The sequence below is a fragment of the Pinus tabuliformis genome, chromosome J (assembly GCF_031772625.1).
Source record: "Pinus tabuliformis cultivar Carrire ecotype Pingquan chromosome J, CPIR1, whole genome shotgun sequence".
Lineage (NCBI taxonomy): Eukaryota > Viridiplantae > Streptophyta > Pinopsida > Pinales > Pinaceae > Pinus > Pinus tabuliformis.
The window spans coordinates 764,906,766-764,978,854 of NC_142295.1; the positions used below are offsets into that span (position 1 = coordinate 764,906,766).

The 72,089-nt window shown below is 37.6% G+C and overlaps 1 pseudogene; it reads right to left on the reverse strand.

Annotated features, from left to right (window-relative positions):
• Nucleotides 1–3,681: 3,681 nt before the first annotated feature.
• On the reverse strand, nt 3,682–45,238 carry LOC149228964 (uncharacterized; annotated as a pseudogene).
• Between the last annotated feature and the right edge of the window lie 26,851 nt (nt 45,239–72,089).

A 72,089-nucleotide genomic window follows, 5' to 3' on the forward strand; every position in this document is an offset into this window, starting at 1 on the left:
TCGTCATATATCTCCAGAGCAATTTGCCTTCCTTCATCACAGACAGATTCACGAAGCTATTGCTACAGCACAAGAACTCATGCATACAATGCAGCTCAAAAAGCAGAAAGGAATGATTCTAAAGGTGGATCTATCCAAGGCGTTCGATAGAACAAACTGGCTCTACATCAGACTACTGTTGACTCATCTTGGCTTTCCCTATGATTATATCAAATGGATAATGAGTTGTATAACTGATGTATCTTACAGTGTGCTTCTCAATGGCGAAGCTACATCCTTTTTCATTTCGGAGAGGGGCCTCAGACAGGGATGCCCTCTCTCGCCCCTGCTATTCTTACTTATTATGGAAGGATTAAGTAGGATTATTACATCTGCTCGAGATAGAAATCAGTTGACAGGCATTAAAATCGCTGAATTTTTTTATCTCACTCATCTATTATTTGTTGATGATATTTTGATATTCTTAAATGGCAGTATTGGGGACACCACAACTCTTCAGAACTTAATCATACTTTTTCAACAAGCTACTGGAATGATGATAAATGACAGCAAATCCACGATTACTACTGTCGGATGCACTCAACATGAGTTCACCTTCGCAACACAACGCTTCCCATTCACCTCTTTGAACTTGACAGAAGGCATAAAATACCTGGGATTTAGACTAAAACCTCTCGGTTACAGGATTGCGGACTGGACTTGGCTCATTGCGAAAGTGGAAAAAAGACTACAGGTATGGTATCATAAATATCTCTCTCGGGCAGGCAGATTGATTCTCATTAAAGCAGTAATTGAAGCCACTCCAGTCTACTGGATGACCTTGGCCTGGATACCTAAAGGTATTTTGAGTAGATTACAAAGTATATGCTGTAGATTTCTATGGAAAGGACACCAACCGGGGAAGCTATTTGCCTGGGTTAAATGGGACACCATTGCAAAACCCAAAAGTTGGGGAGGGTGGGGCATAAAGAGGCTTGATTTATTTTCCAGAGCATTAGCGGCCAAGCTCGGTTGGCAACTCCTCACCACAAACAGTCTCTGGTCCCGAGTTGCACAAGTGAAATACATCAAGCCATTGCATCTAATGGACTGGTTCCGTCAGCAGCATGAATCAAGACATAACGTATCTAAACGTATCTAATATCTGGAAAGCGGTTATCGTCTCGCTACCACTTCTAAGTTCTGTGTGAAGGAATTACATGGCGCATCAAGGAAGGCAATGCTGTTCGAATTGGATTGGACCCATGGGTTGGCTGTGGCAATGCCCATAGATTATCTGCAGGCCTTTTAAGACACCTACACAACAGAGGAGTAACACACATCAAGCACATCGACGACAACGACAATTCTTCCTTTCTTCAACAGGCATGGGTATCAGCACGAGTTTTGGAGATACCTGTTCAGTGGCATCACGAATGGCAGGATTACACAGATGCCCTCACCCAGGCACATATCAGACTCATAGATGGACCGGATGAGATAATCTGGGCCTTTGCAAAACACGGAGTATACACCCCGAGACAAGGTTATTTAAGGCTCATGGAATCTTACAAGCCACAGGACATCCTCCCAACCTGGAAAACGCTCTGGAAGCTCAAGGCAGCTCCTCATACACGCTTATTGATGTGGAACATTCTCTTCAAAAAGATCCCTACCGGGACCAATCTAATGAAGAGATCATTTTATGGTCCCTTCTGGTGCCACTTGTGTTGCAAGGAAGAAGAAAGTACAGAGCATCTTTTTTTAAACTGCAATACAGCGAAGGAATTTTGGCAATCCATCACCACTCACTATCCTAACTTAAAAAACTGGCAAGGGCACAATCTCATGGATGCTTGGAACATTTGGTTTCAAAATCACTCAGGAAAATTCATTAATATGCCACTGCTTGTATGTTGGGCTTTATGGATTGCGTGTAATCAGGCCATCTTCAATTTAAAGACCCCCCATTGGCCTGTCATATTACACCACACGATCGCTGATTTTGACTTGCTACCCGAAGTGGAAACCAGTGCCCCCCCCCGCACCATCAGACCTGAAATCATAGACAAATCTAAGCCCTGGGCATATTTTGATGGCTCTGCTCAGGAAGCAGGCTGTGGGGGTGGTGCCATCCTTTACCTCAATGAAACGCACTGCTACAAGATCCAAATTAACCTAGGCAGAGGCACCAATAACTTTGCTGAACTGTGCACAGCAAAACATATTATTCACTTTGCATTACAAAAACAGTGCAGACACCTGCAACTTTATGGAGATTCTAAAATTGTTTGCAACTGGCTGAATGATGCATCACATTGCTATGCATTTTCATTGAGGCATATATTAGATGAAGCTAAAAGACTGATTACATCTTTTGAATCATTTGTCTGTCGACACATTTACAGGGAACAAAACTCAGATGCAGATCAACTATCCAAAGAGGCAGCGCACAGACAAGGAAATGACTGGTTGATACAGGAGGAGATAGACGGAACTTTCTACCAGCATTATCATAGACCTTTTGATGATCCTATAGAAAATGGGCTATAAGGCCCACATATAAACAAGCTCTGTTTTTTGTATTATCATGTATATATATCCACTGCTTGGACATGAGTAACAACTCTCTTTTTGGTAACGTACAGTTTTTTGTTGCTCTCTGCGTAGAGCAGGACTTAATTTTTGATCTACTTTTTCAGTTACAACTAGTACAGACTTTGTGGACTCCCTGCGTGGAGACATTACAGACAATCCTTACGATCTATAGATTGTGAACTCGTCAGGCTCCTTAGCCTCCATATGAATATGCATTTGGCATCTACAAAATGTAATTTCTTTATATTAAGATTTTGAGTGCCCCAAAAGTTTTTTATGGTTCTAAATCTATTTCTATTTCGACCACAAAAAATGATTTACAAATCAAACCTTAGCTTCAATCAAATATAACCATCTTTTCAACGGAATATTGCAAGTTGTAGTTGTTGTAATGATGTTTAGAACTTCAACTTCTTTGGTTTGAGGAAGAATCGTAGTCTTAGGGATTCTAAGGTGTTGAAATCATAATTTCTAGCCAAATTCCTAAAATAAAAATAAAAACTCGTCCCAGATACCATCCAAATATATGTACACAACAATCATATAAATAATAATTATATGTACACAATAATCATATAAATAATAATGTTTTTCTGATCACATCATTAGGATTTGGTCTACTTTTGGAACCAACTAATGTGGTTCATCTTCATAACAAAGGTGACAAAGTAAAGGTGACAAAAATTCATCTTTATCCCGAGTATGAACCACAGTAGTTGGTTAAACCAAATCCTAATAATGTAATTAATACAAAAGATATTATTATTTACCATATAGATCACAAAAATCTAAAATCTAACAACAACAAACATGTTTCACTTACACTATACCAAACAACAACCACCATATTGATTACTATAATAGTTTTGAGCAAGCAAGACATTCATCTCAATATTAAATTATTTGAATTTTCATGTATCTTCATCTGAATTTTACTCAGCCTACGTGTAATGAATTATTTTTTTAATCTGTTCAAATTTTTATCACCCATGTTTCCGGAGAATAGAACCCGGTAGAAAAAATCAAACCCACTAGCCCCCCATTCTAACACTCTTCAAGATGAGAAGGCTACAATAATTTTGAATAGCGTCTCTTACAGAATGGTCAGCATGCAACCCAGCAATATCCCAAAGAAAGAGTCTCTTTCAAAGCTTTCGCTAAGCCCAGTGCCTTCGGTTGACTCTTCTCCATCGCCGGGTTTGCAGCCACCGGAGGCTTCCATTCAATTATTACATTTCTACTCACCGCACTGTTATTATCACCGGAACCCGATTTCCACTCCACCATCTTCCAATCGGAAGCAGAAACACTGGGTAATTGACATCATCGTTTTTCTTTTGAATCGAAATCCAATTTCGTTTTTCTGCTATTATCACCGGAACCCGATTTCCAGTCCACCATCTTCCAATCGGAAACAGAATCACTGGGTAATTGACATCGTCGTTTTTCTCTGTTCAACGTTTCTTCATGGCCGTTCAGAAAAGGAGGGATTGTTCATGGCCACATGGAGTGCATGTACTTGTATTTTTCTCCATGGAGGAAGGTGCGTCCCCTTCCTCTTCAATGAATTCTTTATACCTTCGCACATCAATGCACTGCAATCTATTACCCCTCCTAGTTATGTGTTCGGAACCAAACCAAGGAGGGCGCTGTACTCCTCACTTGGTGTCGCTATCTCAAACCGTGCTCTCGAATCCAAGTCCACACACAAACGCTCTTCAATATGGTGTGTTTTCACCTTTTAGTCTCAAAAAGTGGTATAATTTTTATATTTTTTTAAAATATTTTATTATAACACTTAACTAAATATTTGAATCTGCATGACCCAAGGAATATTTAGATTTACATGACAAGAGTGAAAGCTTACTTTTTAGCCTGCATTTGTGAATAACATTTAGATAGTTGTTCTCATTGTTTACATGATAACTGAATTATGATAAGTTTTCCCACTATAAAAAAACAGAAAAGAAAAAAATGTTAATTAATTTATTTCAATATCAATTTCATATATATATATAAAGAATACCCATAGGCATCTAGCACAAGTGAAATCGGCAAGAGTGAAATCCCACCTCCTTACAGATCACCACAAAATAATTCCAGGTAGCATTGAATAACACCTGAAAAAAGTCCAAATGGTTGTCCCCATTGCTTGCTTGACAATTGAGTTATGATAAGTTTTCCCACTGTATTAAAAAGAAAAATTGTTAATTATATATATATTAAAAATGATATTTCAATGTTGACCATAATAAAATATTTCAATTTTGAAAGTTAAGTAATTGAAAGAAAAAAAAATAATGATAAGAAGGAGATGTGTAATGGAGTATTTTGTAAATCAAGGGGAAACTAAATTAGTGATCCTGTGTTATCAAGTATTATGTAAATTCATGAGATTCAAGATTCAAATCCCCATGGGTCAAGCCTTAAAAGAAATTGATATCAATTTTTTAGTTGAAACTTGAGAGCATGATGAGTCTAAGGTCCATCAGATAGATGCATTGACTTTTTCATCAACTTGGAACAAGAAATGGATTGAAATATATGGCATTAATGCTAGAAGGATTTAAGTCGCAATTTGTTATTTTGTACATATCAACTCTACCTTTTAAAAGAAAAACAATTTAGATAAGAATTGACCTTACAATACCTTAGAGAAGGATATTCATAGTCTAGGGAATGAAAGTAATATCCACTTGTTAGGAGATTTTAATGCTAGAACTGCATCTAACCAAGTGATCCTTCTAAGTAATGATTCAGACTCTAATCTTCTCTAGCTAAATGAGGACCTTGATTTAGTTAGTAGATTCGAGAGAAATTCTAAAGACCTAACTGAGAATTTTTTTGGTATTGAGTTAGTCAAGCCTTATAGTTCTCAAGACCTTATAATTTGCAATGGTGTAATCGAGTGGCCAAACTCCAGCCAAATGGCTTGTATTCATGGGTTTAGAAGTAGTGTTCTCGATTATGCAATATATGATATCCTTGTTTCCAACTAAATTCTAGACTTTAACCTCTTAAATGGCCATGAACTTGACTTGATCATAGACCTTTATTCTTAACTATAAATTTTTCCATGCAAAACAAACACATGTATGAGATTTGTGAGAGTCAAAACCACCTACATTTTGACAAGAGTAAAATGGTTCTCTTCTTAAAGGATTTAGATATGGATTTACTCCACTTAAATTATAAGGATAACATTGAAAACCTTTATCATAATTTTACTACAACTCTCTCTACTACCATTAGAAAACTCTTAACCAAACATTCAACCTTGATAAGATAAATACGTACAAAGATCTTATAAAAAGGGAAAAAAAAAGATATTATATATGTAGAAACAAAGAACAACCACTGCCCCTCTCTAAGTCTGATTCTAAAATGTTTTGGAGGAAATTTTTTATTCGTGAGATTAAAGAAAATAATTCGATTCCCTTGAAAAATTGGAATATTTACCTTAAAATCTATATGAATCCCCTAACACCGTAGACTTCATTTTGAATGCCCCTATATAGGATGATATATTTTATTTGGAAGATATTGAATTTTGGGTTAAGTATCTCGCTAATGGGAAAGCTAAAGACATTGAAGGGTACCAAGTTGAAATTTTTAAAATGGGAGAATCTATCATTGTCTCACATAACACAAGCTCTTTAATTTAGTTGTGAAGCAAGGCTTCCCTAAGCCTTAAGCACATAGTCTTATTGTGCCTATATTTAAAAGTGGGGATAAAATAATTCTTTCTAATTAGAGGACCATTATGATTAGCCACATTTTAGCCAAGTTGTAGGGGATTATTTTTGAAAAGAATATTAACCTTTGGGTTGCAAGCCATGGTAAAAGAGCTAAATGTCAGGCTAGGTTTAGGAGATATCATTCAATTGTAGATCATCTTGTTACTCTTAGGAGAATTGCAGAGGAATTCCACAATAATAAAAATGATATCTCATGTTGTTATTTTGACTTTAGAAAATCTTTTAACATCATTCCTAGAATAAAGTTATGGAAGAGGCTAGAAGAGATAATGGTTCCTATTGAGTGTAGGGTTGTTGTGTCAAGGCTATACAAGAATGTTATTTCCAAGTTTAAGACCACTAAGGGTTGTTCGGAGTAAAATAAATACAATATTGGAGCCAAGCACGGGCATCCCTTATCACCTACTTTTTTTGGCATATACATCGATAAGCTAGAAGAGTGGTTGGAGGATGTAGGTTGTGTTGGCCACACCCTCATTGGTATGGTCATAACTCTTCTCTATACTAACAATATTGTTCTCTTGGCAAGGGACCATTGCGCTCTTGGAAAGAGACTCAAAATCGTCTTAGATTTATGCTCCAAGATGTATATGGTTGTAAATACCATCAAAACTAAAGCCATGATAACTAAATCCAAAAAGATCAGCTATGATATTTTCATTTATTACAACATGTCCTTGGAGGAAGTTCCTTCCTACAAATTTGTGGGAATTGATATCCCTTATAAACTCAATTGAAATTATAGCATTGATAAAAGGATAAAGGAGGGTGGAAAGCTTAATATGGGCTTGAAAACAATTGTAAGTTGATAGATCCTTGGATTTGGGATTAAAAAAAACTCCTTTTTAATACTTTTTTCACTCATGTTATTTTATATGAATGTGAAGCTTGGGGTTGTAGTATATCTAGAGAGCCATGGAGGAAGATTGAATAAATCCAAAAATAATTTATAACCTAAAACCTCAAGATTAAAGGAAATGCTTCCTACCATATCCTCCTGATTGAAACAAGTGTTTTCCCCATTGAAAGAATGGTTATGACTAGGTATCTTATGTATAGGAATAAGTTGTACAACATGAATGCCAAGAGGTTTCCTAAAATTACTTCTAACTCCAGCCAAAACCCCCATCGTCAACTCAAGCGAGGGTCGCATAAGGATGCCCAGCCTTGGCTAAACCATTAGGGAATGAAGGAGGAGATTATCTTGAAGTACTAAGATAATATTAAAAATATTAATACTTCTAAATTTAAGGAGAAATTATAGGGAAATAGAGAGTTGGAGGGGAAAAATGAAACTATTATATTATAAAGAGGTGATCGACCCCAGTCTCCAAAACCAAAATTATCTCTCTATCTTAACTAGTGTCAAGAAGAAAATGAACATTGCCAAGACTGGAACTAATTCTCATGAGCTTCATAGTGAAATTGGGTGTTGTTCAATTTTCAAAACACAACGGGATAAAAGAGTTGAAGACGAACAACAATCTCTTAGAATGTCCATCTTATACTCACATGCGATCTAATTTTCAAAACATTTGTCTCACTACCAACCTTCTTAACCTTTTAATTCAACAAAACTACTTTGATTAGGGAGCACTCTCTCACTTATTTTTTAGCATAGAAATAAAATGTTAAATAATTCTAATTAATATCTTACACTTTTAAGGTCCCCTATAGGCCTTATTAGATGTTAATTATAAATAAAATATTTCATTACCCATGATATATATATATATATATATATATATATATATAATATATTTATATTGTCAATACAATATTGTCAACATTAGTCATGTCTCATGAGGAAATTAAAGTTGGGTGAGGAGGATTCCATTCCTTCCTTCCAATCACCTAGAAAATATGAATTGACTAAAACAAGGAAAATTATATATCTATTATATAAATCAATTAAAAAATATTATCGTAGGTAAGTCATTTTAAGTTGTCTCACTATTTTATATTTTAGCCAATATAATTTTCACTTTATTTTGTTTAATGTTTAATAAAAAAATATTTTAATTGCTAATTTGAACTGTATATTTTACTCAAAAGAATTTTTAATGTAATAATATATTCAAAAATATAATTATATATATGAGTGATAAAATCAATTTATATTATTATTTAAATAAAAAAATTAATTAAAAAATATATATAAAGAAATTGACTTTTGGATTAAAAAATTTAATGACAATATATTTCATAGGAATAATGCAACATGGCTTATGTGATCATTTGAATGCGACATTATAACCAATTCAAAATCATTTATTACTAGAAATTACACCTAAAGGTGCAAAGATACACCGAAGTTATTGAACATTCCTATGATGTTAGTGCAAAAATGTTGTAGCAAAAGAAAGATAACAACCTAAAAGGTGGAAGATGGAGGGGAGGAAATGTGTTCAGGCTTGCAATGGTCTCAAACTAGTCTCATGCTTGTGTCAATGCCTGTCTGACCAATGTTGCTCGAACCACCTGGCAACATCATTTTTTACCAATCATAATACTATGCCAAAATCTTATATACATATTATATCCAAGCTATAACATGCAAGGTAATGAGGAGAAACATTACCATAGGTCCTAGTGGGCACTAGCACACAAAAAATGTAATTGCATAGAGAAAATGAATAAAGTCAGTGTGTGTTGATAATGAGATTAAACGAGCATAGATCCATCTTAAATACAGATCTAACATGAGCCGAGAGGGATCCAATTTCTTCACTTGCAAATTTTTTTATGAGCATACATTATTTAAATGTTTTGTATAAATTTTTATTTTTTAAATATTTTTTAGATTTTTGGGTCGAGAGGCTCATTATACATCCCAGTATGATGTGTAATGTTGTCCTTCTGTCATCAAAGTTTAAATTTTTCTCATGTCAGCCAAAATAAAAAAAATCTAAAAATCTAAAAAAAAAAACTATACAAAACATTTAAATAATGTTGGTTCATAAAACAATTTGCACGTGAAGAAATTGGATCCCTCTTGGCTCATGTTAGATCCGTATTTAAGATGGATTTATGCTGGTTTAAAAATTTTAATTTCGTCGACATGAGCAAAATTTCAACTTTGTGTTAGTTAATCCTTCGAGATTGTTATTGTATAATATGTAATTAGTTTTACATTCCATTTTTATGAATAATAAGTTACCAAGACACAACTGTCTCATACCTAGATTTCACATGTATAAATAAGTAATTTTGTCATTAACACGATGCTCTTTTATTGTGGAGTTTATTTGGGCTTGTACAGTGGTATCAGAGCCCCGGTTGAGTTGTTTCTAAAATCCATGTATTTGAATTCTATGATGTAAAGGAGGCGCGGAGCATGAAGGTTGTGAGATAGCTGAATGCAGCAGAAGGTTAGCCCATTGGGACACCCAAACTATTGATTCTTTGTTACTTTCATAACTTTCCGTCACAATGAAAGATGATTGGAGAAATTCAATGGTATAAAGATTTTTTTTAATATATCCTTGGAAGTTAGAATACATGTTGGAGTTTTGAGTGCATGTTGTTCTCAATAAAAATTGCCAATATTGAGTCGAATACCAATAATTGCTAGATTGTTTGCTAAAAGTCTAAGTTCCATGCATCCAAGGGCCACTTGTTGTTTTAATTTTGGGAGGATTTATTTGTATTTACTACATCAAAGGGGAGTTTACTTACAGTGAAATTTATGAAAGATAGTATTTTCATTTATTGCAGTAAACAAGAGTTTAATAACAGTAAAATTTCTGAATCACTAGAATTTAATCATAGTAAAATTTCTGAGTTTAATCACAATAAAATCTCTGAAGGATAATATATACATTTACTGCAAACTAGATTTTTTACTGAAAGATTTCTGAAGGATACAAAGTTTTTACTGAAGGATTTCTGAAGGATACTTAAAATGAAGGATATATATTTTTTGGTGGTTTGAATTAAATTTTTAATTGAAGAGTGGCCATTTTCTGGTGCTTTGAAATACATATTTTTTTTAAGAAGGATCATATATACATTTACTGCAAACCGAAGTTTTTATTGAAATATTTCTGAAGGATACAAAGTTTTTACTGAAGGATTTCCGAAAGATACTTAAAATGAAGAATATATATATTTTTGGTGGTTTGAATTAAATTTTTAATTGAAGAGTGGTCAATTTTTTGTGATTTGAAATACATATTTTTTTAAGAGGCCATTGGTAAAATAAAATATTTGGAGGCTAATAAGATTTGAACCTAGCTCTTTGCTAGGCTATTTTTGAAACTTACCATTAAACCACAAAGCCAACTTTGTTTGAAACAAGAGGAGAAATGAATTTATATCTTTTCAGAAGTATTGCATATATTTTGAATTTGAAAGGATTTGAAGAATATTTAGCAGCATAACAATTATGACTCCAATAAGTTCCATAGTTGGAGTGGTTCTTAATGGAAAGGAAAATTATCAAGAGTGGTTTAGAAAGTTTAAAAGTGCCCTTGCTTTTAACGATTTGTGGGAATTTTATCAAGGCAAGAAGGAAAGTGATGGAAATGAAATTGCATGGGAGTTTCCTGATAATGAGAAGTAGCTTGAAATTTGGGAGACAAAAGACAACAAGGCATATGCATTAATAGCTGCATTGGTGACATAAGAGGTAAGATGATATATCACCAAGGCATATGCATTAATAGTTACATCAGTGACAGAAGAGGTAAGCCAATATATCGTTTCCTGTGATACTACATTCGAAGCTTTAAAGAAGTTGAAAGAACTATATGATTCGCACTTAGAACTCGAAATTACTCAGTTATTGTTAAAGTTGTTTAATTTGGAGAAGAAGGATAATGATCCTTTGAAGAGTGCCTTTGAAATAAAAGCCATTTTTCATGATATAGAAGCAACTGGAATTAAAGTAGATTTACAACTTACAACTTTTATAAAAGTCCTTCACCCTATCTATTCACACTATTTGGAATCTCTCCAAGCTAGTGGGCAGTTAAAAGACATTACATTTGATAAACTAGTAAGAAAAATAGCTGAGAGAGAAAAAACCTTTGGGAAGAAAGAGGCTCCACCTAACTCTAAAGTAGAAACTTTGTGCCTTGCACAAAAGGATCAGAAGTCTCATGTTGAAACTTCTAGAGGTGATAAAAGTAGTAGAGGTCGTGGTAGGAGAAATTATAGAGGTAGGGGGGCAAAAATAATCAGGGAGACAGACAAAAAAATGATAGACAACAAAGGAATTTTAATGATAGACCAACTATCAAATGTTTTAGATGTGGTAAAATTGGTCATATTGCTACTAACTATAAAATCCCTTGGGAGAAAGTCAGTGAAAGGAGAGAACAATTGAATGAAAAGAAAGATCAGCCACCACCAGATAAGGGAAAATCATCAGAGTCTACACATTACATTGTTGCTCACTATAATTTTAATATTAATGATGTTTTCAACACTACTTTTTCTTCAAGGCGAGATAGTTGGCTTTCAGATTTAAGAGCCACTTGTCATATGACATTTAGGCGAGATTTTTTTGAAACATTCAGTGATGATATTGATGGCGTTATTTACTTTGTTGACAAGTCTCAAATTAAACCATTCTACATTGGGTCTATTTGTTTGAAGATACCGAATCTTGCAGATTATGTTATACATGATGTACTTTATATTCCACAGTTTCAACAAAATTTGATGTCTCTTATCCGTATCTGGAAGTAGAGGCATTCTATTCATATATTTGATGGCATCATCCAGATAAGAAGAGCATATGATCATGCAGTTATTATGACCAATGTGGAAGAAGGTACACTTTTAAAGTTAAATGGTACTTCATCTACTAATTCTTGTGAAAGTTCTACTTTTTTGGTGCAGCAAAGTGACATCCTGTCTCCTATCTTGTTGTGGCATGCTCGATTTGGTCACATCAATTATGGAAACATCAAAATTATGAAAAATCAAGGTATTAAAGGTCTTCCAACAATTCCAAGAAAGATTACACCTTGTGATGCTTGTATTTTGGGAAAACATTGTAAACAACCTTTTCATAGTTCTTCTTTTAGAGCTTCACAAAAATTAGGTCTTATACATTTAGATTTATGTGGACCTATGCTTGTTGCAACTTCCAATGGAAATAAATATGTGCTGACATTTATTGATGATTACTCGAGAATGTGTTGGGTGTATTTTTTGAAGAATAAGTCACAAATGTTTGAAGTTTTTAAAACTTTTCATTTGATGATTAAAAATGAAACTCAACAAAATATAGGCATTCTTAGAACTAATAATGGTGGCGAGTATACTTCTCATGTTTTTGAACAATATTTGAAGGATAGTGGAATCAAACATCAGACTACCATACCTTATAATCCACAACAGAATGACATTGCAAAACATATGAATAGAACTTTGCTTAATATGGTTAGACCTATGATGTTCTTTAAGAATGTTAAGTTGATGTTTTGGGGAGAAGCAGTTATTTGTGAAAATTATATCCGCAATCGTTGTCCTTCTTCTGTCATCAATAATCAATCTCATTATGAAATGTGGTATAATCTTCTTCCAACTGTTCAACGTTTTAGAGTCTTTGGTTTTCTATGCTATGCATTAATTCCAAAACATCAGCACAACAAGTTGGGTGCTAGGAGTCACAAATGTATTTTCTTGGGATATTATGCTACTTCCAAAGTTTACAGGTTGTATGATGAGGATAACAAGAAGTTCATTCTGTTAGGATATTCCGACACATAGGAAATAGTTAAGTTCAACTTGGTCTAGTATAGAGTTAGGTATAGAGTTAGGTAAAGTGTGTTTCTTTACCGTTGTACATTTTGTAACTTACAATCCGACGGTCACGATATGTAGTGATCCGACGGTTCACTCTCTCCTCGGTATTACCGACACTTGATCCGTGGCTTGACACCCGATTGGTCCATGAGTTCTATTTAAAGCGCATGGAGGGTCATTGTTCGGGTAATCTGTACATGAGAGAAGCTTATGTAAATTTTCATTCTTTGATTAATAAATTGCCTGTAGTAGCCACGTTGGCGCAGGCAGTGGATTGTTTCCCTCTTTGAGGGTTTTAACCACGTCAAAAATACTGGTGTATTGATCTGTGATCTGGTTGTGAGCGGTGTCCTTTTGGTGTTCTTTCTGAGGAACTTACCCTGTAAATTCCTACATGGTATCAGAGCTATTTGAGGGCCGCGTCCGTTGGTGATCCAAATCTGAAGCCGGTAGAACTGCATCCGACTGCCGTTTCCTAGATCTGCTGTTTCTGACTGCTTTCGGGCCGAGAGGACTGCTCTGTTGTGTTCGGAGCATCTGTTCCAGTGAGGAACCCCTTTCGTTTCACGCGAAAAGGTTTCCGGTAGCCCTAGCTGCGTCATTTTTTAGATCTGGAGGTATACAGTCTTTATTTGCAGTTTACTGTTATTTTCTCTCTGCTTATTTCGGTTTCTGTTTATTTAGCCTTTTTTATTACCGGATCTATACCTTTCATTTCTGCGTATGCTCTTTGCCCTGCGACTCTGTGCGATCTGGGCAAATCAGAAACAGAAAGGAAGTTTTTTTTCTCATGGGTATGCTCTTTTCCCTGCACCTTAGTGTGATCTTGGAAAATCAGAAACATTGAGAAAAATATTTAGTTTCCGGCTAAAGCTAACTTTGAGCCGCAAGGTCCATTTTTTAAAATATCTAGTTTTTGGCTAAAGCTAACTTCGAGCCATAAGGTTCGTTTTCTTTGCATGTCCGTGTTGGGTTTTGTGTTTTGTGTTTTGTAGGGAAAAAGAGCTTTCTCAAGGCAAGCACGCAAACCAAGCCCCCCCCCCCTCCCCTCTCTCTCTCTCTCTCTCTCTCTCTCTCTCAAATTTTTTGTATAGATCAATTGGTTCAAAGCTATTTTAAGAGAGTAGAGGTCTTGGGTTCAAGTCTCCATTTTGTGGGGGCGGATTTTTTCATTTCCGCAGATTCGCGCACTTTTCTCTCTCTCTCTCTCTCTCTCTCTCTCTCTCAAATTTTTTGTATAGATCAATTGGTTCAAAGCTATTTTAAGAGAGTAGAGGTCTTGGGTTCAAGTCTCCATTTTGTGGGGGTGGATTTTTTCATTTCTGCACATTCGCGCACTTTTCTCTCTCTCTCTCTCTCTCTCTCTCTCTCTCTATAATTTTTTGTATAGATCAATTGGTTCAACTCTCTCTCTCTCTCTCTCTCTCTCTCTCTCTCTATAATTTTTTGTATAGATCAATTGGTTCAAAGCTATTTTAAGAGAGTAGAGGTCTTGGGTTCAAGTCTCCATTTTGTGGGGGTGGATTTTTTCATTTCCGCACATTCGCGCACTTTGCCGGCAACTTCAACAAATTTTTTTCAAAAAGCCATAACTTCTTCATCCGGAAGCCTTTTTCAGAGCCTTTTTTTTTAAAACCGCCTAATTTTTCGAGATCTATCCATTGAAACACTTACTTTCAGCATCTTCAGCTTCAGTTTTTTTTAAAATGGAAAGTCCATGCCAAGTCATTCTTGACAGCACTAACTACTTCCAATGGATATCCTACATGGAAGATTTACTTAGAAGTAAAGGTCTCTACAGAATAGCCACAGGCCAAGAGAAGAAACCAAAAGATGAAGACAAGGCTGCAAAATGGGAAAATAGACAAGATCAAGCACGTGGTTTGATAGGGATGTCTATTTCTCCAGATCTTAGATTCCATATTGCAGAACTTGAAACTCCTCATGAAGCATTGGAACAAATCACTAAAGTTTTTGGGATTAAAAATGAAATTAGAGCCCATCAACTTGAAAATGAGTTGCTTACATTGGATCCTAATAATTTTTCTTGCATTGAAGATTTCTTGTCCAAATTCAAGACCCTCAGATATCTCTTGGAAGGTGTTAAGGTTAAGAAAGAAGATAGTAACCTTATTTATTCCATCCTTACTAAGTTGGGACCAGCCTACTCTGTATTTGTTTCCACCTTCCATTCTACAAGGGAAGCTTTCATTTGTCAAGGAAAAGACTACAAGGCCCCTTCCTTTGACTCTTTTTGTGATTCTTTAATAAGAGAACAAGAAAAACTCTTACACCTTGGTCTTCTTCATCTTGGAAACTCTTCCAAGAAAGCGTTAGCCACCCAGCAGCAACCAAATTCAAAGAATCCTAAGAAGTCATATCCTAAAAAGAATGGTCCTAAACCAAACAAGGGTCCTAAGCAAACTCAGCCTCAAAATGAAAGATCATTTCAGCAAAATGATAAGACCAATAAAAACAAATGGAAGAAGACTGATAGACATTGTAACTTTTGTAATCGAGATGGCCACTTAGAATCTAAATGCTTTAAGAAGATGGAAGCCTTGGAAGCCGCAATGAAGAAACATAACATCCATGTGGAGCATTCTTCAACTTCAACTTCAACTTCATCTTCAGGAATGGCACTTTCTGCATGTCGTTGTCAATCATCTCAGTCTGGTTATGCATTAAATGTATCTTCTTCTTCTCATTCTCATGAGTGGCTCATTGATTCTGGAGCCTCTTATCACATGGCCAAAAACGAAGCCATGTTTTCTTCTTTAAATGATTGTAACACCAAAAATATATATGTTGGTGATGATAGATCTCTTAATGTTGTAGGGACTGGAACTATTCATCTAGACAATGGTCAGTTTAATGATGTATTATGTGTTCCAACCTTATCCTGCAACCTTCTATCTGTATATCAGATAACTCATTCAGGTGAAGGTAAAATTGTTGAATTTTCACCTCATGATGTTGTAATCAAGGATCTAAGAGATCCTAAACAGATTCTAGCTACTGGTATTGCTGATGATTCCACAAGGTTGTATAAGTTTCACAACTTTGGGTCATCAAATCTTCCCTCAGTATTTGTTGCTCATAATGATGAAGTGAGCAAACTTTGGCATGAGCGATTTGGTCACTTAAACTATCGCTCCCTTCAGCATCTATGTAAAGAAAATATGGTGACAGGTCTTCCTATGGTATCTTGCAGAGATGGTGTTTGTTCCGGATGTGTACTCGGAAAACATCATCGGGACAGTTTTGAAAAACGTGCCTCTTGGCACGCCTCAGCCCCTTTACAGCTTGTGCACAGTGATTTATGTGGTCCACTTCTTGTTGCTTCATTCTCTGGCTGCAAGTATTTCTTAACTTTCATTGATGATTTCTCCAGACGCACTTGGGTATACTTCTTAAAACTCAAGAGCGAAGTATTTAACACTTTTTTGGCCTTCAAAGCCTTTGTTGAAAAACAATCTGGACATCAAATTCTTAAGCTAAGAACTGATAATGGTGGAGAATATGTTAAAAACACATTCATCAACTTTTGCACCGAAAATGGAATTCAAGTGCAACATACTGTTCCATACACTCCACAACAAAATGGTGTAGCTGAAAGGAAAAATCGCACCTTAAAGGAAATGGCTAATTGTATGCTGCAATCTAAAGGACTCAGTCTTAGTTTTTGGGCCGAAGCAATTAATTGTGCAAATTATATAATCAATCGCACTCCTACTAAGGTTCTAAAGAATATCACTCCAGAAGAAGCTTGGAGTTCCATTAAACCAGATGTAAGTCACTTTCGTGTTTTTGGAAGTGAAGCATGGGCCCATATTCCAGATGAAAAGCATAAAGCTTTAGAACCTAAGAGTGAGAAATGTACTTTTGTTAGATATTCTGAAGATGTAAAAGGTTATAGACTTATTCCATTTAAGTCCAAAAATGTTATCATTAGAAGAGATGTAAAATTTGATGAAAATAAATCGGCCTGCGAGCCTAGTCCGGCGGATGTGCCACCTCTTCCTATCTCTTATACTTTTGAAAACATTTCTTCTTCAGATGATGAAAGTGAGGATGACAATCCTCCCCCACCTTCTCAGGATCCTCAACTTCCAAGATGGGTCCGTGCTACTCGGGATGCAGCAGGTGATCTTGGCCGGTGATCCTACAGATCAGTGACGAACACGTTCTCAGTTTGAAAGAGCCTCTTCTTTACTGGCTCAAGCTCCAGTAAATCATGATCCTGACACTTTTGCAGAAGCTTCAGGTCATCCACATTGGGAAGCAGCTATGAATGAAGAATATCATTCATTGTTGACAAATGATACATGGGATCTTGTTCCTCTACCAAAGGGATGCAAACTTGTTAGATGTAAATGGGTTTACAGAACCAAGTATGGACCAGATGGGAAAGTTGATAAACATAAAGCTCGTCTTGTTGCTAAGGATTTTTCACAGGTTGAAGGCATTGACTACACTGAAACCTTCTCCCCTGTTGCCAAAATGAACTCTATCCACCTTGTTCTTTCCCTTACTGCCTCTTTAAAATGGGAAGTCCATCAGATGGATGTTAAATCTGCCTTCTTGCATGGGGACTTGCATGAAGAAATCTATATGGAACAACCCATTGGCTTCATCCAAACAGACTCTAGCCTTGTATGTCGACTTAAGAAATCTCTCTATGGTCTCAAGCAAGCTCCTCGGGCTTGGTATGCCAAAATGGATAGCTTTCTTTTAGAATCTGGCTTTTCTAGGTGTTATTCTGACAATACTGTCTACACCAAGAAAGTGGGCAACTCTCTTATCATCCTTGTTCTTTATGTTGATGATCTTATTCTTACTGGTAGTGATCCCAACCTTATCAACCATGTGAAGTCCAGCCTTAAAAAGAAATTTGAAATGACAGACTTAGGACACTTACACTATTTTCTCGGTCTTCAAGTCTTGCAATCCAAAGGAGGGTATTTCCCTTTCCCAGTCCAAGTATGCTTGTGATATTCTTCGTCATTTTCACATGGAAGACTGTAAGCTAGCCCCTTCTCCCTTTCAGTCTGGAGTCAAACTTTCAGTCTCTTGTACTTCTCCTGAAGTTGATGCTACCTTATACCGTCAACTTGTAGGAAAACTCTTGTATTTAACCCATACTCGTCCTGATCTTTCCTTTGCTGTTGGCCTTGTTGCTCGTTTTATGCAAAACCCCCGTGAAAGTTATTGGAAAGCAGCCAAAAGAATACTTCATTATGTTCGAGGTACAGTACAGTTTGGGATTCATTACAGTGCCAAAGCAGCTCCTCTATTAGTTGGTTTCACTGATTCTGATTGGGCTGGTGACCCTGATGATCGGAAGTCTACTGCCGGTTATGTCTTCACTCTTGGTTCAGGACCTATTACATGGGCTTGTAAGAAACAGGTTGCCATTTCTCTTTCGTCAGCAGAAGCAGAGTATTGTGGTGTCGTGGAAGCTAGTAAGGAAGCCTTGTGGCTTCGTCAGATCCTATCAGGGTTTGGCTTTGAGTAGCAGCATCCAACTACACTTTGGTGTGATAATCAAAGTGCCATTCAGCTATGCAAAGATCCAGTCCAGCATCAGCGCAGCAAACACATTGAACTACACATGCACTTCATCAGAAAGCTCATTCATGACCATGTTCTTGAAGTGCAATATTGTTCAACAGATGATCAGGTTGCAGACATCTTCACAAAGGCTCTCACAGAGGCGAAGTTGACTAAACTTCGATATATGCTTGGAGTTCAGGAAGTTGTCACTAAGGGGGGATAGGCTCTAGTACCTCCTTCCTTCTCCTATTGTGTCATATTTGTAAATCCTTCAATCCTATCCCAAGTTGTTCTTAAGGGGGGATGTTAGGATATTCCGACACATAGGAAATAGTTAAGTTCAACTTGGTCTAGTATAGAGTTAGGTATAGAGTTAGGTAAAGTGTGTTTCTTTACCGTTGTACATTTTGTAACTTACAATCCAATGGTCACGATATGTAGTGATCCGACGGTTCACTCTCTCCTCGGTATTACCGACACTTGATCCGTGGCTTGACACCCGATTGGCCCATGAGTTCTATTTAAAGCGCATGGAGGGTCATTGTTCGGGTAATCCGTGCATGAGAGAAGCTTATGTAAATTTTCATTCTTTGATTAATAAATTGCCTGTAGTAGCCACGTTGGCGCAGGCCGTGGACTGTTTCCCTCTTTGAGGGTTTTAACCACGTCAAAAATACTGGTGTATTGATCTGTGATCTGGTTGTGAGCGGTGTCCTTTTGGTGTTCTTTCTGAGGAACTTACCCTGTAAATTCCTACACATTCTTTCCAAAGATGTTATTTTCCTTGAATCAGATAAAAATAATTCCACTGTCGATAGGCAACTGGCTCATTTGGAGAAATTTACATCTAATAAGTTATATTTTGAATCTAATAATGATGTTCCACATACTGAAGGGGGGTTTCCCATTCTGTATCAGTCTGTGGTTTTTCCATCTTTGACTCATGAGGATGTTTTTGCTGAAGAAAACTTGGAGGATAATGTTTTCTGCAGGGTCAAAAAGTCTTCCTGAAGAACCTGTACTTCAGGATGAACAACCATCACAACCACTTCAACAACCTTTACGAAGATCTACACATGCTCGAAAATTTCCAATCAAATATGATGATTTTGAAACATGAATGTCTTCTAAAAGTGATTCTGGTAATGTTTCTCATGACTGTGAATTCAATCATTGTACAATTATCAAACCTAATTATTTTGAAGAAGCTGCTAATTGTGATGAATGGAAGGATGCAATGCAAAAGGAATATGATGTACACATTAAGAATAGAACTTGGAGGTTAGTGGATCCTCCTGCAGTTGTCAAACCCATTGGTTGCAAATGGGTGTATAAGATCAAATACAAAGTAGATGGTTCTCTTGATAAATACAAGGAAAGGATTGTAGCAAAAGGCTACGCTCAGAAGGAAGGTGTTGACTACACAGAGACATTTTCTCCTACAGCAAAATGGGGCACAATTAGAACTATGTTTTCTCTTGTAGCTTAGAATAGCTGGAAGATACACCATATGGATGTTAAAACAATTTTTTTCAATGGTGATTTGGAGGATGTATATATGTTTCAGCCAGAAGGTTTTGTTGTCAAAGGAAAAGAGAAAAAGGTATGTAAGTTAGTGAAGGCTTTGTATGGATTGAAACAAGCATCTCGTGCATGGTATGAAAAATTAACTGAAAACCTTCTCAAGTTGAATTATAAGTTATTTGATATAGATGATGCAACTCTTTTTGTTAAGAAAATTGGAAATGCAATTGTATATTTGGTTGTGTATGTAGATGATTTGATGATCACATGAAACAATGATGACTCTATAATGTCTGTTAAAAGAGAATTATTGAAAGTTTTTAACATGACAGATTTGGGTTTATTACATTATTATTTAGGGATTGAGGTTGATCAGAAACCCAAATACATTTTCATTTCTCAGAAAAAATATATTGGACAGTTATTGGACAGATTTGGGATGCAAGATTGTAATTTTGTCACTATTCCTATGGAACAAAATTTGAAGCTGACTTCCACTGAGGAAGTATGTTTGAAGATCCAACAAAGTACAGGCAACTTGTTGGAAGTTTGAACTTTATAACTACTGCTCAACCTGGCATAGCTTTTGTTGTAGGGATACTTTCCAGGTTCATGCATCAGCCATGTGAAGGTCATTGGAATGCAACAAAGCAAGTGCTCAAGTATTTGGAAGGCACTCAAACATATGGCATCAAATATTCTAAAGTTGTAGATTTCCATCTCACCGGCTATTCAGATTCTGATTTTGCTGGTATTCAGATTCTGATTTTGCTAGAGATAAGGAAAATGGAGTCTCTACTTCTAGTTATTTGATGATTCTTGGATCATCAGGCATCAGTTGGAGATCTTGCAAGCAATTTTTTCGTGTTGATTCTACCACCGAAGCTGAATATGTTGCTATAGCTCAAGCTACAAAAGAAATCATTTGGCTTCACAAAATACTTGAAGACTTGCAGAAGAAAAAAAGGCTTCAACTCCACTACTCGTCGACAACTCTTCTGTAATTCAGTTGGCCAAGAATACCAAGTTTCATGACCGAAGCAAGCATATTAACACCAAATATCATTTGATTCGACATTATGTAGAGGCCAAAGTTATTCATCTGACACATTGCCCTACTTCAGAGAAAATCATAGACATATTTACAAAGCTACTCGGACATGAAAAGTTTGAAAAGTTCAGGATGTTACTCGACATGTCAGATATCCCTTCAAATTAAGGGGGAAATGCTAACTAATCCTTCTGGATTGTTATTGTATAATATGCAATTAGTTTTACATTCTTCTTTTACGGTTAATAAGTTACCGAGACACAACTATCTTGTACCTAGATTGCACATGTATAAATAAGTAATTTTATCATTAATACAATGCTCTTTCATTGTTCTCTTTCAGTGTGGAGTTTATTTGGGCTTGTACACTTTGATGACATACATACAGGGTTACACATCATACTAGCCTGTAGAATGAGCCTCTCGGCTCAATAAAGAGCATATTTCGCTAAAGTGACATTCAAATTCCAGGATATTCTGCAATCAACATAAAGAAGAGGGTTTGTTTTAGAATTTTAGTTATCTCCTTTTAAATTTTTTAAATTAATTTGGAGCCATTTTCCTAGAGCCATTAATTCCAATTTTAAATTAAATTTAAATTTTGTCTGGCAAATATTTGTTGGAATTGCAAATTTATGTGGTGTAGTTTACACAATCCAAGTGTCCAAGTAAAATTTCAAGGCATTGTATCCATTTATGAATTTAAAAAAATAGTTTTAAAAATGAAAATTTTCACATGCTATATGCATATATAGAACCAATATAGATCCATTTTGAAGAGGATTAAATCACTTGAGGTGACTAATTGTTTTCAAGTTTTGCACTTTAAAAGAGGTCTCATGGATGTTATTTTTTTCTTTCTTTCTATTTTTCTCATCTTTCCAGAAGTAATTACGGATGCCTTTACACAGCTCGTGCAAGTCCCACAATAACGAGTGACCATGTAAGTTAACCATAGTTAAGAAGTCTTTATGTCAAGGATGGTCATTCCTAAACAAAAAAATACCCAATAACATCTTCAGGTTGAACACTATTTAAGGTGGGACTTTATCATAATTAGTTAAATAAATTTTGTGTGGGAGTTATCTTAAAAATCCCCAAAGCCGGAATTTCGATACAAACTTCACCAAAAATTTAGATATTTTTTGTTATATAAAAAAAATTAATTAGGTTATGATTTAGTTGTAAATTGGTTGAAAAAAATTAAAATTAAGCCCATTTAATTTTTCAATTATACCTTTTATATCATTCTACCTTAAAAAATCTCTTAAACACCTAAATGAAATCTTTAAATACATAATTTAATATAAATCATATCATATTTATTGATAAGCTAGCATCACGAATAATGTAAAACGCCGAAAATGGCTTGTTTAAGTCAAATTTAATTTAAGGTGTCTGTTCCTACATGAAGCTCCACAACCACACCCTAAAAATGAATATATTTGATTTTTATTTATGATATATAAATACTATGTAAAACCTTGTACCTTTCCTAGTTCCAAGATGAAGATAATTCATTATATTTTAATAAAATAAGAACTCTTTTGTTTGGTAATTGATCTATTGTGTAAGCTTGCTTATTTATAATTTATTTTCAATGTCATATTATAGTGATGCATATTTATTTCTTATTTCTTAGTAATTTAAATATGTGATATAATTGTAAAAAGTAAGATTATAGGTTTTTATTAATAAAAAGATTTAAATGTGAATTTTTTTAAAATAATGTTAATTAAAAGTGAATTTGATTAGCTAGAATTTTTTTATAAATAACTTAAAAAGTAATTATATTTAAAAAATAAAATAATTATAATATACTTTTTTAAATGGAAACATTTAGTGTAAATGAAAGTGAATTATTTAATTGATGTGATAATTTTTCCATCACTTGAATGTCAACATTGTTAATAATTTTGTTATTATGCTTTACTTTTCTTTAATAATAATTGAGCAAACATTTTCCCCATATTTAATTTGAAACAATAAGTAAACACTCCTGACTCTTGATTTGAAGGAGTACCTACTAAGTATATGATATACATATATAGTTTGGAAAAAATTTACATCATTGAATTGTTTATTTTACATATGTTTGTTTTGTATGTGGAATGGAGAAATTATAAATCTCAATTTCATATTAACAAAGTATAAATATAAAGGAGAGAACTTATATATGTGTGTGTGTGTGTGTGTTTCTTTGGTAAAATGTTACAGGGTATAATTCAAAGAGGATTAAAATGTATATGCATTTATAAACTTTATATGAAAAAATCTCAGATATCAATTTAATACCTAATTTAGTCATAATCTTAAAATTAAATTATAATAAGAATAATTATTATTTTTTTCAAAAACATAAAAAATAAATAAATAACAAACTTAATTTTAATTTAGATATTAAAAATTAATTAAATATATTTATCCCTACTTTATGGTGGATATTCTTAATTTGTAAATAGATTTTGTTATAATATCATGTGTCATTACTATGGCTTACCAATACTACATGCCCAAAAAACCATAACTCATTTCATATGACACTTATTCATATAATATTTTTTTAATTAACTAATTTAATTAAAAGAATAAAGAAGACAAAACACATGTCCAAACAACAGACAAACAAATGTCAACTAGAAACGAAAAAAATAAAAAATATTTAAATAACCAATTTCAAAAATAGATACATTCGATATAAGAAATATAAAAATATGTATAAAATAAAATTTCCACTAAAAAATAATAAAAATAAACTACCTATTAAAATTATGAAAAAAATAAACAATATTTAAATAACCAATTTCAAAAATAGATACATTCGATATAAAAAATATAAAAATATGTAGAAAATAAAATTTCCACTAAAAAATAATAAAAATAAACTACATATTAAAATTAGCTATCATCATTAAACTACATATTAAAATTAGCTATCATCATTTTAAGATTGTATGGGTTATATATGTTATTACTTTGAAATAAAACATAATTTTTATTTATTTTTAATCATTATTTAAAAATATATATCAAAATTAATTTTTTTATTTCTAATATATATTATGAATTAACTTTTTTATTTTAAAAAATAATTAATAAATAAATTATATTTTTTTAATAATTAAAAACAAAATTAATAAAAATTATAGTTAATTTATTTAATTAATTTAAACATTATTTCTCCATACCAATTTTAATAATAATAAAAAATTATGAAAAAGGGAACTTTATGTTGAAACATTGTTAAAATCAAAAAATTAAAAGAAAAGGAGTTTGTGGTTAGATTTGGGCTTTTTTTTTCTTATTCATATTTCTCTTCTTTTCTTTTCTTTTTCTTTTTTTTTTTTTTTTGTGTTTTTTATAAATTAAATGGATGGTCTATATAAACGGACAACAATTTATGATAAGAATGCATATACATATTATATTGTAAAAAATATTAAAGAGAAAAAACATAAAATTAACTAAGTTGGAGTAGCTGGGTGTTGTTGTTGTTAAACATATATATATTTAAAAAAATATGTAACATGATTTGAAAATTTACTCACTTAACCTCGGAGATTCTTAATATTTATTACTATATCACATGTCAATATCATGGTTTATCAATACAACATGTCTAAAATTATAACATTTTATATGACATGTCTATATGACATTTTTTTAATTAATCAATTTAATTAAAAGAACATAAAACATAACTACTTTTAAGATAAATTTCAACCTCTAATCTATGACTACTATTAAGAATATTCTATGGAAGTTAAATGCTTATCATTCACCTAATTATATCCATAAATAACTCTATTTTTTAATAGAGCTTTTACAAATTTAATTATTAAGTGGATAGTAGGGATTTAAGCTCTATGAAATATTCTAGAATATGTGCAGTATTATACATAGTTGAGATTTAACCCCAATGTAGTTATGTCTTTTTACCATTTAATTAAATTGACTATTTAGAAAAATGTCATTTGAAGTGTCATATAAAATGAATAATGATTTTTGAGAATGTGGTATTGATAAGCTATGGAGTTTTGCTTATGGTATTGTAACAAAACTTATTAACAGATTATGAATCTCTATGATAAATTGTGTGTAAATGTCTATATTTTTAAAATGTATATATGTTTAACGTATAAATTAATTATTAATAATTTAAAATAAAATCCTAATTTAATTAATTTTTTTTATTTTTTTTTAACTTTAACCATGTGAATATATATATTTATTTATTTTTAACTAGACTAGCCGACACTACTCCCTTTGAGACGAGGACATCACGAGGCTCGGATCCATTAGTAACGTCAGAAGCAGTGCCTTGATCATCAGTCTGGGCGCCATTACAGTAGTTGGACGTGCTCAAACACTGGATCTTCTTCCATAAATCCGAAAGGCATTTCCAGATCAAGGCAGTAAGAGTATGGTTCATCCCCTCTGCCGCATTTATCGCCTGCCATTTTCAGAAAGTCTAATCCCGAACATTTAGCTGGAGCTCTGACAGGGAATGCCCATACTGATTTGACTCATATATAATATTCTAAGGCATTAAAGCTTTGAACTCTGCGCTAATCCGAGGACAAACCCAGAGTTGAGGAGACGGTGAAAACGGATGTGGCCATGGATGCAGAGGGCAGAGATAGGAATCAAAAGTTGTTGAGGGAAGTGAAGTTTAGAGGACAGCTGGTCTCTTTGCTGCGAAAACAATAGACAAAGAGAATCGGCGCGCGTATTAAAGGCGATGATCCAGAGTGGAACAAATGGATATGCCGTGATAGAGATGGCGTAACGCAGTGGAATCGTTTGGGTCACTGTATAATATCAGCATGGCTTCACCTACCAGTTTTAAAGGTGTGGTCTAATGGCTTTAAAGGTGTGGTCTAATGGCTAGTGTGGAGGTTTGGTTCTAATCCTGTACAGAACTACATGGGCCCGCCAATTTCTGTCCAAAACACAAAAGTTAGTTTTACATTCTACATAGGTTAATTGGTTTAACAAAGACCCCAGGCCCATAACTCCTCACGGAATCGAATACTTACCTAATTGAAACCTTGGTCTGAGCCACCATCTACTCGATCGCCTAAAGCGGGGCAGGCGACCTCTGAATGTGCTCCATGACCAAACACTTTCATTCCGTTTTTGGATAAAGGAAAAATGGCGAGCTTTGGATAAGATTTGAGTATGGACACTTATGGGTCATTATTTTGTGACCTTTTATCAGCATTACTGTTCTGAGATTTTGCATCATGATTGGTGATCCGTGGCCTATAATGAAGTGGATTCCTTATTATTTGTGAAGTTTTTCTATTTGAAATATCAAAAAATACATAGTATTGGAAATACATTAAACTTTTAAGTGAAAAGGTTTTAAAGCCAAAATTTAATCTAAGATAAATAGGGAGTTTAATATTCAAATTACAAGTCACTAATGGGATATGAAAAACTAAAATTTTTGCGACTGAAACAAGATATAAGTAGTAATAAGTAGTAATTGGTGTCAAAAGGTTCCACTTCCATGGGTTCCTTGTCCTACTTATTGGTGTTCTCTAAATTGGGAGGAAGAACTAAATGTGCCTCAATCCACTTCATTCTTTTATCCATGTCTCTCACTTTCAACTCGAGCCCATCCCACATGAGCAAGAATTCGTCTTTTCCTAAGTAGTAAGTGAATGGTGCACAAGTATTGATTTTCATGTCCTCGAGTGTGACCAGCGCCTGGGATCCATTCTAATATTGCTTTAGCAATCTTGGAGTCTAAGAGACAACCTCTTTGCCCCACAATCTCTTGTTCAACATCATTAAGTTCCTATTGAGTGTCTGTTAGAATCTATTCCTAGAATTAGCGGGTTGGTGATTCTTCTCTAGAACACGCTCACAAAACTCCTTGCAACTCACTAAACATTGCCCCATTTCTACAATGAGCAAGTTGACAAGGCATGAAGGAGGCTAGGGGTTGGAGCCAAGAATAATGAAAGGAGCCATTGTCGAAGAAGAATTAAAAAGTGCTACAAAAATGAACAAAGTCTAAACAAGAAGGAGCCCACACCCCAACAAATCTAAGAAATGAAACCCTAACTCCCTAAAGCTAGAGAGTGGAGAGAATGGAAAGGAGAGCCCTAAATAAGTCCAACAGAACAACAACAGAGGAAGGTGAAAAAGGAAACATACAAAAAATTCAATGCATGGGCTGATGACGAAAGGGAATCCTACAAGGGAATTCAACCCTTCAAAAAGCAATGCACATGGAGAGCCATTTCCCATCAGCATTATAACCAAAATCTAGCTATATGATATCATGATAGTGTGCAGGAATAAAGTGTCATTACTTTCCTTCACATGATAGTAAAGGACCTTGTAATAAACTAGGGTGGTAGTGTTAAGAGCCATCATCATGATAACTCACATCGAAGATATGAGACAATTCATTCTAGAGAGGGGCGGGATGGCATATTCCTCCCCATATTTGCTTGGTGGGATGACATCCATGCTCCCATCCAACCTAGTGCTTCCCTCATCACCCCATATGGGGACTTGATATTAGTCTGTGCCAAATCCCCATAATCATTTTTTCATGCTAAAGGGAAAATGCCATCTCACTAGGAGTTGATAGATGCCGAAGAATGAGGGAAAACATCGAAAAATGAAAAGAACTTTTTACCTGAAAAACCATCCAAAACTTGATCAATAAAAGGTAAGGGAAAATAATCTTCCCCGATAGCCTTATTGAGTTCCGTGTAGTCAACTTAAACTCTCCATTTTCCATTCTTTTTGGGCACAATAACAAGAGGTAATACCCATTCACTATCTGAAATAGGATAAATGAATCCCACATCTAATAATTTATGTAATTATTCTTTTACTATGTCTTTAAGTGCAGGGTTCATCCTTCTCTGGGGTTGGCACACAAGTTTGTGGCCCTCTTTGATGTATATGTGATGTGTACAGACTAAAGGATGTACCCCTTTCATCTCTTTATAATCCCAAGCAAAGGCATCAAGGTGTTGCCTTAAGACAATGAGCAATTATTCCTCTTGTTCTGTTGAAAGGGAAGGATTGATTTTCAAGGTTCTAGATGGGATGATTTCCACAATTTTGACATGGTATTGATTAGAACCAATAGTGAGTAATTTTTCCCATGGAATATTTCCAGGCTTCCCTAAAGGATCCTCTTCTACTTCATCAATTTGCATGGCAGCGAGATGTTTGTTTTGCAGAAAATTGTCAATAAGATCATCTTCATCTAGTTGTATGCTTCCAATAATGGCTTCTAGTGTACAGATTGGGTAGGGGGGTGATTGATAGAATTCTTCCTCTTCTTCCTCCTCTACCCACATAGGAAAATCTTTCTCAACAAGGGGTTGAGTAGGGGGGTATAATACAAGTTGTTTTGTGAGCTTCCCATTCTTGATTGTCATGTTCCCTGCGATACAACTGATATAAGAATCAACAATAGCTAACCAAGGTCTCCTTAAGATGAGAGGATACCCATCAAACTTGTTCTTGGACTCCCAAGAATTGATGGAAACCATCACATCCTCAATGACACCTGTAGGTGCTACTGTGGATATTTCTTCAAGTTGCAGCATTGTTGTGGTTTTCCTTAGGGCTCCCTATAGGTTGAGCTGAAGCATGGTTTCCCTAGTCATGACATCAATTGTAGCCCCTAGATCGCTAAGTGTGTTGTGGACAACAATATTGTTGATATGTACATCCACTACTGGGCTACTAGGATCTAAATACTTTGGGGAGATGATCTTCCAAAGCATTAGATCATCCAATTGCCCATCAACATTAGTAGTGGGGGCATCTCTCTTCTTCCTCCCTGGCCTCTTGAAACACTCTTCCCTGATGAATTTATTATATATGGGAACAAGTTTGATGGCCTGGAGGAGAGGTATTTTAATACACATGCTTTTTAGTTCTCCTAGAATTTCAGCTTCTTCTAAGGTGTGTGATTTGGAATGAACCAACCTTTGAAGATAGAGATGAGGATTAGCTTGAGCACTTTCGTGCTTCTCTTCTTTAGGATCTTCTACTAGAGAAGGTGGGTGAGCATTACGAAGTACCTTTCTAGACTTAAGGTTGAAATCCTGGATCTCTACAACATAGGTTGGATACGAAGTTTCTCCACTATAAACTTGTTGGGTTTGATTGTTTGGGTTCAGATTAGGTTGAGCAGGCATTCAAGGTTGCTTATATGGATTGTTTTTGGGTAGTTGAGGTTGAGGAAGAGGCATTAAGATAGGTGGTTGGGCTACTTAGGGCCTCCATCCTTATGAGGGATTACCCCATTGAGAAGATTGGGGCTCATATGATTGGAAAGGTGGAATGACCAAGGTGAAGGCATGGACCATGGTGAGTTGTTTGGAGGATACCAACACTGAAAAGGTACATTATGATTTGAATTGAAAGAAGGAGGATAGTGTATACCTTGCATACCTTTTTGATATGGCCTAGGGCCCTATAGCCTCCTTTGGTTGACAATTTTTTTTTTCTCAATGCCTCTCTTTGCTCCTTGATACACTACTTTCAGACTTGGAAGAGGTGGACATTTTTCAGTTGCATGATTTTCCTCACATATAGAGAATATTTTTATTACATTCAATGGACACTCATTTCTAGGGTGTCTTTTGGTGCATCTAGGGAAAATATGGTTAATTCCCTTTCTACCTCTTGTTTCTTCTTGATTTGCATGGTGTCCATTTTCAAGGCAAAACTATGTAATATTTGTCTTTTAAAATCCTCTAACATGCTTCCTATTTCATTCTTGATGGCTGAGGTAGAAGGTGAAGAACTTACAAAACCTTGGTTGGACCTACCTCTTTTCCTTACAACCCTAGAATGGTTTTTGAATATTGTCTTGATGTCCTCATAATTTAGCTGATAAATATCTCCACCATACAACATGTTGAAGGTTTCCATCAACTCATCTCTAACCCTTCGGAGTAATACCCACTTCATTGACTCTGGATCAAGGGTGCAATTAGCCCTTCTATAGCTCACCTGGAATCTTTCTTCAGATTCCTCTAGGGACTCATCTAGCCCATGAGTCATCCTAAAGTTTTCTTCTTTCGTTTCCCTTTCTCTACAATAATCTTTGTATATTTGGTTGAATGCTTGCTGCATTTAAGCCCAAGTAGTGATATTGCCTCCTTCCAAACTCATGAATTAGCACAGTGCTACATCCTTGAGGGTGGAAAGAAACAATTTTAGTTTCTACTCATTAGAACTGTAGTAATATGTCCTTAATATAACAAAAAATTCAGACATGACAGTATCAAGATCTTAAGAATACAAGACATAAAAATGTGGAAAGGCAGTAGGGCTAATATTCTTCATTCTTGCTTCCCCATTTGTTTCCCTGATAGGAAATAATTCAGGCTACTTGTTTCTAGCCATTCCTTATATGGGTTATGGAGGTTCATCTTCCCCTATGGGCTCCTAAATGATCTTTGGTTGCTCACCCATAAGGTTCTCCAAATCTTCTGTGGTAAGGAGAGTAGGTCCACAGTCACCAAAGAGTGAAGGTTGACTACTTTTAGAGGTGGGGGTTTTAAGAAAAAAATTCCTAAGTTGCCCCTGGCTCTATGAGGCATGGGATGAATGTTTTTCTTCTTTTGTGATTTTTTTATTAAAAAAAATACTGATGAATTTTTTTTTGTTGTTTTTCAAAAAATGAAATGGAAAAGAAAGCAACTTTATCGTAGAAAGTAGTACCTACTTTGACACCTCCCTGACAATGGTGAAAAAAAGTGATGAGTCCCGATATTATGACAAGAATGTTGCAACTCTCAAGGCTAACAACATTAATTTATGAATCTGGAGTTCATACAAACTTAAGAGGTGACAATGCTATATGCACAGTAAGCGAGATTTCTATCAAGGATGCTCTGAAGCAATGGATTAAACTGAAGTGTGCAAATACCATTTTGCAAGATTCCAAGGAAGGCAACTATTGAGCTCAAATTTGTAAGAAAGGTGGCAATTAAAACTTTACTTATCCTACTACATCAAGGGAACTCTAATTTATTTGCACGAAAAGAAAACCCTAATTTTGTTTTGCAGATATTAAATGACAGGAATGTAAACCTAAACTAATTTCATGGAAGTAAGTGAAAGAAAGAAAAACTATACTATTGCAATCAAAGTAAACTCTAACATATTTGCGAAAACATCAAATACTCAAAAGAAATAAATGCAAACTAATTTTATGCTATCTAACTCATGATTAAAACAGTAAACCCTAATTTCATATTTAAAATACATTGATGAAAGAATGATGTGAAAAGGGTATTTGGCATTTTCAAGTTGGATTCCAAGGCTTAGGGGACGTTGTAAGGTGATGGAGAATGAAAAATAGGCTTAAGAGGAAATTTTGGTCGAGTTTTGATCAATTCCCTGAAGTGTTACATGATGTTATAATATTGCTACAGGATGCTACAAGATTGCATCTAAGAGTGTTCTATGGGCTCTAAAAGTGGTTTGAAGATAGGAGAAGGTATTAGCAGGTTGTGGAAGAGTGTGAAGGACCTTGCCAATATTATATCTACTCACTATCCCATGTTGCACAAGGGGGAAAAGAAAACTAATGGTCTCCTTGCAACTCTATAATATATTTTTTTTTGTGCGCGGACAGTTTGGAGGAGTGAATGAGAATGGGAAGAAGAATGTTGAGGGAGATGGTGTGGTTTATGGAAAATGATGCAATTTTATCTTCTAAACCAATAAATCTCTCCTACACACAAAGTTATTATTCAACTATCAAAGACATCATGATTGAAGGGTTGTTAAAATACTAATTGTAGAAAATCAAAATGCAAAGGAAAGGATGAGTTGAATTTAAACTAGAAACTAACTATTGCATAAAAGAAAAATAAACTATCTTTGGTGTATGTTCACATAGCCTTTATGATTAAGCCTCCCAAGGAAACTCACTCACTAACCTGCAGAAACAATACTTTTTCTTGTAAACCAAACTTGCAGAGAAAGAATACAACTAGATCAAATGCATGCAAAAGAACAGATGACATAAATGTATAGTGAGTGCTTGCATTGGGCCCTAATACAAGGAAACTCAACTCCTTAAAATAAACTCGGGCTTGAATAAAAAAGATGCTTCTCATTAATCTCATAAGCTATTCAAATACATAACATGACGATGGAAATAAAAATTAGCAAGCTCTAACTCTAACAATCACTATGTTTCTCCAAAAAATTGAATCCTACTGAGCTCCTAGGCTCCTCTATTTATATAGAAATGAGTGAGGGGTGGCCCCCTTGAAGGGAGGGCTTCTTCCCTCGAAAACCACTGCAAAAGTGGATATGGTTTCCTAAGATTCTCGCAATCACTAAGATGGAGTAATTTCCCTATGCCAACCGAGTTGTTGATGTGCTAACTCCAGAGACATGCCTCCTAAACCTTCTCTTGTCGATCCCCAATGTGATCTTGTGTAATAAAATTTGGTCTCCAACATGATTTTTACAATAAATGCTCCTTGTCCTACACCTTCAATGCATCAAGCTACATGATATGACAAATATTCCTTAACCTTCCTAGTGAACACATTATAGCTCAAAAAGATGTCATAAAATGCAAAGAGAGAGGTTAAATTGTGTTGAAGGATGGTTAGGTGGGCCTTGATTAGTGCCTATTTATGGGGCCCATCAAAAGAGTTATGTAGAAGTGATGAAAATGGCATTATAGAGTCTGGGAAGATATGTGAGTGATAACAAGAAGAGTGGGTCCACAAAAGAATGGCTTAAAAAATAGGGTAACATTGTGACTATCATGACACAAGGAATATTTTGAGATAGGTACCGAATAAGGGTGTCAGTGGGTTCACTTTATATTATCATTTTTTTTAACATCTACAAAGTTATACTTTGAACTGGATAACACTACACTGACAACATGCCCAAATTTTGAATATTAACAATGTTTTGGAATTTTGTAGCTTAAGCTAGTACAATTTTTTTCTAAGAAGTGAAGCAACAAATGTTATGACTTGAAGGGTCCTATGGATAAGGGATTTTCCTAAGGACAAGGGATTTTCCTTTGCCATATCTTTCTAATATACTTGTGAGGTCAAAAAGTAGTACTCAACCCAATATCTTAGGGCTCTAACTCAATCGGATAAAACATACATGTAATAGTATGAGCTAATTAACTAGGTACATGAGATTATTCTTCCTTTGATCTTGGAGACATTATTACAATTAGGGGATTGAACAGTTGTTCCAGGGATAGTTTCAAGATGCCTACAGGACTTTTGGTACACCTAAAAGTATGTCAAAGTGATATTCCATGTACAAGTGTTATCTAACATGGTACTATTCAAGGGGTACCAAAAGGGGTTACAACTAGGGTTTCTAACTAGGTGAAATGACATGTAGTTCTTGCATGCATTCATTCCTGACCATTTTTTATCTGCCTAATGACATATCACTATGGTTCTTTACAAACATCAAGACACATCTATAACATGCAAATGTTTCTTAACAAAAAGAAAATGAAAGATAAGTCAAAAGAAAGTTCTTTGACACCACTTGTAGTGTAACAAATAGAAATATTCAAATCATAAAATAAAATAATATCTATATAAATAAAAATAAGTAATCAAAATGAAGAGTGAAATGACAATAGTAGCCAAAATAAAATACCCTAATTATCAGGAGAACAATGTTCACTTACCTCTTAGAGGGTAAACCTCCAATACAACATATATCAGTGGCAATAATTATTCAAAACATATTTTACAGTGATTCTACCTATAGTTATACTCCTCTCCATATACTAGTTTCAATCCTTCTAGATAATTCTAGAGGACAAACTTTTGTAATATGTGAAACCTTCCAGTAAGCCCTCTTACAATAGTTGTGTTCACACTACTACTAGATTTATTTACTAATGATGGGCATCATTACATAACAATTTATTAATCTATTTATTAGGGGTTAGGGAGGCTAGGATGCTAACACCTCATAGAAATGTTTTCTACCATTTTTTTCAAATAACCATAAGGTTGTTTATTTTATTATCTAACTAGATCAAAATTCTTCATTGTAACCATCAAGTTTGGTAGATGAAAACCCAATGAGTTGAATAAATGGGCCATTATCTAAGACTTAATATCTCTCCTCCATACTTGTCAATATGGTTGTAAAAAACCCTAGAATCACATCTTCAATTTGACCTAACAATTGGGCTTCCATCTGGTGTTAATTTAAGAGACTAGTGCCTTCTTTGAAGGACAAATCCTCAAAATTTCCGTCATTGCAAGGTTATTTGTATGTTGAGTATAGTTTCCTATTCCAGGGGATGTGACCTCAAATCAAGGGTTTTCTACAATTCTTTCTAAGTGACCATGAGGTTGTTTTTTCCTTGTCTACCTAGATCCCAATTCTTCATTGGAACCACTGAGATTCATAGATTCAAAACCACCAGTTTAAGAAATGGGCCATCTTATAAGATTCACTCTTTCTCCTCCATACTCGTAGAAATGGTTGTAAAAGAACCCATGGATCCTAGCTTCCAATTGACCTAACCCTTGGGATTCCATTTAGTGTTATTTCACTAGAGTAATGCCTTATTTTAAGGTCAAAGCCCCATATATTTCCCTATGATTGCATGTTCCTTCATATACTAAATATAGTTTACCATTCTATGAATGTGACCTCATAGCAAGGGTTTTCTACCATCTTTGTTAAGTAACCACAAGGTTGTTTTTTGTCTCATCTAACTAGATCTGAATTTCCCCTTGGAACCTATTTTTCTGAGGAAAATCCTCTTGTGCATAGGTAGGTCCCTCCATAGATCAACCTAAGATTTTTGATAGAACAATGATAGACCACCTAATAGCTCCCTAAATATATTTCTTCAAACTCTGTAAATTAAGAAAGATAATATTTTTTGATTGGTACATACCTCTTATGAATACTTGTATGACTTTGACTGGTTGTGGTTGTAGGATAATTTTCTTCATTCATTGAAGATCTTACTCTACTTCCATCACCTATATCCTACACACGATCCATAAATACAAAAAATATTCCTTACAAATGTTGTAATGGCAAGAGAAACTTAAGATCTAATCTGGATCACTCAAGATAATCAATATATAAACATATATGAGATAAATAAAATGCATTTATGAGAGGAACAATAAAATCTATATTAAGAAATGAAGCACCAATATTCTTATACCTTGAATGTAAGAAGACTCTTGGTGGATCCTTGCCTCCAAATCCTCCCACTAGTACAAATGGGGTGAAAATATGATGTATATTCATCGGTTATTTGACTCATTGTCGTTGGCTATCCGACACATTAGAGTCATAATTTTCATTGATGGGATTGGGTTGAATAGTCGACACTTTTCTAGGCATTATATATTGGATGGTACTGACATCAAATATCTGATGCCCAAGATGACCAAGAATGGGTTTAATCATCCAACTCTTTGCGGTTAGATATTCGATGCAAACATGCCTCAGATATGAAATGGTACAAATGTTGGATATCCACTGCCCAAGATGCCAAGAATGTGTTTCATCATCTGATGCTTTGAGGTTGAATATTCAATTCCAATAACGTTGTTCCATCATAAATTTGGCATCGGATAATCAACGTCATAATAATTTTGTGCAACAAGAATGTTAGGGATCTAAGGGTTGTTTTTGTCAATATGGAGTCGAATATCCAACAGTTTGTTCCATTGGTATGTATTCATATATTCAATGGTTACAATTTAAAAGTTAGATATCCAACAGGTACATGAGCATTAAAATAATATAATTCAATCTAGGGCACTCACAAATGTTTAAATAATAATAAGGTGAGGGTAGATTTTGATAAACTTTAACAAGATGAGCTTTCTCAGCAACTAGAGATAGAAGTGTAGTTGAACATAGATTTTAATATTCACTTAAGATCAATATTATAAGTTTCAAAAAAATAACACCCAATGAACTTTCACAACATTTTTGTGACGTGTTGGCAAGAATCTAAATGCTCCATTTCACAAAAAAAGTGAAATTTTAACTTTGACCTAACTTGGCATAGACAATGGAAGTTATTCACTTTGGAAGTAAAATGTGGGAATTCAAAATCACCAAAATCATTTTCAAAAGTTAACTATGCATGCATTTCACTTTTTGTTGTTTCTAAACTTTCATATATATATATATATATATATATATATATATATATATGAAGGTTCATAAAAAACAAGAAAGTTCATTAGGGAATGTTTATACCAAGTATAAAGGCACAAGAATATGAAGAGCAGAAGTAGTTCCACTTGCATATAAAATGAAAATAATTAGTTGCTATGCACAAAAAGAGATGTGCCATGACTATAACATCCAAGGTCTTGATACAACCATAATGTTTAACCAAATAATGATGATTCATTAGAGAAATTTTAAGGTGTAAAATGGGCCTCAAAACAAAAATGTACAACGAAAATCAACTTTATAAGAACCAATATGATTCAAGATAATGTTGTCAACCATGGGGAATGATTCACCATTTTTGAAGTAAAAAAGTAAAAATATAAAAATATAAAAAAACTACTTTTTCAACTCATATTTTCAACTTATCTCCTTATGGTTTTACTCAAATTTTGAGCAATCGCGTTTTTCATGTATTTCTCATTTTTCGTGTAGCAGGGTCCATCAAAAGTATGCAACATGGGTGTTCCTTGTATGAGGAATTAAATTCTACATCCAACGAGTGCTCCTACTTGAAATTTGAGTAAAACCATAGGGAGATAAGTTGAAAAAGTAGTTTTTTCTTTTTTCCCTCTAAAATTTGATGATGTAATATAATATTATTTTATTATTTCAACTATTATTTTATAATATTCCTTAGGAGGCCCCTTTTATACCTCAAAATTTCTCTAATGTTTCTTTAAAACTGAGAGGTGGTTGGAAGTGGAGATTATTTGTTCTTGATAGCCATGGAGTTTTGTACTATTACCACATGGCACAAACAATGGGGAAAACCAATGGGAACCACAAGCCAACACCTTACTCAAAAGGGACATCATGCAACTAATCATGTATCTAGATTATTTGGTCATTTTATTTCATCTCACCACCATGGGACATTGCAAGGTGAGATGCCTATTCCATATCATGATATTAATCTACTTGCTGTTGAAAATGCAGTAATAAATTCCTAATTTAATTTTGCCTTGATTAAATTAGGAGAAATTCGAATTTCAATTTTAGCAGAATGATTAGAGGTAGTTAATTGAGGTGATATGGCTCTTTTCACTTAGTTAACTCAATAATTTTGAGTTGGAGACACTTCAGTCCAATTCTACATGATTGATTGCTAATTTGTAGCAATCTGTTTCAGTTAATTTGAGTTATTGTTAGTGTAACTAATTATCACTATTGGTAGAACTAGTGGAGGTCAAGTTAAGGGTGTGTAACATTTTTTTACACTGAGTGATCATCCAATTAACTGATCAATCAACCCAAAATAATTGTTGCATACAGAGAACTCAAGTTACCCAGTTGAGATTGGAGTATAAGGGCAATGCACTATCAGTTCTAGAATTTTCTAAGTTGTACAGGAGATGCATGTAGTCAAAGGAGGCCTAAAGGAATTGTGCAATTCTTAATGAGAAATTTCCCTAATTAATAGGGGATAAATCCTCATCAAATAACACAAGGAAATAAGAGCTTGGTGGGAGGAGAGATTGACTAAGCATTGGCCATAGTCAGTCTGTGAGGCAGTGAGATATATTATACAGGTGTAGGGTATGCTTAGGTTTGAGAAAGCATTGTAGTTATTCTCTATTCTTTGATTAATGCAATACATATAGTAAGGGATTTTGAGCATTTCTTTCCCCTAGATAAATCTTTATGTATATGTGTTGAATCTTGATGCATGTTAATGATTTATATTCTTGATCGTGAATTTTCTTCCATAGATGAGTAGAGTAGTTTCTAGTCTTGTGATTTAGAAAATGTCATGAGAAGTTTAGAATATACACATTAATTTCTACATGGTATTAGAGCTAGATTCATAGTAGAGAAAATAATTCAAATTTGTCATTGCAAGAGGTTCGAATTTGAAGATCAATGTTACATGTTTTCTCCAGGACTGAGAAGATGGCCTTTAATGGACTCAGGCTCGAGTATGCTTTGGAAGGAACCACAAATTTTTTGGCATGGAAAATATATGTGGAGGCAGTGTTGGATGATAATGGGTTGTTAGAATACATCAAGACAAATGTAGCAAAACCCCCAACATTTGATCCCCAAGATCTTGCTCAGTGGAAGAAGGATGTGGCTAAAGTGAGGAGGATCATATTGGAGGGAGTTTGGGATCATATTGTCTCAGATCTCCATGGGAAAGAGACTCTGTTCGCTGTGTGGAAAACACGAATAGAGTTTTTTGAGAAAAACATTGATCACAAGAAGTTCACACTCAAGGATAAGATTCAAAGTATGAAGATGCAAAAGAATGAAACAATTCCACAGTACCTAAGTAGTTTTACAAAGTGTTGTGATGAACTTGGTGGGGTTGGTGTTACTATCCGTGAAGAACATCTGGTAGCTCTAGCCTTCTTAGGCCTTCCCAAGAGCTGGTGTAGTTATCAATATTCGGTAAATGGTGGAGAGAAACTACCAAGTTAGGAGTAGTTATGGTCTGATCTAATGTAGGAAGAAATAAGGTGGAGTAACAGAGATGGGACCTCATCCAAAGAAGAGGAAGAGGACCTTGCATTAGTAAGTAAGGGAAAGAAGGTTAGAGGGAAGAATTCTCAGGGTGAAGCTCATTCAAACCATGAGGTTAAGTAGAAATACTTGTCGAAAATCAAGTGCTTTCACTGTCATGAATTCAGGCACTATGCTATGAAGTGTCCATAGAAGAAGGAAACCAAGAAGGATACCACATTAGCAGCAACAGGTGAAGCTTTGGCTTCTCAATTCGAGCTTGATTTCACTCTCATCGCATGCATGGTCAACAACATGATGGGGAGTTTGTTGTATCTAGATAGTGGTGCCCCATTCCACATGACGAGGAATAGGGAACTCTTCAGTGACTTGGAGGAGAAATATCTCCAGAGGAACATTGAGTCTAGAGGTGATGGAAGGTACTGTTGTAGCTCCCAGAGACAACCTTGGATTTCTTACAAGACCAGTGCCTGAGCACATCTAAATTTGGAGTGTCTCAAATGATTCTCAGTAAAGGGAGACCTCACTTATATATATATATATATATATATATATATATATATATATATATATATATATATATATATATATATATATATATATATATATATATATATATATATATATATATACATATATACATACATATATATATATATATATATATATATATATATATATATATATATAGATATATCATACATATATATATATATATATATATATATATATATATATATATATATATATATATATATATATATATATATATATATATATATATATATATAGTATATGTATGATATATCTATATATATATATATATATATATATATATATATATATATATATATATATATATATATATATATATATATATATATATATATATATATATAGATATAGCTTACAACATCAAGAATTCTATGCTTAACACATAGAGCTTGCATCTTTAAGAATTCCTACACTTATTTGAGTTACAGGTAGATATAATGGACAACAGAGAGACGGGGTGATATGATTCATGGAGCGCGACTATTACAGATATAATTTCATTGACCTATACAGGCACATGCATTAATAATGTTGATACAAATGAATCTGTGATGAAGTTACAGGTACATGCATTAACATATCAATACAAATGAATCTGAGGAAGTTTGAATTATTCCTAGCAGCTATGATTACATGAATTCAGAGAAGAAACATGAACACAAAAATGGGTTTTAATAGAGGGATAACATACTGTAATACTTGAAGGGGGAATCACCACCATTTCCTTGATATTCTAAAAAATCTATATTTCAAAGCCATACAGTCTAAAAATAACATGTAGTGATTTATTTAGAATTTCTGAACCTTTGGTAAGTGTTGCTTCCCCCTATTTATCTGGAGAGGGGAGCATAGACATTCATTACAACAAAAATATCTTTGGTCGAGTCTCAACTATCAGGTTAAATAGCTGTCTCAGCCAAGAATGGTTTTGTGGCCCAAAAACATTACATAATTAATTTCCTCATTGAAGGGAGGCACATTTCAGGACAACAAACAAGTCAAAATTGAGTGAACATGATATGAAGATATCTCTCCACCATCCCTGTGATTGCCACTGCTTTAGGTTTGATTGTGCTTGTGGTCTAACCTCCTATGTTACTCAGCTAACTCCTATTGCAGCATCCATTACTGCTTGAACTATTCATCTTTTAAAGCTGGAAGTGGGCGCCATCAGTTTCATGCAGTAGTACTGAAACAGGAGACCATTGGGCGGTACTTCATCTTACCTCTCTATGGGATACCATGCCTGGTAATTAATTCCTCCCGAGCTACTAAGTCCCTTTTCACTCCTGTCAGCACCAACCCTAATTCTATGTCACAATGGGCCCTTCTATATCAGCCCATGCCGGGTTTAAACGCACCAACCATTTTCTTAAAATCCACAACTACCGACCTGTCATGCCTTTAAAGCTCTGCAAACACTATCGACACCATGATATTCCTGATAATGCACTCACGCTGTAATATGGAGGACTTTCTTGTGTTGTCCCTTCTCACTAAAACCTCACGAAACATGAGAGTTCCAATCCCCCTTGCCCCCTTATGATTCAACCTTGTTTACTTCATGTGACTAGGAGCTATGACCAAGTGCTTAGCTTGAGGGTGCTAGAGGCATTGAACTACCTACCGAGGGGCTATTTCCTTTGTTATACGAAATCCCGCATATCGGTGATTTCTTATGCTTGCCCTTTATATTTCCTCCAGACTCATGCGGTCGTTGATCTGCGGGGTTGGGCCCACCAAAAGCATCGCACATTGCAATTGAGAGAAGAATCCATTTTACTTTCTTTCATAGTGCTGGCCGGCTTGTCCAGACGCGAAATAATTATAAGATAGAACACATAAAATATCACATCCGGGAGGATGCCTTGCATATTGCAATCACAAGCCTGGATGGACTATAGTGGAGGAGAAAATTTGACCTGTGCGATTTCCATTCTGTGGGATTGCTGATGTCATCAGTGCCATGTGGCACCTCTTGAGTGGTGACACGTATTACTTGGAAATGCCCCCATAGGACCCTTGAAAAGGCCGAATCAACATGCCACGTGTCTTTCATAATGCCACATCATCTCCATACTACCACGTCATGCTGACGTCAATGACAATGTCATTTATAAGGATCAATGGTAGTCTACCATGTGGCCCCCTAGAGGAGAGAGAAAAAGGCCAGGTCATCCCTGTTTTGTATCAATTTCATTTGTTAAATATTTTCGGTCTTCCCCAGCGATTTAACACTACATGCCCAGTTTTTGGCGATTTTTCACTATCGGCCTATTTCAGCCAGCCTCGCAATTCCTTAAGAATGGTCCTTTGGTATTGCCTATTGCCGATTCATCGATATTGCGGGACTGGGGTATTGCAGGATAGTGGGACTGCGGGATTGCAGGATTGCAGGATTGTGGGATTGCAGGACTGTAGGATTGCAGGATATGGGACTTGATCACCACTGATCGTCGATCTGCCAGAAGTCTGGTATATGGTACCATCCATATTACACTAGGTGCTTGCCCCCTTAGAGGAGAGAGAAATGGGTCGCCTGCCCTTGGTTTTTCCTTGCTTTTCTTTGTTAATCCTTTTCTTGGCCCTTTCGGTGCTTTACACTATCATCACAAAATTATGATATTGCAAGGTTTTAGAGTGGCACCCCTGCTAATCTGCCGATATGCCAATTGCGATGAACTCCAAGAGCCTGCCGATCATTGATAGGCCTGGTCCCGTCGATATGCTCGATAAGTCGATGTGTGGGACTGTGATGATGCAGGATGCAGGATCCTCATATGGTTGATATGCGAGATGCGAGACTTGCCCACCGTTGATCTCTAGTAGGCCTATTGCGATGAGCTCCTGGACTCACCGATATGCCCAATTTGCGATATGCGATGAGCACTGAACCTCTGATATCCTTCTCTCTTTCCCTTTAAAAGGCAACAAAACTTCCGAACTTTAACATGCCATATCTTTTGATCCAAACGTCCATTTTTAGACTTCCTTATACCATTGGAAAGCTCGTTCTAAGCACTATGCAATGGAGAGGTTCTGATTTCGCTTTAAGTGCTCATGTGGCTTGAAATATGGCTTCACACTTCACTGCTCTTTGGGAAACTTTGATCAACTAAAAACTCATAATGTAGTGAGTGACAACATTGGCTCCAACTGGGGATAGTGCCTTGCTACCAAGGTGCTGAGAACCTGCAGACCAGAAGCTTTCCTTCCATTGAGCATGTAGTAATTTTTAAACAAACTATAATTCTTTGCAAATGGATTTTTCAACATAAGTTGAAAATTACATATAACAATTACAACACACACACTGGTATTTACAATGGGTGTGAGACAAGTAACTCTAGTTTTGGAAATAATGTTTGAGGAATTGACCATTTACCGGTATTTCCAGAGATTCACCATCCATATTTTCAAGCATGTATGTGTTATTTCCTTTCTCTTCAGCAATCTTAAAAGGGTCGAATCATAGCGGGTCAAATTCTCCATGTTTTCCTTTGTCTTCCCATTGGACGTCCTAGCAGAGAACTAAATCCCCTGATTGAAGCAATTAATCCTTAGCCTTTTTTTCAAATAGGGATTTCATCTTTTGTTGGTACTTTGAAAATTTGGACCCCACTTGTTATCTATTCTCATGAAGCTCAACAAACTGATTTATCCTTTAAGGCACTTGGCTCTTCCTATGCTTCTTGTAGTAACCTCACCACCGACATTACAAATTGGATCGGGAAGACGATAGCCTTACCATACACTAACTCAAAAGGTGATTTCCTCGTGGGTTATTTAGGTGTTACCTGGTTGGCCCAGAAGGAAAACTTCAGCTGGGAGTCCCAGTTTCTCTGATTTTCGGCGATGGTCTTTTTGAGCACCCTCATGACAGTTTTGTAGGAGGACTCAGCGAAGCCATTACCTTGAGGGTAATAAGTAATGGAGTGCCTGTTGGCTTTGTGGGCCCTAACCCAGGTTCAATGTTAGTCAACCAAATAAATCCCTACACTATTGGCCCTTTCGGCGTCAACCCGTGGAGCACAGACCGAAGTCTCACCATAAGCAGTATGGGGGGATGCTAGAACCAAGTTTTCAAACCCTGACATGGTCGTGATGTCGGTTTATACCCCCTGATCTTGCCTCTGTGCAGGTCGCTAAGCCTTAGGGCTTAATCAATCTACCCTCTAACCCGCCCTTTAGTACCTCCGTGAAGGTGTACGATTGAGCTTCACGCAGCCCTAACCAGCAGTTCAAGTACTTTTGCATTGCTATGACAATGTATGGTATAGGTTCCCAAGTTATCTCAAGTGTTTTACTTATCTTACCAATCAATTACAGTTAGCATCGTGTAAAAGGATATTCTTTCTTGCATTCTATTAATAGATATAATCACATACATTCGTGCATCAAATAAACACTGTAAAATAAACCCAGATTGCAATATAATAAGATGCATTAACAGAGACTAAATACACAATAATTGCATAATACTTCTCTTTATTGATATCTTCCAGTTTAATACAGACTCTATTTGCCCTGCACACACAACTACAGGGGTCCACGCACTCAGCGGTGGACTTCCATCCTAGGCCTCTGTGCACTCAACTGCAGAGCCTCTACCTATGCTAAGACCCAAAAACACTTAGACCTTTTTTTCCAAAATTTCCCAAAGCTTAATTGATTCTCCCTTCCTAAATATTACTTACTTAGCTCCTTTTTATACAATCCCATGGTTCGCAGACCATGGGTAGGTCTTTACAGTTGACTTGATACTTTAAAAAATAAGGGCAGACAACCCTTTATGACTCTTGACACCTTCGTACTCTGTGACCATAAAATGTGGAGACTTTACAACTTTATTTAAAAAATTGTCCAAAAACATGGGCTTTTAGCCCCAAAACTGCTCTTGGGGGAACCCATTCCCAATAGGCCCCAAACACAAACATGGTGACTCGCCCTCGAGTCACTCTGTGGGTGTGGAGATCTTGGCGTGAAGACCTCTCAGCTTGACCTGTATGACGGGAACCTCGATGGTGCACTGTGCGGCCGCCTGCTTCAATTCTTCAACCAACTGTTCTGTCGCTAGTCTTGAACTATCAGCCTGAAGCTTCTACTGAGTCACCTGCAGACTAGAAAGCTTGCCTTCAATGGAGGCTATGACCAAATATGCTTCATCCAACCAAGGCTTCAAGCGCGCCTTCAACACTACCTCTTTGTGTTGCGCTACATATACCTATTCCTTTAGTGTTTTGGCCTCCTACAGCTTCGCAAATCTTTGTGTGAGGGCAACGGTGCGCGCTGTTCCTTTTACCTCGTCATAGCACTGGTGCAGTTCTCACACCTCTGTCTCCAGCCGCTATACGTTAGGATCTTCTTGAAGATTAGCCAGGACCTCGAGCGATTGTTCAAATGGCCTTGTGCAGTCTGCTACTACATTGTCTACTACCGCTATCGCCTCTGTGACAACGGTTGCGCGCTACTCCTTTACTTCCAGCAAAGTTGAAGGCTAGGCCTTTAACTGCAACTTTTCAATCTATAGGTTCAGCTCCAGTTGAACCTTAGCCAACTCTGTGCGAGCGTCGCACACCCTCGTAGCAAGTTTGCGAACGCACACCTCTACCAGTTCTCCCTTAGGAATGGCCAACTCCGGGACCATTCGGCATGCTTCCTCCACGACCTGAGCTATGTGCTTGTTTCGGTCGGTTACATTAGTCACAGTGGCAATGGCTATTCGTGAAAAAATCATAGGAACATTCTTTAATCCGAAATGCATTACGGTGTACTGAAAACATCCCCATTCAGTTGCGAAGGTTGTCTTGCTTCTATCTTCAGGAGCGATTTTGATCTAATGGTACCTAGAGAACCCATCAGTGAAGGAGTACGCTTCCTAGCCACCTACATTATCCAATGCCTCATCAGTGAATGAAGTCGTGAAAGGATCATGCATGCAAGCATCATTCAACTTCCTGAGATCTGCGCATATCCTTATTTCACCCTTTTACTTATTTTCCTGTACCACCATTGGGCTCACCCAATCAGATTCTTCTACGGGTTCAATGATGCCTGCCGCAAGCATCTTATCTAACTCTAAGTGGACCTTCTCCTTATACTTCATATTGAGATGGTAAGGTCCTTGCTTAACTGGCTTCACATTGGGTTTTAACGTGATCTTCATAATGCCCAGATCTCCTATTATCCTCTTTAACTCCATAAACTTGGTAGGGAACAAATCATGGTATTTGCAGAGCAATTCAATGACCTTATCTATCGTCACGTCATCCCAGTAATCTCCAATCTTCACGAATTTGGGCTTCGCCTCCGTACCAATATTTATCTGTTTAGTCTTCAGCAGTGCAGTTATATCAAGATTCTCGATCAGAGGGCCCTCGACCTCGTGGTGACCCTCGGTTTTAGGGATATTAATCTTTCATGGGTCCTCATATTATTTTGCAGTGGTCACATTATAGTGTTCCAGCACGTGGCTCAGCTGAGTAGTCCAATCGAGTTGAATCAAATCCAAAGGATCCTACGGTATCCTAAAGATTGCTGCTTTAACCTCTTGTAGCACTTTGTCAATACAGTCAAAACCATCTTTGAAGCTGAACATCATTATGAACCCTTCGCGCAGAATACCCATTCTCCTGTGCCATGGTGGAGATCTGCCTCCAAGTACCAGTTCATCGGGATGACATCTAAGGTGTGACAGAACAAGTGCAACGATTCATGTTGGGGCTTCGCTCTGTAGGCCTTAGCCCATTTGGCCAAGTGAGGGCGCAGATCATCCTTCTCGTCATACTTGTCTATCACTCGTACCTTCGACTTCCCAAAGCATGTTCTCATCATCCTCCTACACTTGTGCCAATCATCAAAACTACCCTTGTGCGTACCCCACCATCTCGCGGGCGTAGCACAGAGTACCTAGTCCAAAGCCTAGAATCGTTGCTTCTCTAGTACTTCCCTCTCAAATGCATCCAAAAACACATCCACATCATTCAAGCCATCATACGCGGGCATATTTCTTACCTCTGATGACATATAGCGTAGCGACCAGGTCATGATGTTACAATTCAGTGTAGTTACTTCATGTAGCCGATTATTCCAGCGCTCTAATTCTTTAACCGAGTTTGAGTTGCAGGAACTCTCACGATCCCATGTAATTTTTCCATCAATTGTTGGATTCACCCAATCTTGGTCTCGCACTATTATCTTATATATGCAGTACAAATCATCATCTCTTTCGTAATCGCAGACTGGTTCAGTATAGCGCGATCCTTTTGTAGGATCTAGGGGTACTATTACACAAAGCGATTTCTTTTCAAATATCATCTTTTGCTTCTTTAGGTTGATTACCCCATTCATGTCAGTAGCCCATTCAATGCCAAGGAGCGCAGAGTAGGGGTTGTTGTCATCCAAAATTTCTATTACTTCAAAATCAGCCAATCCGGTCACGCCTTCAATATCTACAGTTACTCCTTGCAACCGTCGCATGGGGATGATATTTTGCTGATTTTCCATCCTTAACTGAATCGGAGACCACTGTAGCGCGGGTCTCCCCATCTTCTCCCATGTTTGCTTTGGCAACACGTTTGCGTTTGACTCTAGATCCAGAATAACTTCATCCATTTTGTATTCTCCTATCTGCGCGGTGAGTCTCATTTCTCGTCCTGTCCTTGCCTTATGCTTACCGATCTTCCATACCACGCGCAGTTCACCTGGAGTGTTTCCGGCGCATCTATTTATAAGTTCCTGTAACCCCTTCATAGCCTTGCTATCGCACAACATCTTCATGCAGGTCTCTAGAAAGGTTGTAAGCATAGAAGGGTCCATTTCCTGAAAAGGTTTATCCCAACTCCCCGAGGTAGAGGCCTCACGAAGCTCTTCTTTTCTTCCATGAACATTTTATATGCACGCTCCAAATCAAATTCAACCTCCTTCTCTGGAGCTTTGTGAACCCATGCACTATCTTCAGGATGTTTCCCCTTATCGTCGCCTGTTGCAATTCCACTTCGGAGCACGATATTCACATTCGAATCCTCTTCACGAAGCTCAAACCTCATCATCTGTAGGTTCTGAGTCGGCTGCGGTGGTATCACTCCTTTGTCGCGTATCCTTTCTATCAGTGTAGGACATTCCTCAGTCTCATGATCAAATTGAGTACAATATTTTCATGATGGATGCATTGGGTTAGTGCATTCGTGGGCATAGTGTCCCGGTCCTCCACAATTGTAACAAATCAGCTGTCCCCGACCTCTACCAGGTCCTCCTCCACCTTGGCCTCGTATGCGCCATCCCAATGCCCTGGTCAGGAGGCTGCATTTCTACCTGAACTCTATAGGTGGGTGTTATGTCCATCATCAATTCATAACTTTGGCAGTTGCACTCATCATTCCCTACCGACCTGCAGAAGTTGTAGAACAATTGTTGCAGTTTTTGTACAAACTTCTGCAGCAAATGACAATTATCAGTCATATGTTTCCCTGCTACCTGACATATAGCGCACCACAACGCAGGCCCCGTGCTCGGTCCTGCTTGGGCTTCTGGCCTCAAAGGCATCGGTCCTCCCCCTGTAATATAGTTCGCAAAGACCGGACAATGGTCTTTGTCATGCCCCTGACCTTTACATTTGAAGCACCATATCTCTTCGCGTGCCTTTGGCTAAACTATTCTATCTTGCTTCAAACTTTTCATTTCGAGGCAAAGATTTTGAAACTGCAGATGGATCTGTTGAACCCCTAGATTCGGATCTTACATCGGTGTTTCATGCAGTCTTATTGCAATCTCCAAGGCCTCTGCCTAAGTCATAATCTTATGTTGTGACAACGCAACCCTTAGCTGAGGCAGGAGTGAAGCCACGAATCATTCACGGTGCTGCCCATCTGTTAAGTTCATATTAGCTTCACAGATTTTACACTTCAATCTATGATCCAACTCCCAAGGTGTCTCACCTGGTTTCATCGAAATTTCCTTGAACCCCACAATCGACTGCACCCTTGATTTAGGCCACTAAACTCTTTATTCAGCGCGATCTAGATCTCTTCCAACCTAGCGTTTGGGCTATTGTTAGAGTACTTGATGTACCAAGTTAGCATGTGATCCTGCAAAGCATTAACCAACGCCATCTTCTTCATTTGATCATCTATAACACCCTGAGCTACCCATACAACTTTTATGATGAACCAGAACTCGTTCAGGTCGTCATTTCCTAAGCCCTTAAACAAAGGCAACTTCACTGAATTTGCCATGTTGAACTGTGATGGAGGAGGTGGTGATGTGGGCAAAGTCGCAAGTGATGGTGGTGAAGGTGGAGGTGGTGTGCATGGAGGTGGTAGTCGCGGGAACCCTTGTTTTATCAATTGAACTTCACTTCGTGGAGAAGCCTGCGCTACTCCCTCTTTGTCACTCAAAGGAGGTGAAATCAGTGGGCTATATTCAAGATCCTTCCTTCCTTCGTTCCTGTAAGTCTGTCCACTTCGCATAGCTCTGAACATCAAGGTAGCTACATAACCTATTTTTCATAGAATAACAACTTAATCCAAGTATTTAAAGACTTCAAGTACTTACCTCGCGGACCTTTGAAAAAGTGACGCTTTGCCTCGCTGTAACTGACTGAGGTATCGACCATGAATTCAGTCATAAACCCTCCTATGACATGATCGAGGCAACGATCGACAACGTGGGTGATCTTATCCTCATATGCTTCTAGTCTCTATACTAACTTAGGGGTCCAGACAATAGGACCGTCAAGCCTCCACCTTCCTTGGCTATCCGCTAGTTTCGCAATCCACTCGTATAACTCAACTGGAAAGGAACATAAAAATATCTCATGGATTTCTATATATAGGTATCTGTCAAGCCACTGTTCCTTTGTTAGCCACAGATTTCTGTTCTCCTGCGCTGCAAATTCGCGGATTTTCCTATCCAACTCATCTTTGATCTCTTTCTTAGTTGGATTCCAGTGATATGATATCACACATCTCTCATGTAGATTCTGGTCCCGACAATGGAACCATTTGTTGACTATGTGGGCCCTGACCTAGGTTCAATGTTAGTCAGCTAAACAAATCCCTACACTACTGGCCCTTTCGGCATCAGCCCGTGGAGTGCGGACCGAAGTCTCATATGAAGCAATATGAGGGGATGTTGGTGTTATAAATTATTTCTTCTCTTTTCCCGAGAATGTCAAGAAGGCTTTGCAAAGTATATTGTATTTGAGGAAAGATCCTAGATATGCATTTGATTCTTTCCCTTTGAAGATTGTGGATACAAAATATGCGCACGCCTTTGATCTTGATCAAGACCCTTCTTCTGAATTTTGTGATGACCATCTTCAAACTGATGAGCCTCAAGAGACAAAGACTGATTCTACACCTTATGTACATACTCCTATACCTTGTAAAATTCCAGATAGATACAAACCTCTAATTTTACCTCCTATATCACATGCTTTCCATAAAAATCATTACCTATATCTACCAAGATTTGATGGTGAACGTGACAACATCACTGCTAAGAGACATGTATTGAATTTTGAGTCTTTTCTCGATCTTTTTGAAGTTGATGAAGAAGATTTCAGTATTAGGCTTTTTCTCTTTCTTTGCAAGGCAAAGTCAAGAGTTGGTTCAAAACCCTACCTGATGTAAGCATCTCAGATTTCCAACAGTTCATCAAAGTTTTCCTCGACAGGTGGGTGGTCAGACAAAACCCTTTCTTGATTCTAGAAGAATATAACCAGTTGAAAAGACAGTCAGGGGAGACAGTACAACAATTTTCTGCCAGATTTAACCAAGTCTAATTTTCGATGTTGGTTAATATAAGACCTCCTCCTGGATCCATTCTCTTGCACTACCCGGATGCCTTTGATCCAGAAATCGAGTTTCAGCTAAGGGAAAGGAATCTTGCAACACTTGAAGAGATGCAAAACAGTGTAGTAGATGTAGAGGCTAATTTTCTGATTAGAAGGGAAAAGTTGAATAAAGAAGAGAGGAAGAACATAGATCCAGAGGAATCGACATCTTTAGAGGTAAAGCTCGACATTTTGGTAAGTGTAGTGGAAGAGATGATGCAAAATATCACCACAAGGAATGAGTATTATGTTCAAGACCATGGCTTACTGATTGAAGAAGAACAAGTGGCTGATCTGTTGTGGTCACCAACAACCCCCCTCTTTGCTTGGTATTAGCAATAACACCAAGCAAATGGGGACCCTTAACAAAAAATCCAAAAAATCATTTTATCAATTTTTTTTTATTTTAACTCCCTAAAGCTGTATTGCATCGCGAAGAGAGAGTGAAGTGTTTTCCTATGCACAATAATAAGCTGCGAAGAAGCGACGCGAAATTAATCGCATCGCATATATTGAGAAGCGCTCTTAAAATGAAAAATTAAGGAATCGCCGACGGTCGATATGCGACGTCGTATATCGCAACATCACATAAGCAGCACACAGTGATTGGATGATTAAGCGCGTTTTGCGATCTCGCGATCTGCGATCTCGCGATCTGCGATCTCGCGATCTGCGATCTCGCGATCTGCGATCTGCGATCTGCGATCTTGCGATCTACGATTTGTGATTAATGCAACCATCAATTCCTGCGATGACACATCTTGACATCGCAATCCTCGATACTGCGATGCGAATCGCAGAAATCTCTCATCGCAAAATTTCCTCGACATAGTGTTCAAGGAAAACTATCTGTAGACCAAAATTGGGCGAGCGCCTTAAGAGAAATTAATGATTGTACGCCAAAGTATCCAAGAAGGATTGTGTTGTGTTTTTCAAAGAGTCAAGTCATTATGAGTGTCATGATTATGCATTCATTAGAACTTAAAGCTTTCATGTCAATCTTTTCGTCATTACTCTTTTCCTTTGCGTAAACTGTAAAGCAGCAACTAATATAAATCAATGTGCAAGAAACATCTAAGGAAAAGGGGAAAGCGTCAATACTCGGAGAACAGAGAAGAGATGCCTTCGCAAACGGATGCCGCATGCAGCAGGACCACGGATTCCAGAGTATCACTCAATAGATACTGATGGAAATAGACTATCCAAGACTCAGAGTCAAAGGCGCACAAAAGCAGCATGTTTACAAAAGATCCTGAAGCTAAGACTGGGTAAAGCAAAAAGAAAAACTCTAAAGAGGGAAGACTCTCCAGAAAAGCCTGGAACAAAGAACGGAAGCAATTTTCAATACGGAAAATTGTTCAGAGAGAAAATTCCCTAACTTATTTAGTCATTCGCACGGCCGGAAACCGAAATAGCAACAACACAATCAGTTTGAAAGAAATTTCGGTTATACCAAGGATACACACAGCGAATACACCAAGCCAGAGGAAGATTTTCGAAAATATCTTCTAGTTTGTCAGAAAGCGGTGCCAGCTCTTGTTATTTCTATTTTCGTCGCTCGAACGAAAGGAGAAGACAACCAGCTGACTCTTCCCAGGCGAACGTTGCATTGCTTACAACACTAAGGAGCAAATACAGAAACGGTTAGAAATTAGATTCAATTTTTAGAAATAAATTTGCTTTAGTAGAAGGGCGGTCATTTGAAGCCATGTCCTAAATTTATGTAATTAAGATTAATTAGTTAGTAGTATTTAAACCCTTCTTAGGCATTTGGAGAGGGGTCCAAAAATTTGTCAAAAAACTTGTCCTTAGAACATGCACTTTTGCACCCTCGGAGGGGGTTTTTGATGAATGGATGGATCGAGATTTATCAATGTTTGCATTTAATGTCTGCTACTGATGTTGCACTTTTGTAATCTTAGTAGATGTTAGAACAAGTAGAGATAAATCGTTATTGCTTGAAGCTTATGAGTGAAATCAGTCATAAATGGTACTTTTATCTCTTGACCAATTTCTGCTTATATTCTTAGAGTGATATGTAGTTTTAGTTGTTTATATGTTGATGTATGAATGTGTGGGTTACCATTTGGCACTTCTGTACGGTGGAGTCATTTATTTGTGCTTGACATATGAATAACTTATTATGCGATATGCTGTTCACAACTGTTTTGCCTAACTTTTTATGCAGAGTGGTTTATCTTAATTGATTTTTATTCTTATGATAACTGAATGATCTTTATTACCAGTTATTGTTCGAAATCTCTTTAGATCGCATAATAGAAGAAATACACCCCGAGTTAGTGTATATTAGATGTGTTGTTTCTTATTAGATTACAATAGCATAGAGTTGGTTTAGAAGTTTGAATTAAATTAGCTTAAAATACTCTTAGATCAGCATCATCCAACTCTACACACACACACACCCCTTAGATTGGGAAACTGGTCCCATTATCCCCAGTCGGACCCGCTATACCAAACGGATAAGGAGCTGCCAACCAAGGTCTGGACTGGGTGGGTATCCCCCTTGTTGTCGACCCGATTTTCGGGGCTTCAACATATTTGGCGCTAGAAGGAGGGCCCGAACTATGAATGGCACCTAAATCAAAATCTAAATACCATTCTGAGAGTAAATCGCCCTCATCAACTCCCCCGACTTCCCAAGTACGTTTAAATCCAGAGTCAGAAGTCCCTCGAGTATCAACCGCTGCTACATACCCTAATATTTCAGACCAATTTATCATTGAACCCCCTGAAATTCAAACTCTGATTCGTAAACTCTAGGGATTCTCTATTTTTACTCAAAGGTCTGATAAATCTCAAAGCAGCGTCACTTTGCAGTACAATCCTGCTCATCCCCTGACCAGATTAAAGAGCGAAAAATTTGGCATCCATCCAACTGAATTCCCTCTCCCCACCAGGAAAAGAGCAAGGAAAACACCACCAGAGTCTGACAGTGAGACTCTTTCATCCACGTCATCCATTTCAACTCCCTTACCGCGAAGTCAACCACCCACGTCTTCATTCCAAACCACTCATCCATCTTCCACAGCCCCTCCTCTTCAATCATCAAAGATCATAATATCTTCATCTTCCCAGCATCAGGGATCATCCTCTGCACTTTCATTCACTAGCAGCTCAACGATGGCCCAGTCTCCATGGAACAATCCTGGGGCAGTTTTAATGCCTCCACCCCTGAGCCCAATACCGGCCCATCCTAAGAAATGGCTACCCAAATTCAATCCAGAAACAGGCATGCTAGCTGAAGAGCATATCAATAATTTCATGCTTTCTGTTAATCTCAACGGAGTTACCAACGAGGATGCTGTCGTCCGGCTTTTTCCCTACACAATGCAAGGGACAGCCGGGTCATGGTACTTTTCATTACCTTCCGGGTCTATCACAAGTTGGGACATTTTTCAAAGTCAATTCCTTACCAAGTTTGGGGATGACAGATCAACGACGACGTTGATCAATGACCTATCCAATCTTAAAGCTGAGGCTAGAGAACCCATCAAAGATTTTAATTTACGGTTCAATAAAATCCTCAACAAAATTCACGCTGCTTCCCAGCCCAGCGAAGAAGTGAGATGTGAATGGTATATTACAGCCTTACCATCAAACTTGGCAATCTTCGTTGATAGGGCAAATAAGACAACCTTAGTTGAAAACTTGGCAGAGGCGATAGCAGTAGAGAAACGCGTAGTAGCCCTGGAAAAAAGATCTGCGATAGAGGAACGCAAATCTAAGAAAGTCTCCTACAAAGAAGACCCCAAGAAGAAACAAACGAAAGATCCTTTCAATTTGGAAGGATTACAAAAAGTGTTAAAAACCATGTCCAATGAGATGATTGACATAAAAAAACAAGTAGCAGAAACTTCTTCAAAAAAGCCCTACAGAGATTTTAAAAGAAATCCTTCAATGGATGTGAAACCACCCAACGCTATCTCAAACGTCGAATCCGAAGAAGAGGAAGAAGAAGAGAATACCACTGAAGTGCAGACCGATGACGAAGAATTTGTGGAACTACAAGGAATGTGGGATTTCATCCTCCCACAAGAAGAAGATCAAGAAGCATTTCCGGTTAGCACACGAAGCAAAAACCAACTTGATCCTCCCCAAACTGCCCCTAAGGAGAAGGGCGCAAGCCCTGCAGCAAAAGATAAAGTCGCAACAAAGAAAACAACTGCTAAAGCGACTCAATATAGCCCAGTCCAATCAGATCAAACACCTCCATCAAGAACACTCATTGTGTCAGATGAAATGGAGTACAACATTATCGATGACATGAAAAAGACTAGGGCTAATATCACTCTTTACGAGTTGAGCAAATTGAAACATCAACAAAAGATAATGATGAAAGAATTACATGTCGTGCCTACTACATCCTTACCTACAGCTGTAGCTTCCCACAACATGGGAAGACCTCCAACCAACACGATCAATAAGATTGACCCAAATGACATCGCCTTGATTGGAGGAAGATCAAGGTCTCACACTCCCCCTTTTCTTCTCACTTATGAAATTTTCAATAAAAACGTGCATAATTGTTTGGTAGATTCTGGTGCTTCAACGAATATTTTACCCAGACCAATATGTGCCAAGTTGAATGTTCAACCACAAAAATCTGCGGTGCTCATAGTTCAGCTTGATCGATCTCAAGTCGAAGTGATTGGTGAACTTAATCAAGTGACCATAAGATTGTCGTCTAACCCGAAGGTATGTCAGGTTATTGACATTCTAGTAGCTGATATCCTTGAATTCTATGGTTTAATTCTTAGCAGGGATTGGTCCGAAAAACTCCATGGATACTTCTCAACCGACTGGTCGCATATGTGGTTACCCTACAATGGTAAACCGAATCAAATAAAGGTTGAACGAGAGTTACACCAGAAGTACATAATGACGGAATTGGAGGGAGAAAATGAAGCAATAGCATACAACAGCAGTATCATAGGCAATTACTCGGTAGATTCTTTCCTCGGCAATTTCAATGCTCATATCTCACCTTACTTAGAAAATTCAGTTTTGTCCCAAGTCGAAATTTTTTCCCAAACTGATAATTCAAAGTGTGTTAATTTTTTAGATAACCCTGTAAATACATCTTTGTTTTGGAAATTATATTTTGATGGCTCTAAATATAACGAGGGAGCAGGAGCAGGATGCGTTCTGATTAGCCCAGACGGAAATAAGACCATGCTTACGTGCAGACTTGAATTCGATTGCACAAACAATACAGCGGAATACGAGGCCTTGGTGCAAGGCCTATACAAAGCAATCGGGTTGAACGTTAAGTACCTGCAAGTTTTCGGAGACTCTGAGATCGTCGTCAAACAGGTACGTAACACCATACATTGCCTATCAGGTCATTTGAAACACTATCAATCTTTAGTACAAGATCTGACTGCACATTTCATAGCATTCAATATTTCGTCAATCCCAAGACTTCAAAATGCGAGCGCAGACCTGTTAGCTAACGTAGCCTCCAGACTTATTCCCTCCGAAGATTTTAGTCCAGATAGATTCTCAATAGAATTAATCTTTAGACCATCCATCCCTGACAACATTACAAACTGGAGAGTATTCAATGATGATCCTGACATTGTAAATTTCCTCACTTCTGAAGGATCCTACTCAAATCAAATAATTGACGAAGACCATAATGATCACCAAATACAACAAAATAGCACTGATAATGCTATACCTAAATCGGTGGTTAAGTTAGAAGACTTATATGATTTGAAAAGTCGGTTTAAAAGGTCTGCCAATTCTAAACTCTACAGTTCGACTCTGAACTACGAATTAGTAAACCTAGGAACCGATGAGAAACCACAAAACTTTAATCTAGGCCATGGCCTAGCCCCTGAAGAAAAATTAGCGTATATCCGTCTTTTGAGGAAATACAAAAATGTTTTTGCCTGGAATTACGATGAGCTGAAGACATACGACACTTCTATCATTCAACACACTATCCCTATGATTGACAATGAAAAACCTGTCCAGCAGAAACTCAGAAAAATCCACCCCAATTTAGAAAATCAGATAAAAACTGAGCTAAATAAGTTGTTGAGAGCCAGAATAATTTTCCCCATCAGACATTCCAAATGGGTATCCAATATGGTACCCGTTAGAAAGAAAAATGGATATATTAGAATCTGTATCGATTTCCGGAATCTCAACAAAGCCTGTCAAAAAGACAATTTTCCCCTCCCACCTATGGAGCAGATATTACAGGCAGTAGCAGGCTCAGAATTAATGTTGGATGGATTTTCAGGATACAATCAAGTGCTGGTACATCCCGATGATCAGTTAAAAACCACATTCTGAACTAAATGGGGCACATACGCATATCGGAAGATGCCATTTGGTTTGATCAATGCCGGCGCTACCTTTCAGAGAGCCATGGACATCGCATTTAAAGCTTTAGTCAATAAATCTGTAGTGATTTACCTAGATGATATAACAGTGTACTCCAAGAAGCGAAGCGACCATATCAAAGACTTGAAACAAATCTTTCAACGATGTTTAAGGTATGGGATTTCACTTAACCCAAAGAAATCTTTTTTTGCATTAAGTGAAGGAAAGCTGCTAGGATTCATAGTGTCAAAATCTGGTATTCACATTGAACCTGACAGAATCAAAGAAATTTTCGAAATATCCATGCCTCATAACAAAAAAGCCATGCAATCTTTCCTTGGTCAAATCAATTTTGTGAAGAGATTTGTCCCAGACTTCTCACGTATTGTTTCTCTTTTGCAAAATATGATTAAAAAGAATTCAAATTTTAAATGGGGTCAAGATGAGCATGAAGCATTCAACTTGATCAAACAAGCTAGCATTAACGCTCCATCTTTAGCGACCCCGAATTTTTCAGAATCTTTTATCTTATACACATTTGCCTCAGAGAAATCTTATGCCGCGATTCTAACTCAAGCAAATCAAGAGAAGGCGGAAGCTCCAATCGCATTTTTTAGCTCGAACTTACAAGGTGCTGAACTCAACTATTCAGACGTGGAGAAATAGGCATATGCTGTTTTCAAAGCGATCAAGTATTTCAGACCTTTCTTACTTAAAACCCATACCGAAGTCATAGTACCGTTTTCAGCGGTAAGAAACCTTCTGATACAGAAGGATGTGGGCGAAAAAAGAGCAAATTGGATCACCGCTTTACAAGAATACGATCTTGAGATCAAACCAGCAAACATTGTAAAGAAGTGGTTCTTCCAACTCACTTAGTCATTCCCTCTTTGACTTTAGTGCAACACATCGACGAGGTATCTACCTCCTCCATACAACTAAGACAAATGGAAATGATAAAATTAGAAGAACAGCGAAAACAAGCTAAGAAAACCCATGCCCATCATCAAGCGCTGATAAAATCCTCTTTTGACTCAAGCATAATGACCAGGAAAAACTTTCAGATGGGAGATTTAGTTTTGAAATGGGATAAGGCTCATGAAGAAAAGGGCAAACATACGAAATTTCAGAAGTTGTGGCTTGGTCCTTTTCAGATTGTAGAAGTCATAGGCCCATCGACGTTTGTGTTGCAGGATTTGGCAGGAAGAAGAGATTCTTTGCCTGTTAATGGACAGATTCTTAAAATGTATTTTCCATAGAAGATCACTCTTCTATTTTTGTAGGATAGTTTTTTGTTTTTGTTTGTTTTTCTCTTTCTTATAAATAAAACCAGTTGTAGATGGTCACTAAAAGGGTTCATGAAAAAGACACCAATTCTCTATCGGATTTTGAGCTTTTCGCTTGTACAAGTAGAATTTTTTTTCAAAAAATCTGATTTTTATTATTGACAGGTAGAGTTAACTTTAGCCTAAACATGATGCTAGTTTCAACTTCAAAAACTTGATGAAAGCAACCTTTGGTAAGAAATTGTTTTATATCAGCACAATGAAAGGTATCAATAATAAAATAAATATTCTCTGTAAAGCTGTTGTTTTCAAACTCTATTATTGTCGTCCAGATCTTTCTTAAGGAAAAACAATGAATTCCTCCCTGCTAAAGGAAATCGCAGCATTCAGAGGAACAATCCGAGAAAACACTATATCTCAAAGAATAAGAGGTCTCATCACGAGCCGGCTTATCATGATCACAGATATTATAACTTGCTGACTTTGCTGATATTATCTACCAAAACAGGGCAACGACTCAAGATTGTTGCAATCAAAAGACAAGGGGTCTCATCGTGAGCCAGCTTGTTCAGCAAAAGTGTAAATCGAGTGAATGACTGTGTCATAATTTGGCCACCAAACCAAGACATTGTTCTTTAGAGAATAAAAAAGGAAAAAGTTTCAAAAAGGGTTTTTCTCTGAAATGTTGTAAATAATCTCAAGCAGGATAAAGGATCATTGCTGGATAACAGGTAACCCTGTCCAGGCTATGGACGCTTGTGGGCAGCAGAGGCTCTACCTACGACAAATGAGCATATTTTAAAAGCCAGCACACAAAGAAGACCTTATTTTATCTTTAAAAAAGACCGAGTAATGTCTGGTGTGGATACAAGAACTAAGCCTGAGGAAACAAACAATTGGAATATGAAAAGGTTGAGACAAAGTATCATTGATAGGATAAGGAGTAATGTACTCTATCTGTCCATAACAAAATTTAGACATATGAAAATTTTTCTGCTTCGGAAGTGGAAATTCAATAGAAAAGCAGAGATAACTGGTTCTTCACAGTGAATCGCCATTTTTGTGGTCACCAACAACCCCCCTCTTTGCTTGGTATTAGCAATAACACCAAGCAAATGGGGACCCTTAACAAAAAATCCAAAAAAACATTTTATCAAAATTTTTGCATTTTAACTCCCTAAAGTTGTATCGCATCGCGAAGAGAGAGTGAAGCGTTTTCCTATGCGCAATAATAAGCTGCGAAGAAGCGACACGAAATTCATCGCATCACATATATTGAGAAGAACTCTTAAAATGAAAAATTAAGGAATCGCCGACGGACGATATGCGACGTTGCATATCGCAACATCGCATAAGCAGCACACAGTGATTGGATGATTAAGCGCGTTTTGCGATTTGCGATCTGCGATCTCGCGATGTACGATCTGTGATCTCGCGATCTGCGATCTGCGATCTTGCAATCTGCGATTTGCGATTAATGCGACCATCAATTCCTGCGATGACACATCTTGACATCGCAATCCTCGATACTGCGATGCGAATCGCAGGAATCTCTCATCGCAAAATTTCCTTGACATAGTGTTCAAGGAAAACTGTCTGTAGACCAAAATTGGGCGCGCGCCTTAAGAGAAATTAATGATTGTACGCCAAAGTATCCAAGAAGGACTGTGTTGTGTTTTTCGAAGAGTCAAGTCATTATGAGTGTCATGATTATGCATTCATTAGAACTTAAAGCTTTCATGTCAATCTTTTCGTCATTACTCTTTTCCTTTGCGTAAACTGTAAGGCAGCAACTAATATAAATCAATGTGCAGGAAACATCTAAGGAAAAGGGGAAAGCGTCAATACTCGGAGAACAGAGAAGAGATGCCTTCGCAAACGGATGCCGCATGTAGCAGGACCGCGGATTCCAGAGTATCACTCAACAGATACTGATGGAAATAGACTATCCAAGACTCAGAGTCAAAGGCACACAAAAGCAGCATGTTTACAAAATATCCTAAAGCTCAGACTGGGTAAAGCAAAAAGAAAAACGCTAAAGAGGGAAGGCGCTCCAGAAAAGCCTGGAACAAAGAACGGAAGCAATTTTCAATACAGAAAATTGTTCAGAGAGAAAAGTCCCTAACTTATTCAGTCATTCGCACAGCCGGAAACCGAAATAGCAATAGCACAATCAGTTTGAAAGAAATTTGGGTTATACCAAGTATACACACAGCGAATACACCAAGCCAGAGGAAGATTTTCGAAAATATCTTCTAGTTTGTCAGAAAGCGGTGCCAGCTCTTGTTATTTCTATTTTCGTCGCTCGAATGAAAGGAGAAGACAACCAGCCGACTCTTCCCAGGCGAACGTTGCATTGCTTACAACACTAAGGAGCAAATACAGAAACGGTTAGAAATTAGATTCAATTTTTAGAAATAAATTTGCTTTAGTAGAAGGGCGGTCATTTGAAGCCGTGTCCTAAATTTATGTAATTAAGATTAATTAGTTAGTAGTATTTAAACCCTTCTTAGGCATTTGGAGAGGGGTTCGGAAATTTTTCAAAAAACTTGTCCTCAGAACATGCACTTTTGCACCCTCGGAGGGGGTTTTTGATGAATGGATGGCTCGAGATTTATCAATGTTTGCATTTAATGTTTGCTACTGATGTTGCACTTTTGTACTCTTAGTAGATGTTAGAACAAGTAGAGATAAATCGTTATTGCTTAAAGCTTATGAGTGAAATCAGTCATAAATGGTACTTTTATCTCTTGACCAATTTCTGCTTATATTCTTAGAGTGATATGCAGTTTTAGTTGTTTATATGTTAATGTATGAATGTGTGGGTTACCATTTGGCACTTCTGTACGGTGGAGTCATTTATTTGTGCTTGACATATGAATAACTTATTATGCGATATGCTGTTCACAACTGTTTTGCCTAACTTTTTATGCAGAGTGGTTTATCTTAATTGATTTCTATTCTTATGATAGCTGAATGATCTTTATTACCAGTTATTGTTCGAAATCTCTTTAGATCGCATAATAGAAGAAATACACCCCGGGTTAGCGTAGATTAGATGTGTTGTTTATTATTAGATTACAATAGCATAGAGTTAGTTTAGAAGTTTGAATTAAATTAGCTTAAAATACTCTTAGATCAGCATCATCCAACTCTACACACACACACACCCCTTAGATTGCGAAACTGGTCCCATTATCCCCAGTTGGACCCGCTATACCAAACGGATAAGGAGCTGCCAACCAAGGTCCGGACCGGGTGGGTATCCCCCTTGTTGTCGACCCGATTTTCGGGGCTTCAACATGATCCAAAACATTTTCTTTCTTATCCCACTTGTCATAGATCTGATAATGATTGTTTTATAGATCATTTTGGAGAAGAGAGATTTGTTGATATGACATGTATGCTTGATGATGTGTCTTTTACTGATGATTTGCCTTAGTTTGATCAGTATGATGATGATTATGTCCTCCGAACAGAAGCTAATCATGTAGACAAATCAACAGCTAGTTTGTGGAAGGAGGAAGTTCACTTTCAACAGCTCGAGTACAGTGATCAGCCGATGCATATCAGCTATGGAAGTGAGGAGGAAAGTGCAGAACATTTTGAAGTAAGTGAAGGATCTTTGCCTTTTTGTTTTACTTCATTCCGGTTCATTAGAGACAACTTTCATGCAATCAGAAATCAACCACCGATAAGTTTTGATCTAGAGCATCTTGAGGGCAAAGAAATCCTTGTTCAAGACTTCTCATATCTAGATTTGAAGCCCCCGAATGCCATTGATTGTCAAGTTGCAGATGAAGATTTGGAAGCTGGAGCATATGATCAAATGATGCAAGATGATTCCATACCCTTCTGTTTTGAATCATTTCAGTTTTTGAAGGGAAATTTGCATAGTATATCTTCAATAAAGGATGAGAAGCCTATAGAAAATCATGCCATCTCATTGGAACCAATCGAAAATGGGTTGCAACAATCTTTTCAAGTTTTACACGATCCAATAGCTAATGTGTTGGATGATGTCTATAGTCAAAGTCCTTCTCCACTAGCTAACTGTGATATTGAAACAAGTATTGATACAAAATTGATCCGACAGCCGGTTTCTTTGTCATTTTCAGTAGGAGTCTCATCACAAAGCTTAGACGAAAGTTTGCATTCATGGTATGAGGAGGAGAAAAGTAATCCATAGGATGAGCTAAGTCCTAGTGCACATGAATTTCAAGATCCTTATGTAGTATTTTTGGAGTCGGATAGAGAATCCATATTATTCAATGGATCTGTTTACAAGTTTTCACGGGAGTTGCCTTCAGTAGTTCTCTCTTGTTGTTCATAAGAAAGCGCTTGCGGAGAATTCAAACAACAGCTAGAATGCTTACTTGGTTGCATTGGTTGTTTCATTTCACATGATTAGGGGATGAATAGAATAGTTAGAGTAGGTTTTATTGAATAAGCTCCATTTTGAGCATATTTTCTAGTTTTTCAATTGTGTTTTAGTATTGAGCCAGTTTCAAGTTAGTTTGTGTCTTTGAGTCGTCAGTTTTCAGTCATCCATTTCAATTTATGTTTTTGACTCGTTGCCCAATGGATAAGGCTACTTGGTCTACGGTGTTCTTGGCACCTCCAAGGAGCTACCACAGCCAATGGAGCCAATGTTAGTGTCAGCGTTTGAAGCCTTCCATCAATGATCAAATATGCTCTTACAAAATAGTCTCAGGGTGTCAAAGTCAAATTTTGTCATTTCAGTGAGTCTTCAAGTAAAATTTGGTCACTAGGTATTAGGTCTAGGGTTGTTTTCACTCCTTCCAAAGTCTTCCAAGTATTGGTGCATGTCACCATTCAGCTTAGTGTACAATCATTCAAAGATTTGTCATCATCATTTAGGTTCCAATGGGTCATTTTACACCTTGTTCATGCTTCAGTTGTACTTGGGTAAGCCTCATTTCCCTCTCCTACGGTTTTGAAGGTAATTTTTCTTGGATGGTAAAATAATCAACAAAACTTGTATCCTGATTATCATACACCTTCCCCTATCCTTAATATACCTTCTTAAATGTTTCACATCACTCATATCCCTCAAATTCATCATTTTCCCACAAACCCTAGTTTATTGCTACAATTTGACAATTTTCAAGGCTAGGGCTTTGTTTTTCCCTTTTGGACCCCTTTCCCTCACTCAATCTTTGAAATTCCACTTTCCCCTACTTCCTAACATCCCTCCCTAATTCCTAAAATTTTCTCAAGAATTTAGAATCCCTTTATCCCCTTTGTTTCCCTTCATTTCCACAAATCCCCTGTTCCATACATCGGGATAGGTTTTATTCAAATGATGTTTATGAGAAAGAGAAGATGAATTTGACAAAAGTGAGAGAATTTTTTGTCCATCATTGACCCAAGAAGAAAAACATTTTTCAGGTCTTACACAGGTTTCATGGTTTGGGAGAAATTTCGAAAACATCATTGGCCTCAGGAGGATTGATGCACTTCTAGAGTGACCTTGGGAAAATCAAGATTTCACTTAGCTAGGATATTAAAATGACTTTCTTGATGATTTAAATGATATCTAGACAGAGAGATATTTCCAATGAGCTATCATGAGCTCAATTTGGAGTTGAGGAAGACCTTCAAAAGTTGACTGCAACAACACTCTGCATTCAGGTAGTCTCATTCTGCACATTTTGACCGTCATGGGAGCTTTGAATTTTGACAGGGCAAATGAGCTCCAAATTGAAAAATTCAAGATGTTTTGGAAGGTAGACTCAACAAGATTTCCAATGAGCCATTAGATGCCCAATTTTAGTGTCAGACTTTGAAGCCTTCCATCAGTGATCAAATATGCTCTTACAAAGTGGTCTCAAGGTGTCAAAGTCAAATTTTGTCATTTTAGTGAGTCTTCAAGTAAAATTTGGTCACTAGGTATTAGGTCTAGGGTTGTTTTCACTCCTTCCAAAGTCTTCCAAGTATTGGTCCATGTCACCATTCAGCTTAGTGTACCATCATTCAAAGAGTTTTCATCATCATTTCAGGTTCCAATGGGTCATTTTACACCTTGTTCGTGCTTCAGTTGTACTTGGGTAAGCCTCATTTCCCTCTCCTAGGGTTTTGAAGGTAATTTTTCTTGGATGGTCAGTTAATAAAAAAAAATTGTATCCTGATGCTCATACACCTTCCCCTATCCTTAATATACCTTCTTAAACACTTCCCATCACTCATATCCCTCAAATTCACCATTTTCCCACAAACCCTAGTTTATTGCTACAATTTGAAAATTTTCTAGGCTAGGCTTGTGTTTTTCCCTTTTGGACCCCTTCCCCTTACTAAATATTTGAAATTCCACTTTTCACTACTTCCTAACATCCATCCATACTTCCTAAAATTTTCTCAAGAATTTAGAAGCCCCTTATCCCCTTCGTTTCCCTTCATTTCCACAAATCCCCTGTTCTACACAGCGGGATAGGTTTTATTCAAATGATGTTTTTTAGAAAGAGAAGATGAATTTGACAAAAGTGAGAGAGGTTTTTATCCATAATTGACCCATGAAGAAAAACCTCTTTCATTTTTTACATAGGTTACATGGTTCGGGAGAAATGTCGAAAGCATCATTAGCCTCAAGAGGATTGATGCACTTCTGCAGTGACCTTGGGAAAATAAATATTTCACCTAGTTGGGATGTTTAAATGAATTGATTGATGATTTAGATGATATCTATACAGAGATAGCTTTCCAATGAGCTATCATGAGCTCAATTTGGAGTTGAGAAAGGCCTTCAAAAGTTGACTGCAACAACACTCTACATTTAGGTAGTCTCATTCTGCACATTTTGACCAGTCTTGGGAGCTTTGATTTTTGACAAGGAAAATTAGCTCCAAATTGAAAAATTCAAGATCTTTTGGAAATTAGACTCGACAAGCTTTCCAATGAGCTACCACATGCAAAATTTTGACACTGGGAAGGCCTTCAAAATTCATCTGAAAAAAGGCACTGTGCATCAGGGAGGTGCTGCGCATCAGAGGGTCAGCGTTGTGCATCAGAGAGGTGCTGCGCATCAGGCAGTTTTCTCCAGTGTAAATTTACACTGGCACTATGCATCAGAGAGGCACTACGCATTGGGTTTAGGGCACTATGCATTGGCCAGTAACGCCTCAAAACCCTCAAATTTCACCTCTAATCACTCTCATTACTGCATTTCTCCTCCAAGCAAGTAAGTAAACTCTCTTTTGATCTCACATAGGGTTTTTTATGCTTTGATGGTGGTTTTAGCATCCTAAAATTCAAAACCCTAATTTGTCTCTAAAACTACCTCATACACTACAAATTACAATTGTTTATTCCCTATTCCATAATTTCATTTTCCCAAAACCTATCTCCTAAACCCCATCCTCCCTAACTCCTTTTCATTTCTCCTATCTCCCAAACCCTACCCTCACATATCAAACCCTATGCTCATATACCCCAAACCCTACCATACTCCCAAGATCTATAATTATTCCAAAACCCTATCATTACTCTTAAATCCTACATCATTCATTAACCTTACTTATTCCCCACATCCCTTTCCAATTCTTGTTTACCCTCACCTGCTTTCCCTTTTAAATCTCTTCATACTCCTCTCAGTCATCACAAGGGAAACAACTATAAAGTATGGAGAAGGATAGTGAGTATGATTATGAGAGAGAAACCCTTAGTGACAGTTCCATGGAGATACTTAAGAAGAAAAAAGGAGCATGATAAGCTAAAGATCTTGGTTGAGGCTTCACTAGTCCAACAAAGCAATCAATGAGGGACCCATGTGCCAAATTTGGGCAAGTTTTGAGAAATTTTTGTCATTTTCAACTTTTGAAATTTTACAACAGTGGCGCTGTGCATTGAATTGGTGCATCCTCTTGACAAATGGCTTATAGATTTGGATTCAACATCAAAAAATAAGCAAACCCAGAAAGTTTCATTAATTTTGGAGGAGATCTTGGCCACCAAAAGGGCAAAAAACACTCAAAAAGTGCCCTCTTTGCCACTTTTTGGACAAACAGGAACCAGTCTTGGGAGAATCCACTTTTGAGGGGGAAAATGACCTCCAAATCGAAAAATTTAAAGTGTTCCAAAAACTAGATAGGTAGGGCTTTCCAGCAAGCTATCTTGGGCCTGATTTGGTGAACTGGAAGGCCTCCAAAATCAGTCTTGAAGTGGCATTGCGCATCAGGCAAATTTTTGCCAATTTTGCCTAAAAACTCAGAATTTCGCCCAGTTTGACTATCAGTTGACTTTTTATCTTCTCCTTGGTAAATTTATGATGGTAAATGATGTAATATGATGCAAATATGATGAAAAATGACTTAAGGGGGTAGATACATCAGTTCGAGGTGGTTTGAGGTTGAATGAATAAGTTTCCATAGTTTTAGAGGCAAGCTGTTCCACTACCTATTTTCTAGTTCTTAGTTTAGATGTTGTTGAAACAGCTCCTTGACTCATGGATTCGACCCCTGTTGGATAGCATAGGTGGTTTGATGCATATATTATGTACTTTCTTAGTCATTTATAAAGGTTGGACTCTTGTGGATGCATTGAGCTTTATTGTAAATCACTTCTGCAGTTTGGCAAGGAAATGAACCAGGGTTTTGCAGCATTTTGTGGGTGTTGTGTGTTAGCTACCTATACCAATAGGTTTCATATTTCATGATTGGAAAAGAAAGGTCCAAATATGCTCTGCTTTGGTGATGCAAAGATCCCATATTTCCAAGAGAAGACAATGTGTGTATATAGCTTGAATGTGTGTATATAGCTTGATGTTGTCCCAATTTTGATGGATGGTCCAATAGCCTAATCTGGATCATACCATGTTTCAATTTTCTGTTGTAGAATAGAGAAAGAAGTCTGTCCAAACTGTTTAATCTTGGCAGACAAACTAGCTAGGTAGAGAAATAAGGTTCCCAACTGCTTAATCTGGGACCTTGGAAGCAATAAGGATAGCCTTAGATAGAGGATCAAAAGGGAAAAAGCCAAAGAAAAGAAAAGGCAAATAAGGGTCTGCAAGTCTAAGTGCACCCTCCATGAAGAAACAAAAAATGCTAGGCAAATAGATGGGTAGGCAGTTGGGGTTGCAGAAGTGTCATTCCTTTCTAGTTGAGTGTTTGATAAACTGTTTACAAAGGAATAACAGTGGATTGAGAAGGTCCTCTTCTCCATTATGATGCAGCAAAGCAATGGAGCATGTCTAACTTCCCAGTTTCCCCTTTCACTCTCATTACTAACATCCCCTCATCAGTTGAGATTCATGGAAGAATTTGAGGTTTCATGGTGGTTCTTATTCCTTTATAAGCCACATTTCTTGTCTAAAATTCTTTTCATTTTGATCTACTCCCTAAGCTAAGTTATCTTCACATAAACTTAGTGATTTCATCCCTCATCCACTTCTTCCATCCATATTAACCCTTAACTTCTATTATCTAAAGTCCCTTATGTTTCCCTTCCCCCTACTATTATAAACACCAAGGTGTATAAATCCCCCAGCATTGTATAAATATCCTCCCCTTAGCACTATAGCTAAATAAGTTAGTTAAGGGAGACATTAGTCCATCAGGGACTATGGTCAACCCTGTCATGGGATTGCTCTGACCTCTGGTTGGAGTAATAACCACCCCCTAAGCCATCCCCTCACCTCTGCCCAAGTAATTCCACAAAAACCCCTTCCCTCTGCTTAAAATCCACTTATTAACCCTATTTCCCCCCGCATATTAACCCCTACCCCCAAAAAACCCACAAATAACCCTAAACCTAAGGTTCTCCAACCAGATTATTAAATCGTATATTTTAATATGCTGGCGGGACCCCCCCGCCCCAACCTGCGCGATCCGTCGGAAGGCCCGCCAGTCGTCGATCGTCTGCCACCCACGATCCAACGGTGGGCGGGTATTTTTAGATCTGGAGCTGCCGACCTTTAGCGTCCGGGGAACCGTGGTTTTCCACCCGTACATGGGACGCGTGGTAGGCGGCGGGGTTGTTCGGAGCCCCCCTCCCCGATACCGCCTTTGCCCAAAGGTGGTGCGGGGAAACCGCTTACCACCTCCCCCTTATGTCATCCATACGTCATCATGACGTAGCACCATCTCCCGCCCCCGCGCCGCGTGGCCCTCCACGTAGCCCTGCCACCTTATCCACCCGCCACCGTGTCCTGCCACCCTGGCCTACACCTAAACAGCCACGTCACCCTCCGTACCCGGGTCCGCCATGACGTCATGCTGACGTCATCGGCGGAAAGGCGCCAATTAACTATTTTTTCCGAATTTGTCGTTAAAGTCACGGTTTAGGCCGTTTTTTTTGTCATTTTCGCGCAAAAGAAGACATAGCCGTTGCAGCTGGTTCACTGCCAAAGCGCCTCCGGACCTCCAAATTCAAATTTGCAACCGTACCAACTCATCAATTCAGCCTTCACAGTTCGGCCCGCAGGCTTTCTAGGCGTTTCTATCCAGGTATTCACCGTAATTCCCCATTTTCGCCCATGCATACCATTTATCTGTAAATTCACCATTAAAACACCTGTCAAATTCCACAATTAAGCATAGTCTGCTACCTAAAAGTGAGCTAAGCTAACCTGCTTACCCCCAGAACTATAAATTCAACACTGAAACAGTCAGTTCACGGGCCAAAGCTGTGAATTCATACTCGAGGTGCCCGGCATTGTTCCCTTTTGTCGGGTGTAGACCAGCAGCAGTTTTTCACCTAACTAATCCCACATGCCCTCTGCATTTTACCCCTAGCAATTCACAATCCCTGTGAATTTACCAAAAAGCTGCAGAAACAAGCCTGCCTTTTCAACTGTGAACAAGAGCTCAGACAGTGTCTACAATGAGCCTATCAATTAAGCTCTAAGGAACCCTGCAACCCATTGCACTCACCTCTGTTAAAATCAGCCTGCATAATGGCTGCTCCTGCACCATCAGCCCTCAGTGTTGCTCCACTAAATGCACCAAACAAAGACTTGGAGTCCTTGCCTCTTGCTGACAGAGATTATCTCATTGAAGACTTTGTGGGTAACAGGGACTTCTTGCAGACCTACAGGCAGTTAAGAGAGGACTATTTAAATGGCAAGGACACATATGGGATATGGGAATCAAATCTCCTACACTACTGTCTCCCTTCTGTCAATGTCTTTCCTGAGGTCATTTGCCTTTGTGTTGAAAACTATGATGTGCAGCAAAGAGCTATTAAGTCTCCATCTAGGAGCATCCTCTTTCACATCAATCCTGAAACCATCAACAAGATGCTCCACTTTGATCAAACTGAGCTGCTGTTCCCATTTTCCATGAATTATCTGTTGGACACTGGTGCCAAGATGACTAGTGAGGAGATTCAGAAGGTCACCAGGACATTTATGAGACTTGAATGCCAGCCTGCAGGGCCACCTCCCTACTTGGATGTCTTTTTCACTGAGGTAGGCAGACTGTTGCTAGACATGATGTGTTGGGGTATAGAACCAGTGAGCATGTGGATCAAACCATGCTGGTATTGCTGGCTGTTTACAGCCTAGGCGAACCCCCTGCCCGCAAATATAACTTTGCCAAGTTCATAGCTAACAAGATTCATGATCAGCTGAGCAAAGTGGACAGACAGGGTGTCTTCAAGTACTCGGCCTATATTTATCATCTTTTCATGTACTATCGGTCCGAGGTATTTCCTTGCTACATCAAAAAGCTAGATTATAGAGGGGAGAGAAGATCTGTGATCTTCTGGATAGCTGTCTATCACAAAGTCCCAAATTCACCCGATTCTTATTGTGAATTTATTGACCAATTTGTATACCCTGTCTCTTGCCTATTGATGAGGTCCCCTCCTCCCAGAATATCAACTGAGATACAGAAAGCCCTGCAGCTTTCCAAGAAGTATAAAATAGGTGACTGGTACCTATATGAGGATCACACAGTCATCAGAGTCTATGGCTGTGAGCTCTGTCCATACAGACTCCCAAAGTATGTGCCTATGAGGATATTTGCCTTGGAATATTATAGGCAGCTGATTCAGTCTGACCTCACCCACTTCCACAACTCCAGAAAGAAAGCCCATCTCAAGTTCAAACATCACTTGGGCCCCTTCATCATGAACAAGAAAGAAGGATGGGAAGATGCTGACCTCATCCTCAAAGACAAATACAAGTTGTCATATAGTTTTCGGTGGGTTCCTTATGACCCTGAAGGCTTCATCACTGCTAGGAGAGTCAAATACAGGCTAATAGGCTATAAGCATTGTCAATACCCACACATTGAAAGATATGCCAACCAGCAAGAATGGCAGCAGGGTACTCTAGTTGAAAAACTAACTGAAGAAGAGACAATGCTAAAGAATGTAAAGGAGCTTGAAAAAACTATTGACCTAGACTCTGTGCAGCAGGTACCCTTCAAACGGCCTCACTCAACAGGAGAAGGGACCTCGGCCACAAGGACTGCACCAGCCACACAGGCACCCTCCACAGCAGCACTAGCTACAGATAAAGGGAAAGGCATAATGGGTGCTGATGAAGAAACCGTGAAAGAAAAGCCTGCCCCTTCAGGTGGGCAGCAACCAGGGCAGCAACTAGAGCAGCAACAAGAACAGCAGCAAGGGCAAACTGTCCTTCCACAGACTGAGCTACCAGCAGCTCCAGCAATGCAAATTCCACCCCCACAAACTGAGCCATTGACTGCCCCAATTTTACAGACCCCAGCACATGAGGAAAGGGGTACAAAAAGAGATAGAGAAGAGTCCACTCCTCTCAGTGGATCCTCCCAGTAGCCGGAAGCCAAAAGGAAAAGGGCAGACTCCCCAGAGGTAGAAGACATCACTGAAGATGTCTTGGACAGTGCAAGAAGAGACAAGGAGGGCAGTCAGCACACAGGTACAAGCTCCTTTCAGCAGGAGCAAGGTCTACAACTTGGTTTGGAGGTGTCCTCCTCTTCCCAGCAGAGCAAGAAGCCCAAGACCACTAAGGCTTCTTTCAAACAAATAAAGGCTCAGAATGACCTGCTGAGGGTAGAGGTCTATAAACAATTTCTAGATGCAACACCAGCCCAAAAGGAAAGGCTAATGTTGGTATATGACATTCAAGAGGAGAAAATGATCCTCAGCCATTTCAAGCCTAAAGTGCCCCATCCAAAATCAGCAGCAGATTATGTGAAGACAAGGGTGGAGGTCCTAGCCAGAGACATACATCCCATGGACCAGATTGAACTCCACAAACAGACTGGAGAAATGCTCTATGCAACCTTGGTGGAGAAGGCAACCATGGCCCATGAACTGAAAGAGTCACTCAAAAATACCAACACTCAGTTGGATTTTGAGAGAATGTCCTCCCTAGCCAAAGATAACAGAATAAAGTCACTGGAGGACATTATTGTTGACCTAGGGCATGATCCTAAGGATCCAAAGGGTGTAAGGGCCCTTATGAAGAAAAAGGAGGATGACCTCAATGCCTTAAAAAAGAGGTTAAAGCTGCAGCCTACAGAGCATCCTCAGACAGCAGAGCTACAGAAAGAAAAGCAGATCGATGACCAGCTGGACCTCATAATGCAACTAAACCAGAGGGTCCTTGACTTGGAGAAAGAGCTTGAAGGGACATTACAAGACAAACAGGGAGAATCCACATCCCAAGCTCCTCCAACTACTTCAACAACAACACCAACTACAGAGGCAGCAGTGGCCCCCACAACAGAAGCAGCAGGAACAACAACAGCTCCAGATGCCAGCACAAGTGTAGAAGAATTGACAAAGGCCATCAAGGCAATGGAGCTCCAGGAAAATGAAATAAAGAAGGCCAAGGAGAAGTTGGCAGAACTGGATGCCAAGTATGACAAGTCCAAAGTAACTGTAGCAGAGCAGGGCAGAGAAATAAAGGCCCTAAAAGAAAAGATAAAGGCCTTAGAGAAAGAGCTGAATCTAGAGACTGCCATGGCCGATATAAAGAGGATTCTATGGGCCAAAATTGGCCAATCCATCACTCAACAATGGAGGTCAATAAAAACAATACATGAGCAGATGGGCTTGATGGGCCAAGCACAAGCGGAAATCCATAAGGCCAAAACATTACTGGGAGACAGGCCTGAACAGGCCAACAGAATGATAGACTTCCTAAACAGGCAAGAAAGAGAGGAATTGGTAGTTATAGGCATTCCCAGCAGAAC